Source organism: Trachurus japonicus, unplaced genomic scaffold (genome assembly GCF_045865225.1).
Source record: "Trachurus japonicus isolate A0001 unplaced genomic scaffold, Traja_1.0 AP030145.1".
Classification (NCBI taxonomy): domain Eukaryota; kingdom Metazoa; phylum Chordata; class Actinopteri; order Carangiformes; family Carangidae; genus Trachurus; species Trachurus japonicus.
The window spans coordinates 8,505-74,983 of record NW_028220278.1 but is presented as its reverse complement, the minus strand read 5'-3'; the positions used below and the strand labels follow the sequence as shown (position 1 = coordinate 74,983).

The window sequence follows — 66,479 nt, the reverse complement described above, 5'->3', positions numbered from 1 at the left end:
CTCTGCTGCTCTGCTCTCTGTGACAGCGTCTCCACATGAAGCTGAATCACTGCTCAACACAGTCACCGAGCCTTCATCACCTTGTAGTGTTTGGGCCTCCACCGTGCCCCCCTCGTGCTTCACGTAGCAGCGGTATTTATACGTGGCGTCCTCTGGCCGGTCCACCAGCAAGATGGCGGCGGAGCGTCCCGACTCTGTGAGCTCCAGCTGCTCTCCATCAGCAGGGGAAGGCTCACCGTCCTCCTTGTGTCTTTTCCAGGAGAACTGGACCAGAGGAGGAGACATGGCTGAGGCCACACACAGCAGGGAGCTCTTCCCCTCCAGGTGGGCTCTGGCTGCTGCTGGGTACACGCTCACCACGGGCTTCACCACCTGCTCAGCTGAAGTTTGACAGCAGCAACAAGCAGCACAGACACACATTCACACAGTCAACAGCAGCTTCCAGCACTGCACTGCTTTCAGTCTGATCCTGGAAAATACATGGACTCTGATCACTCAACTACTCATCAATACAGCACAGAGGTCCACACACACACTGGTTCACCTGTACATAGAGTTACTGAGCTGCAGCATCTACACATCATGTATCATGGACGTGTTCACTGTTTCATCACAGAGGAGTCCACTTCAAGAAAGACAGAGATGGAAAAATATTTTTTAAATCTTTATATTATTTAAATTGTCTTTCTTATATTTTATCCTCACATTTGATCATATATTAATTTAGTTTTAGGTAGGCTATAATAATACAAACACAGCAACAACAACAACTGTAAGATACACAGTATCAAAGAAACATATTATCATAGAAATGATATTATGTTCCATTAATATTAAAATCAACCTAAAAACATATTTTCTGACAACATATTAATTAAATATTAAAGTGTGCATGTGTCTTTCTTAAATTGACAATGTTTTCAGTGTGTGACTCTAACAGATCAAAAATATTTAGGCTATTATTATCTAAAGATAAGGAATATACAGAACTAACCAAACATTTTATGTTTGCTATATTCGTCATAATCATATGATTCAGCATTGTAGCATTTACACATCATGTATCATGGACTATTTCATCAGAGAGGAGTCATCACATTATTATATACGTATAGTTTCAAGAATAAGGTTAATTAAAAAAAAATAAACAGTTATACCGTAAATCATCATAGAAATTATATTTTAAAAAATCCTATGAACATCAGCCTGTTTAAATTGATATTTTCTGACAACAATAAAATATTGAAAAAGTGTGCATGGATTTTTTTCATACATTGTATCAAGTGTCTCATTCTAGCAGATCAAAATATTTATTATCATCTAAATAATGACAGATCAAGAATATACAGGAGTAACCAAATGTTCATGTGTTTTTAAATTTTCATTTCATATTAGATAATAAAGAGAAAAACAGAGTAAAATATTTATACTTTATACAACTTACATATTTTTATATTAATTTTGACTGATTTCATATAACATTTATTTTACTACTATATTTTGTTTTGAGCCTAAATTAAAACAACAGTAAAATTTAGTTACATTCTCTGTTGTATAGAATATATTTATTTTTGATTAGATGAACAGTTCTAACATTTTATAAATTAACTGTGCTGTTAAGGTAACATAATTATAAACGTATAAATCAAAGTTAATTGTATATCCAGAATAATTATATTTCCCTCTATTGATTAAATTGAGTCTACTTTATGAATTTTTAAATATCATCCAATATGTGTAATATTTTAATAGATTCATCTATTTCTCCTGAAGTTATTTATTTTTGTTAAAATGAATATTTCTTTGAATTTCTGACTTCAAACACATTTTCAACTTCTTCAATAAAACAACTGAAGGAAAATAAAAGTTTGTTCTTACCTGTTACAAACAGTTTAGTCCCAGAGCCAAAGATGAGATGGACGTAGCTCCCCACAGTGAGAAAGACTAATACAAAAACCTGCTGCTGCTGAATGTGTCAGCTGAGGCGACACATTATGAACCAGGATCATGTTTCAGCTCCATCATGTGTTTCTCTAATGTTCATATCAACATGACATGGTCTCTTGTTGTTTTTCCTTTTTGTTCACACTCAAATATCTCAACAAATATTCCCATTGAAACTGGTTCAGACGTTCATGTTCCCCTCAGGATGAAGCTGCTCACTTTGCTGAACCTCTGAATCTTCATCTGGCGCCACCATCAGGTCACATTTCACTTTGTCCAATACTTTGGTTTATGGTCAAACATCCGGAGAGCTCCAGACCTCTTATTGTTTTAGTAGTTTTTCTTGTTTTGTATTCATCTTGTTTTGTCGTTGAGCTTGTGTGTTTCTTCTTTGTCGTCACTGTGGGGAACAACAGGAAACCTGCTGAAATATCTGATGAAAACATGAATCAATATCATAGAAAAGTCTTGAAAAGGCGTCTGAGCTGCAGGTGAAACATGTGAACGTGGTCTGTGGTCGACTGCTCTCTTCCTGTCACTACCACTGTTTGACTTGTGTTCATCTGGAGGTTTTTGTACAGGCGGCACGGATCTTTTCTCACTGTGGGGAATCATAACAGGAGCAGTAGTAGGAGGCTGAATGAGAGGGTTTAACTTTCCTTATCTCCAACTCCCAGCCGTTCTTTTTAACAGATGTGAAATCATTTTCCTGAGGATGGCCGTAACGTTGGCGTATGGTGCCACTATTTCCATCAAAACGGAGAATCAAACTGAATGTTTCCATCTCTCTCTTCTGGTACCAGTATACATAATCATTGCCACACTGGTCAGTTCCTCCACAGCTGAATGAGACAGTTTCATCAACTCTCCTGGTCAATGATAACTGGTCCTGAATCAGCTCCTCTGCTGCCATGGTAACCAGCGCTGTAGAGACACAGACAGGTAGATGAAGGTGAGTGTGTGAGTGTTAGTGACAGGTTGAGTGTGTTGGCTCCTGGTTGTGTGGAAACACTCACCTGAACACAGACAGCACAGAGCAGCAGCTGGGAGGAAAAGCATTTTGTGCTGTGGTGTTTCCTCTGGTGAACCTGGGGAGAAGTGGAGCTCTGATGCAGCCGAGGACAAACAAGGACGAGCTGTGAGCTGAGACGAGGCCACGTGGTTTGTAACGGCTCCTCAAAGCTCCCATCAGCCCCCTTGGCTCACACAGGATGCTGTGTGGTTTTATTTTTCAACGAGAAAGAAAAGTGACAAGATGATCAGAGAAAATTATTATTTCATGGCAGCAACATTAAAGTAGAAACAGGTATTTTTTTTGTATTTATATTGTATGTAAATGTTTTTTTGTGAATGTGTTCCTGTTTGCTGATGACACCAACTTGCTCCTGTCCAAAACATGGAGCTGGAGAAAGTGGAGACTTGGTTCAAATGCAACAAATTATCACTCAACAACAACAAAACAAATTACATTTAATTTCTTTCCACCAGAAATCAAAGTAACACAGTTTATATCCATCTCACCATTAAAGACACAGAGAGTAAAATCAACTAAATGTCTTGGTATCCATAAATTAATTAACTTTAAGAGTCTCATTGATGTTTTAATTAACAAATTATCAAAATATACAGGTTTATTTTTCATATGAAGACATGTTCTTCCTCTCTCTGCTCTCCTCACTCTATATTGATCCATTTTTCAACCACATGTCAACGACTGCAATATCATACGGTGTCACACTTTCCCAAGTTCTCTCATCAAACTACATCTTTACAAAAGAAAGTTGTTGGTGCAGTAACATGGTCTGACTTCACTGCTCCCTCTGGCCCACTCTTCTACACCTCTGGTCTCCTGAGGCTTCCTGATTACAACACCTATCACACTGCCTGGATCATGTTCCAGGTTATCAATAGACTCAACGATCGATCATGTGAGCTCGTCACAATCTCCCGTCTCCTGCACACAAACAATACCAGGAAAATAAATCTTATTTGGGGGGAAAAGTGAAAACTCAAATGCACTATAGCCTGAGTATTGTGTGTAGAGGTTTTCATCACTTCAACTCTTCATCTTTGATTTATTCTCACTCTTTTTCCTGAATGATGACTTTTTCCAGACTTCTTCTCAGACCAGTTTCTCTGAGTGAAAAGTTTCTTGCTCTGGATTTTAATGTGACAGCAGAAAAAAAAAGTGTGTCACCATGATGCAGAAACTCAGCAACACATTCAGCTTGGTGGTGAAGTAACACTGTCACTTGTTGTTGAACATCTGTGACGGAAACACAAAAGTACAAATCCACAGAGCCCCTCAGCTGTGATTTTAACCCTTCAACTTCCTTTCACTTTATTCACTTCACTTCAATAACATCAGTCAGTTTCTATGGACTTGAATTATCATGATTTTCTTCCACTGATGAAATATTCAAAGTTCAGACTCCATTAATTTTACTTCTGCTTTGAATGATGAGTGTGTGAAGACGAAGCCAGAGGACGGTCCTGTGAAGTGTCCGACTGAATCCACATGTCCCCCCTCTGGACCTGCAGACTGGACCTTTGTCTGGACCAGTGTCGATGCTCATTGTGTCAAATCCATCACACAAACACAGTGGGAGGAGTCGTGGACTGATGTGGCTCCTGTCTACGACTGTGAAGAGATGATTTTCACCACGTGACCAGAACACACAGTCGCTCTTCAAACAGTTGTTCAAGGTGAAAATGATCCGACTGCTCAGACTCACAGATTGTGTCTGGGATGAACTGTGATGAAAGAAAAGCTCAGCAGCACCAGGAGATCACACATCCTCAGAAACAGAGTCAACGACAGAAACAGAAATCCTGTTCAAAGTGGTGGAACTGACTCTGACACTGATCACACACTTCTTAAAGGGACAGTCTGTCACTTTGTCTGCTTTGTTTTCACTCTGTGTTTCTCCATTTAAACAAGATTAACAATATTGTTTCAGTGAAAAGAAGAAAAAAGCTGATGTTTGTCTTTATATCTGATTTCAAAAGAATAAAAACAAATTCACATCTAGTTTATTTTGGGTGAAAGGTTTTGATGAGCTCCTCTCTGTTGCCAGCGACTGTCAGGAGTCAAACCTTCACACTGCTGCTCTCTGCTGGACTGGTTGAGACAACACACTGCTTCATCTCCACACACTTCCTGTCTTCTTCACTTGTAGACTGTATTTCTTACAGTTGTATATTGTTTATTATTGTTGATGTAAATCACACACAGGATGAAACTAAACTGTCTGTAGATGTCCATTGTATAAACACGCTGATGACACGGTGCTGGCTGGTCTTTTGTCGTCATGGTAACACAGTTAATGAGTGGACATGTTGTCACTACAGTGGTGAGCTGACCAAGTGTGGTGAGGACAGTGTCCTGGTTATTGATGGAAATGAGACTAAGGAGCTGGTTATTGGGAGACACCACAGCACCTGTCTTTATTTTCCTCTGTTTGATCATCGTCCTGTCGATGTGGTGGAGCAGTTCAAGTGTTTAACAACTCTTTTATTAGAAAATAAATAAAGTTTCTAAATCCTAACACCACAGCCGTTGTGAAAAAGCCACATCAGCAGCTCCGTCCCCTCCACCATCAGAAAACAGCAGCCTCCCCCTCCCCCTCCTCACCACCTTTTACTGGCACCATTGAGTCTGTTTTATCCTATGGCCTCACCTCCTGGTTCAGCAGCTACACACTGTGCTGCTGTGTGTCGACTATTTACACTTTACTGAAAGCACTTTAACACACTGAGCTCAGGCTGATGTTCCACCGATACGTCTCATGTTTTTATGTTATCTGTTCTTATTATGTTCTTATTCTAATGTACAAAGTGGACAAGGAACGACAAAAAGAGAAATCTTGAATCTTGAATCTAATTCATTAGAGCAACAGGAGCAGCAGAGGACTCCATTTATAGAAGACATCTCATTAAAGGTGGAGTCAGTGTGATTTATATCAACAATAATGATAAAATGTACAGAAAAAAAAAACAGTCTACAAGTGGAAGTGTGTGGAGATGAAGCAGTGTGTTGTCTCAACCAGTCCAGCAGAGAGCAGCAGTGTGAAGGTTTGACTCCTGACAGTCGGTGGCAACAGAGAGGAGCTCATCAAAAACTGAGACATGAACTGAAGTTGTTTTTTAATTATTTTTTACTCAAAACAAACTAGCAGTGAATTTGTTTTTATCTTTGCCATGAGCTCTTTTGACTTTTAATGGAGTCTAAACTTTGGATGTTTAATCAGTGGAAGAAAATCATGATAATTCAAGTCCATAGAAACTGACTGATGTTATTGAAGTGAAGTGAATGGAAGTTGAAGGGTTAAAATCACAGCTGAGGGGCTCTGTGGATTTGTACTTTTGTGTTTCCGTCACAGCTGTTCAACAACAAGTGACAGTGTTACTTCACCACCAAGCTGAATGTGTTGTTGTGTTTCTGCATCATGGTGACATCCTTATTTTTCTGACAAGTTGAAGTGATAAATGACTATAAATAATTTTAACCAAATATCAATTACACATAAGAGGGCAGTAATTTATTTCTCACATTATTTTTGACGACTGTGACATTTTAATGAACCCATCAAACTCGTTCCATATCTGCCGACGTCTACACACAATACTCAGGCTATAGTGCATTTGAGTTTTTGCTTTTTCCCTCAAATAAGAGATAAGGAAAATCATCATTCAGAAAAAAGAGTGAGAATAAATCAAAGAAGAGTTGAAGTGATAAATGACCCCCCCCCCTCTATATACTGTAGAGCAAGGCCGTAACAATGGAGTCAACATTGGGGGGGACCAAATCTCTTTCTTTCTATATACACTGTATAGTATGTACCGTACTGTCCGAACTATAAGCCGCTACTTTTTTCCTCGCCCCGGTGTCCCAGCTCTCGTCTCTGCACCGCGACACAAACGCGCTCCGTAACCCGTAATCTTTTGTTTATGACGGTTAAGACTGCACAAACACACGCGCCGTAACATCGTAGCTATATGTTATGTAACGCCGGCTTCGTTGTAAACAAATGCACATGGAGGAGAGGAGCGTAAGCAGAACAGACTGTCACAGTTCCCTACTGTCTGTCTGTGGAAATATCTCATGTTACAACATGAAAACCTGACGCTTATATTCAAGTGCGGCCTATATGTATTTTCTTTTAAAATTTAGCTGGTGCGGCTGATACTCAGGTGCGCTCTATAGTCCGGAAAGTACGGTAAATTTGCTAACACATGGGATACTTTCTTATTTTTTAAATTGTATTTTTTAATAGCTATATATTGGGGGGTACATTTTGAGCATATCTGAATATTGGGGGGGATCATAGACTGTAAAAAGAATGGACGTAGCACCCGTGACGTCACCCATTGGTTTGGGGGAGTCTGTTTTGTGCCGCTACTACGGGGGTTTGAACCGCGCCATGTTGGATTCTACTTGCCATATTTGGAGCGGTGCGGCCGTTAGCCGGCCGAGAGCCCGCCCACTGGCCTCGTAGCAGTGGTCTCCGGACCTGTCACTCAACGTTTCCGCGCCCTAATTGGCCAGAACTTTAAACCTAATAATAGTGAAACGGTAGAGTTTAAAAAAAAAAAACAGAGTGTGTGCGGGGGTAGAAACTATCGGTTGAGACCAAAAAATTAAAATGTACCAGGCTGTAAATATGTTTTTTTAAGCTGTAAAATCGGCTATTTTAACATGGGGCTCAATTGGAGTTGCTCCCTTCTGGAGCCAGCCCCCAGCGACAGCCCAGGGGATTGCAGCTTTTTGAACGCGGAAGTGAGCTTCACTTCTCAGACCGACAACTGCCCCCTTGGGGGGGATGTGTCCCCCCCAATGTATATGGTAATTACAGCCTTGATATAGAGTGAGGAGAGCAGAGAGAGGAAGAAAATGTCTTCATTTGATAAATGAACCTGTATATTTTGAAAATTTGTTAACTAGGGCATCAATGTGGATATCAAGAGATTTAGTTGATTTTTCCTCTCTAGATTTTTAATGTTGAGATGGATATAAACGGTGTTACGTTGTTTCAATGTAATTTGTTTTATTGATGTTCAGTGATAATTTGTTGTATTTGAACCAAATCTCCACTTTTACCAGCTCCATGTTTGGGACAGGAGCAAGTTGGTGTCATCAGCAAACAGGACTTCACGTAGGATGTTGGACACGTTCACAAAATCATTTATATACAATATAAATAAAATACCTGTTTCCACTTTAATGTTGCTGCCATGAAATGATCATTTTCTGATCCACAGAGTTTGTCACGTTCATTTTTCTGAAAACCTCCCACTCAGAGGAAAACCACACAGCATCCTGTGTGAGCCAAGGGGGCTGATGGGAGCTTTGAGGAGCCGTTACAAACCACGTGGCCTCGTCTCAGCTCACAGCTCGTCCTTGTTTGTCCTCGGCTGCATCAGAGCTCCACTTCTCCCCAGGTTCACCAGAGGAAACACCACAGCACAAAATGCTTTTCCTCCCAGCTGCTGCTCTGTGCTGTCTGTGTTCAGGTGAGTGTTTCCACACAACCAGGAGCCAACACACTCAACCTGTCACTAACACTCACACACTCACCTTCATCTACCTGTCTGTGTCTCTACAGCGCTGGTTACCATGGCAGCAGAGGAGCTGCTGATTCAGGACCAGTTATCATTGACCAGGAGAGTTGGTGAATCTGTCTCATTCAGCTGTGGAGGAACTGACCAGTGTGACTTAGATTATTTATTCTGGTACCAGAAGAGAGAGACAGAAACATTCACAGTGATTCTCTACATTGACAGAGATGATGGCACCATAGACCGAGGTTACGGCCATCCTCAGGAAGGTGATTTCACAGCAGTTAGGAAAAAGAACGGCTGTGAGTTAAATATAAAGAAAGTTAAACCCTCTCATTCAGCCTCCTACTACTGCTCCTGTTGGAAGAGAGTTCCCCACAGTGAGAAAAGATCCGTGCCGCCTGTACAAAAACCTCCAGATGAACACAAGTCAAACAGTGGTAGTGACAGGAAGAGAGCAGTCGACCACAGACCACGTTCACATGTTTCACCTGCAGCTCAGACGCCTTTTCAAGACTTTTCTATGATATTGATTCATGTTTTCATCAGATATTTCAGCAGGTTTCCTGTTGTTCCCCACAGTGACGACAAAGAAGAAACACACAAGCTCAACGACAAAACAAGATGAAGACAAAACAAGAAAAACTACTAAAACAATAAGAGGTCTGGAGCTCTCCGGATGTTTGACCATAAACCAAAGTATTGGACAAAGTGAAATGTGACCTGATGGTGGCGCCAGATGAAGATTCAGAGGTTCAGCAAAGTGAGCAGCTTCATCCTGAGGGGAACATGAACGTCTGAACCAGTTTCAATGGGAATATTTGTTGAGATATTTGAGTGTGAACAAAAAGGAAAAACAACAAGAGACCATGTCATGTTGATATGAACATTAGAGAAACACATGATGGAGCTGAAACATGATCCTGGTTCATAATGTGTCGCCTCAGCTGACACATTCAGCAGCAGCAGGTTTTTGTATTAGTCTTTCTCACTGTGGGAGCTGACGAGTACTACTATATCTTTGGCTCTGGGACTAAACTGTATGTAACAAGTAAGAACCAACTTTTATTTTCCTTCAGTTGTTTTGTTGAAGAAGTTAAAAATGTGTTTGATGTCAGAAATTCAAAGAATTATTCATTTTAACAAAAATAAACAACTTTAGCAGAAATAGATGAATCTATTAAAATATTACACATATTGGATGATATTTTAAAAAATGAATAAAGTAGACTCAATTTAATGAATAGAAGGAAATATAATTATTCTGGATATACAATTAATGTTGATTTATATGTTTATAATTATGTTACCTTAACAGCACAGTTTATTTATAAAATGTTAAAATTGTTCATCTGATCAAAAATAAATATATTTTATACAACAGAGAATGTAACTAAATTTCACTGGTGTTTTAATTTAGGCTCAAAACAAAATATAGTAGTAAAATAAATGTTATACGAAATCAGTCAAAATTAATATAAAAGTATGTAAGTTGTATAAAGTATAAATATTTTACTCTGTTTTTTCTCTTTATATCTAATATGAAATGAAAATTAAAAAACATGAACATTTGGTTAATCTTGTATATTCTTGATCTGTCATTATTTAGATGATAATAAATATTTTGATCTGCTAGAATGAGACACTTGAAACAATGTATGAAAAAATCCATGAACACTTTATTGTTGTCAGAAAATATCAATTTAAACAGGCTGATGTTCATACAAATGTTTTAAATATAATTGCTATGATAAAAGCGGTAAATCAAACTGTTTATTTTTTAAAATTAACATTATTCTTGAAACTAAATAAATATACGTATATAATAATGTGATGATATATCATGAAGATGATTTAGATAATGTGAAGATAAAATCATTTTCCATCTGTCTTTCTTGATGTTGACTCCTCTGATGAAATAGTCCATGATACATGATGTGTAAATGCTACAATGCTGAATCATATGATTATGACGAATATGGCAAACATGAAATGTTTGGTTAGTTCTGTATATTCTTTATCTATCACAATTTAGATAATAATAGCCTAAATATTTTTGATCTGAATCACACACTGAAAACATACTCAATTCAAGAAAAAGACATGCACACTTTAATATTGAATTAATATGTTGTCAGAAAATATGATTTTAGGTTGATTTTAATATTAATGGAACATAATATCATTTCTATGATAATATGTTTCTTTGATACTGTGTAGTTGTTGTTGTTGTTATTTTTGTTATTTTTGTAGGCCTATGATTATAGGCTACCTAAAATTAAATTAATAAAATGTGAGAATAAAATATAAAAAAGACCATTTAAATAATGTAAAGATTTAAAAATATTTCTTCCATCTCTGCCTTGCTCAAAGTTGACTCCTCTGTGATGAAACAGTGAACACGTCCATGATACATGATGTGTAGATGCTGCAGCTCAGTAACTCTATGTACAGGTGAACCAGTGTGTGTGTGGACCTCTGTGCTGTATTGATGAGTAGTTGAGTGATCAGAGTCCATGTATTTTCCAGGATCAGACTGAAAGCAGTGCAGTGCTGGAAGCTGCTGTTGACTGTGTGAATGTGTGTCTGTGCTGCTTGTTGCTGCTGTCAAACTTCAAATGAGCAGGTGGTGAAGCCCGTGGTGAGCGTGTACCCAGCAGCAGCCAGAGCCCACCTGGAGGGGAAGAGCTCCCTGCTGTGTGTGGCCTCAGCCATGTCTCCTCCTCTGGTCCAGTTCTCCTGGAAAAGACACAAGGAGGACGGTGAGCCTTCCCCTGCTGATGGAGAGCAGCTGGAGCTCACAGAGTCGGGACGCTCCGCCGCCATCTTGCTGGTGGACCGGCCAGAGGACGCCACGTATAAATACCGCTGCTACGTGAAGCACGAGGGGGGCACGGTGGAGGCCCAAACACTACAAGGTGATGAAGGCTCGGTGACTGTGTTGAGCAGTGATTCAGCTTCATGTGGAGACGCTGTCACAGAGAGCAGAGCAGCAGAGCTCACACATTTCTCACTACAACTCCAAACATCCCACTCCTTTTCTGTTTCAGAGCTTCCAGCTCCAGCAGCTCCCTGTCCTCCAGAGAGAGAGTCAGCACGCCTGGCAGCTCTGCACCAAGCTGACTGTAAGATCACCTGCTGCCTCTCTGCAGGGACAGCTCCACTGCTCTGCTGCACTTAGGGCCCAATATCAGTCTGTTCACTTTCTGCTCATCACTGAGGGACTCAAACATACACTCCCTGATTGTGTTAGAGTGTCCAACAGCACAACAAAGCCCAGTCACAGAGCTTTCACTGCACCATCTGACTAACAACACCTGTTGGGGGCGCTGTACTCAATGTCTCCACTCATTCATATTTCTATACATGAAGAATGAATCTAATGAGTGTGTGAGGTCAAAGGTCACAGAAACAAAAACAAAAAATCAGTGTGAGTCCAACTCCAAACTGTGTGTTTTTCTCTCAGTGATGCTGCAGTGGTTTGAATTGTCAGCACCACTTGACAGCAGAAGGTGATGAAGGCTTGGTGACTGTGTTGAGCAGTGATTCAGCTTCATGTGGAGACTCTGTCACAGAGAGCAGAGCAGCAGAGCACTGACTGATTTCTTGTTGACTCCTTTTCTGTTGCAGTGCTTCTTCCCCTGGATCCTCTCCAGCCTCAGTGCAGGGTGAAGCTGCTCTGTCTGCTCTACACAGTGCTGATAGTGAAGAGTCTGCTGTACTGCTGTGGACTCTCTCTGCTGATGAGCCTCACAAACAAGGGACCGTCCACCAGCTGCACACGTGCTGACTGACTGTTTTCTGCTCCGCTTTACTCTCCATCACATCTCATCACTTCATCTCATTTATCTCTTTCATCACAGATTCAAGTCTAATGTGTCTCTTCGTTTTGAGATTATACTCTTGGCCTAAAAACGAACCCCTTGAAACCCACTGGCCCATGGGTCTCATTGCTTCTAATTCATGTTGAGCCCTGACACTTTAAGGGGTTAAACACATACAGTATATACATGCATTTTTACTTAGTTGCATTTATCGTTTTGTGTTATGATGTTGTATTTCATATTCTTTGCTTTTACTCATGACATGTTTAATACGTGAAATTTTGGCTGTTTGGTAGATATTTCATTGTTTATTATACTTTTTCCTCCATTTCTTTAATTCCAACATATTTTATTATTCAGATTCTTTCAGTTTTATTGTTTAATTTTAATATCATGTGATTTTGTTTTTTACTCTGTGTTTCAATAAATCATCAAGAAAAAAAACTGTATTGATATTGATCATTTTTCATTACATTACATATTTTCAATGCAGTGCTTCATTTTACAACTGATATGTGACACTTTTGAAACTGTACAATTTTTTGGATTTGTGTGTAGAGCCACTCAAAACAAATCCTTTTATCCTTATGCGTATTTTTACACTCAAGGAGTCGGTGTTGAAAATTCTCATGATCTCAGATCAAACACTTTAAATTTGGAGTACAATTTTCATTGAACATATAATTTTACTTATTGGCAAAATATGACAGGTAAAATATAAAAAGCAATTCAATTTTCTTTCATGAACAGATTAATGCACATTTAAGTGTAAATGCTTCATAATAGTAAATAATTTAATTACCTTAGGTGTCCAAGTCAAATAATTTAGTGACCTAATTATAAACACAATTATCAACAAGAATTATTAATGATTTTGATTCCTAAAAATATACAGGAGAATATCTAATGTACAGCTGATGTTGATTTATATACTGTATATGTAAAATATTGACTAGTGGGTGTGACATCACCTAAACTCTGAAAATGTTAATATTGAATTTAAGATAAGATTTTATATTAAAATCTTTTCAAATTGTTGGTTTAAATATTTCTATTGTTGCCCTTGTCTGTGAGTCTTTCCCAATTTAAAATAGTGCGTCCACCAACACCTCAGTCAAAATGTCTTCAGGTTGTAATTTGTCTCTTGTGAACTCTCTAAAGACTAAAAACACTGGATGAATTAGAGTCAGATAATAAAATGGGACTTATGATGATGATTAAACATCTTTAACAGATTTCTCAGTCAGTGCTGATGACACTGATGTTTACGCACACAAATAAAACAGCAGGTGAGTTACTTCACATTCAGGTAAAGTTGGAAATATTAATTTGAAAGTTTACTGATACTTCAAGTAAATACAAATATACATGTGATATTATCTACAAGTTGCTAAATGTTGTGTAACATTACAAAGATCCTTCCTGCAATGACTCTTTATCAGAGTGTGTGTTTGTAGCTGTCGTTGTGTTGTTGAGGTGAAAAGCCACAGCTCACGTTGTGGAGGCTGCAGAGCAGAAAGCCACACGGTTCGTCTGCTGCAGGAAAGGAAGTGTTGATTGGTTCTCAGAAGTTTTTCAGTCCGTCCTAATAACTAGTGAGAACAGATTCATATCTGCTGCTCTACACACTCATGAACACACTCATCTCTGTGGTTTGTCTATTAGTGACACTTGTTTCCACTGAGCCCTCCACCCACACAGAGTTCATCTGAGCTCACAGACCCACAAACACCACCCACCTGGAGCTCTGGTCCAGCTCATGTTGTCATGGGGATGTGGAGTTTTAGCAGCCGAAGGTCACGTTACATTTGACCCCTGCAACAAAGTGCTGCTACACAACTGGTGCAGGTTGTTTGTCAGGAGCCTCCAACAGGACACAGAGGAGAGTTTTCTGATGTGACGTCTCTACAAGTTGATCAAAGAAAACTCTCAATTTCTACATTTTGTTTAGTTGCTGAAGTAAATTTACATAATTGTATCATTTTCAACACATTTTAAATTAATTCTTAGGATTGAAACATGTCAGATGTAAACTTATAAATATCTGAATGAATTAATTTCATGATCTTTAAAGCAGAAGTAAGTGGTCCGGTCGTTTTCGCTAATGCTGCGTTCCAGGTAGGCTTTTGAAATCGTAAATTACAGCTTCAAGTCACAACTTACGACTTTGTAGCGCTCCAGGCAACCCACTCGTGTTTTTCCGACCTGTTTTACCGGTGAAAGTCACTATAACGGCCACTCGTAACTTCCGACCGGTGAACTCGTACCAGATCGAACTGGTATGACTTCACGTCGGAAAAATACGAGTTTCCTTGAACGCACCATAACAGTCCTCGTCCCTACGTCGCCACATTCACGGCGTTCCTTGGCTGCACACACAGCCCTGCATGCCGTTCTCTCTCCTCATTGGATAAAAACTGTAGGATACGATAAATGTTTTCTCCTCGGCTCAGAGCAGAGCAGAGGGACTGACAGACCCGTGTTTCGGTCCAAACACTCTATGTAAGTGATTGCTGTCGGAAGATATAACTATTTAAGACTTATATTAACACAAATATATCACTTACTTCTGCTTTAAAACATCATTAAATGTTGTTGTATTGTCTGTATAATGTTACACTTTCAGTTTCCTGTAAACAATGTGTGTTCATTTCAAGTAAATAATGTTATTTATTTAACTTGTATATTTAAAATGGCTCATAAATAATTTCATATTAATGGTTTTGAAATTTGCTGTTTTATTTGTGTGTGTAAACAACAGTGTCATCAGCGTAGAGTTGTACATCCACACTGTAAAAGTTGATAAAGATGCTTAATGCTTAAAGAGACAATATGTGACATTTACCCCCATCTAGCGGTGCGGTTGCATGTCGGCACGTATTCTTGCTGTTGCGTTTACGTAAACTCGGGCAGAAGTCAGAAAAACAACACACGCTGCATGTATCAGGATAAACAAGCCTCTATGTAAACAAACGGTCCGCCAGCACGAGGCAAAACAATACAGGCGTGACAACATGTTGTAATGGCGATGTCGTATTGTTTACCTGACCCACGTTTTACCGGCTTTCTCTCGTCGAGTAAAATAACATCCAGACGGTTTGCCGACGGCGTCACTCACGGCGTCACTCAGGTGTCTGACTGCACCTGAAGGCAACACCAGTGCCTCCGTCCTTCCTCACACTAGCTACACGGTGGTGACAGTTTTAACAGGCGCTGTCTGGAAAACTTTCAGCTCTGAAGCTCCGGCGGCCCGAGTTTGTGGTTACTTACAGCCACGGTGACACTGAACGTAAAACATGGCGATTCAACATGGCAGAGAAGGCTCGGTGAACCCCCCCCTGTATGTTTGTAACGACTTGTAACATCTCATTCTAAGGTACGAGAAAGCGCTCGTTTGTATGCGGGCGCGATTCCACTTCAGTGAAATACTTATTTATGAAAGCGATATTTGATTTTTGTCAATAAAAAGCCAATAAAGTCCCATACTGTCCCTTTAAGTTTAATCATAAAAAAACACACAATTCTGATTATTTTTTAGCAGATCCTCTCCCATGGAGTACAGTCAGTTTTACAACATCAAACATGAAATAAATCAGACTCCATTGGTTGTTAAATCTCCTCCACTGCTTCCCTGTGTGCTCCCACACAGCCTGTTAGGATAAACTCTGTACATGAGTTGACTGATTGTGTTGAGTGACATGAATCAAAACACAACAACAACAACACACCTCTGTGCAGTTAACACTTAAATGCTGTGTGGAATTAGCTTCTGCTGAATATTGACATTATTACTTTGAGACCTTCAAATTCTGTATGAATGACCCATTTTCTCAGGCACAAAATACAAAAGAAACCTGCTGCATTTGAACGCATCGCAGGTTTGTGTTGGTTCATGTTCTGTCACATGTGAGTGTCGCCTCATGACTCTTAAAGAACTGGGTTCATGGTTCAGTAAAACTAACACAGACACAATTTCTGTGTTTTTATTTCAAACAGGTGGAAAAATGCTGTTTACTTTGTTTTTAACACAACAGTAACACAATGCTGGATGTGTGTGACTGGACCTCCATCTTTGAATGAGCTGCAAGTGTCAATAAACCTGATTATTATAACTGAGTCTGTTTACAATTATTTTATATTAAAACTGAATTTGATTCAATAAAAACAAAGTTGTTAATCAAAAGCAAAAACTCCCATTTATTGATATATTGAGAATTTTACAGCGAATGAATTTGGCAACAGCCACACTCTGCAGAAAATATTAAAAAGAAACATAAGAAAGTAAAACAAACAATAAACAAAAGGATATTTACCAGAAAAACTATAATTCAATAAAGTTGATATAGAAGTGTAATATTGAATATTGATATATAGCTAAGTCACAATTAAACGTGGAGTCAAGTAAGTGGTCCGGTCGTTTTCGCTAATGCTGCGTTCCAGGCAGGCTTTTGAAATCGTAAATTACAGCTTCAAGTCACAACTTACGACTTTGTAGCGTTCCAGGCAACCCACTCGTGTTTTTCCGACCTGTTTTACCGGTGAAAGTCACTATAACGGCCACTCGTAACTTCCGACCGGTGAAGTCATACCAGATCGAACTGGTACCACTTCACGGTCGGAAAAATACGAGTTTCCTTGAACGCACCATAACAGTCCTCGTCGCTACGTCACCACATTCACGGTGTCCCTTGGCTGCACACACAGCCCTGCATGCCGTTCTCTCTCCTCATTGGATAAAAACTGTAGGATACGATAAATGTTTTCTCCTCGGCTCAGAGCAGAGCAGAGGGACTGAGAGACCCGTGTTTCAGTCCAAACACTCTATGTAAGTGATTGCTGTCGGAAGATATAACTATTTAAGACTTAGGCCTATATTAACACAAATATATCACTTACTTCTGCTTTAAGTTTAACAAATGGAAATATGTGTGTTTGACATGTATTATGTCTGTAGCTGCAGATCAGTGATAGGCTCTCTGAACTTGATCTCATAACGCCTGTATCTACTTAAAGCAGAAGTAAGTGATATATTTGTGTTAATATAAGTCTTAAATAGTTATATCTTCCGACAGCAATCACTTACATAGAGTGTTTGGACTGAAACACGGGTCTGTCAGTCACTCTGCTCTGCTCTGAGCCGAGGAGAAAACATTTATCGTATCCTACAGTTTTTATCCAATGAGGAGAGAGAACGGCATGCAGGGCTGTGTGTGCAGCCAAGGAACGCCGTGAATGTGGCGACGTAGGGACGAGGACTGTTATGGTGCGTTCAAGGAAACTCGTATTTTTCCGACCGTGAAGTGGTACCAGTTCGATCTGGTACGACTTCACCGGTCGGAAGTTACGAGTGGCCGTTATAGTGACTTTCACCGGTAAAACAGGTCGGAAAAACACGAGTGGGTTGCCTGGAACGCTACAAAGTCGTAAGTTGTGACTTGAAGCTGTAATTTATGATTTCAAAAGCCTGCCTGGAACGCAGCATTAGCGAAAACGACCGGATCGCTTACTTCTGCTTTAAGCATGAATATAAAAAATAAAAACATGTTGGATGTAATAATTTTCTAACGTGTGAATAAAGAGACTGTCAGGAGCACATTAGACTTGAATCTGTGATGAAAGAGATAAATGAGATGAAGTGATGAGATGTGATGGAGAGTAAAGTGGAGCAGAAAACAGTCAGTCAGCACGTGTGCAGCTGGTGGACGGTCCCTTGTTTGTGAGGCTCATCAGCAGAGAGAGTCCACAGCAGTACAGCAGACTCTTCACTATCAGCACTGTGTAGAGCAGACAGAGCAGCTTCACCCTGCACTGAGGCTGGAGAGGATCCAGGGGAAGAAGCACTGCAACAGAAAAGGAGTCAACAAGAAATCAGTCAGTGCTCTGCTGCTCTGCTCTCTGTGACAGAGTCTCCACATGAAGCTGAATCACTGCTCAACACAGTCACCAAGCCTTCATCACCTTCTGCTGTCAAGTGGTGCTGACAATTCAAACCACTGCAGCATCACTGAGAGAAAAACACACAGTTTGAAGTTGGACTCACTGAGTTTTTTGTTTCTGTGACCTTTGACCTCACACACTGATTAGATTCATTCTTCATGTATAGAAATATGAATGAGTGGAGACATTGAGTACAGCGCCCCCAACAGGTGTTGTTAGTCAGATGGTGCAGTGAAAGCTCTGTGACTGGGCTTTGTTGTGCTGTTGGACACTCTAACACAATCAGGGAGTGTATGTTTGAGTCCCTCAGTGATGAGCAGAAAGTGAACAGACTGATATTGGGCCCTAAGTGCAGCAGAGCAGTGGAGCTGTCCCTGCAGAGAGGCAGCAGGTGATCTTACAGTCAGCTTGGTGCAGAGCTGCCAGGCGTGCTGACTCTCTCTCTGGAGGACAGGGAGCTGCTGGAGCTGGAAGCTCTGAAACAGAAAAGGAGTGGGATGTTTGGAGTTGTAGTGAGAAATGTGTGAGCTCTGCTGCTCTGCTCTCTGTGACAGCGTCTCCACATGAAGCTGAATCACTGCTCAACACAGTCACCGAGCCTTCATCACCTTGTAGTGTTTGGGCCTCCACCGTGCCCCCCTCGTGCTTCACGTAGCAGCGGTATTTATACGTGGCGTCCTCTGGCCGGTCCACCAGCAAGATGGCGGCGGAGCGTCCCGACTCTGTGAGCTCCAGCTGCTCTCCATCAGCAGGGGAAGGCTCACCGTCCTCCTTGTGTCTTTTCCAGGAGAACTGGACCAGAGGAGGAGACATGGCTGAGGCCACACACAGCAGGGAGCTCTTCCCCTCCAGGTGGGCTCTGGCTGCTGCTGGGTACACGCTCACCACGGGCTTCACCACCTGCTCATCTGAAGTTTGACAGCAGCAACAAGCAGCACAGACACACATTCACACAGTCAACAGCAGCTTCCAGCACTGCACTGCTTTCAGTCTGATCCTGGAAAATACATGGACTCTGATCACTCAACTACTCATCAATACAGCACAGAGGTCCACACACACACTGGTTCACCTGTACATAGAGTTACTGAGCTGCAGCATCTACACATCATGTATCATGGACGTGTTCACTGTTTCATCACAGAGGAGTCAACTTCAAGAAAGGCAGAGATGGAAAAAAGATTTTTAAATCTTTATATTATTTGAATTGTCACATTTTATCATTCATTTGATTTAGTTTTAGGTATATTTATTTTTTAAAACAAACTGTAAGATACACACTATAAAAGAAACATATTATCATAGAAATTAGTAGGAATATTCCATTAATCTGAAAATTCAACCAGTTAAAATCGTTATTTTGTGCGTGTGCATGTATTTTTTCTTATGTTTACAATGTTTTCAATGTGTAATTCAAACAGATCAAAAATATTTATTATTATTATTATTCATTATAATGAATTTACAGAACATACCAAACATTAATGTTTGCTATTTTTATTTGGTAGTTATAAGCTATAATACTCGTGAAAATCATGTCATTCAAATATTTAAACCTTAACAAATTTAGATCAATTATACATTAAAAAGAAACAGAAAGAAACATCTACATAAGTATTTATAATGACTAATTTTACATGATTCAATTTGACCACGGCATTTTTATTTTACATGAAAAAAACAGTCAAATTTTGTTATATTCTCTGTTACATAAAATGCGTTCATATTGACGAGGTGAATAGTTTTGAGATTTTTCAGATCAACTGTGCTGTTAATTAAGGAGACATAATTATAAAAGTTTAGATCAGCGTACATTATATAGGCTGCACAGAATAATTAAAAAGTATTCTATGAATTGCACTTTACCTTCTTTCTTAAATTTTAAATATCACCCAATATGTGTAATTATAACATGTAATATTTTTTAACAAATTCCTCTATTTCTTCTCAAGTTTTAATTTTTTTATTTTTTAGAAAAAAATATTTCTTTGAAAATTCTGACCTCAAACACATTTTCAACTTCTTCAATAAAACAACTGAAGGAAAAAAGAAGTTTGTTCTTACCTGTTACAAACAGTTTAGTCCCAGAGCCAAAGGGGTAGTAGACCCCAGCTCCCACAGTGAGAAAGACTAATACAAAAACCTGCTGCTGCTGAATGTGTCAGCTGAGGCGACACATTATGAACCAGGATCATGTTTCAGCTCCATCATGTGTTTCTCTAATGTTCATATCAACATGACATGGTCTCTTGTTGTTTTTCCTTTTTGTTCACACTCAAATATCTCAACAAATATTCCCATTGAAACTGGTTCAGACGTTCATGTTCCCCTCAGGATGAAGCTGCTCACTTTGCTGAACCTCTGAATCTTCATCTGGCGCCACCATCAGGTCACATTTCACTTTGTCCAATACTTTGGTTTCTGGTCAAACATCCGGAGAGCTCCAGACCTCTTATTGTTTTAGTAGTTTTTCTTGTTTTGTCTTCATCTTGTTTTGTCGTTGAGCTTGTGTGTTTCTTCTTTGTCGTCACTGTGGGGAACAACAGGAAACCTGCTGAAATATCTGATGAAAACATGAATCAATATCATAGAAAAGTCTTGAAAAGGCGTCTGAGCTGCAGGTGAAACATGTGAACGTGGTCTGTGGTCGACTGCTCTCTTCCTGTCACTACCACTGTTTGACTTGTGTTCATCTGGAGGTTTTTGTACAGGCGGCACGGATCTTTTCTCACTGTGGGGATCACGAATATAACAGGAGCAGTAGTAGGAGGCTGAATGAGAGAGTTTAACTTTCTTTATATTTAACTCACAGCCGTTCTTTTTCCTAACTGCTGTGAAATCATTTTTCTGAGAAGTGTCGTAATCTGACTTCACGTCGCCATCATTTCTATTGATACGAAGAATCACTCTGAATGTTTCCATCTCTCTCTTCTGGTACCAGTATACATAATCTAAGTCACACTGGTCAGTTCCTCCACAGCTGAATGAGACAGTTTCATCAACTCTCCTGGTCAATGATAACTGGTCCTGAATCAGCACCTCTGCTGCCATGGTAACCAGCGCTGTAGAGACACAGACAGGTAGATGAAGGTGAGTGTGTGAGTGTTAGTGACAGGTTGAGTGTGTTGGCTCCTGGTTGTGTGGAAACACTCACCTGAACACAGACAGCACAGAGCAGCAGCTGGGAGGAAAAGCATTTTGTGCTGTGGTGTTTCCTCTGGTGAACCTGGGGAGAAGTGGAGCTCTGATGCAGCCGAGGACAAACAAGGACGAGCTGTGAGCTGAGACGAGGCCACGTGGTTTGTAACGGCTCCTCAAAGCTCCCATCAGCCCCCTTGGCTCACACAGGATGTTGTGTGGTTTTCCTCTGAGTGGGAGGTTTTTACACGGAGAAAGAAATGACATTTTCTTCCTCATTCTAGATCACATTTATCACTTCAACTCCTCAACTTTTATTTATTCTCACTCTTTTTTCTGAATGATGATTTTTCCCAGACTTCTTCTCAGACCAGTTTCTCTGAGTGAAAAGTTTCTTGCTCTGGATTTTAAATGTGAAAGCAGATAAAAGAAAAAAAAAGTGTGTCACCATGATGCAGAAACACAACAACACATTCAGCTTGGTGGTGAAGTAACACTGTCACTTGTTGTTGAACAGTTGTGACGGAAACACAAAAGTACAAATCAACAGAGCCCCTCAGCTGTGATTTTAACCCTTCAACTTCCCTTCACTTTATTCACTTCACTTCAATAACATCAGTCAGTTTCTATGGACTTGAATTATCATGATTTTCTTCCACTGATGAAATATCCAAAGTTCAGACTCCATTAATTTTACTTTTTTAAATAAAGTTCTGGTTTGAATGATGAGTGTGTGCAGACGAAGCCAGAGGACGGTCCTGTGAAGTGTCCGACTGAATCCACATGTCCCCCCTCTGGACCTGCAGACTGGACCTTTGTCTGGACCAGTGTCGATGCTCATTGTGTCAAATCCATCACACAAACACAGTGGGAGGAGTCGTGGACTGATGTGGCTCCTGTCTACGACTGTGAAGAGATGATTTTCACCACGTGACCAGAACACACAGTCGCTCTTCAAACAGTTGTTCAAGGTGAAAATGATCCGACTGCTCAGAGTCACAGATTGTGTCTGGGATGAACTGTGATGAAAGAAAAGCTCAGCAGCACCAGGAGATCACACATCCTCAGAAACAGAGTCAACGATAGAAACAGAAATCCTGTTCAAAGTGGTGGAACTGACTCTGACACACACACTTCTTAAAGGAGCAGTCGGTCACATTGTCATTTAACAATATTGTTTAAGTGAAAAGAAGAAAATAAGCTGATGTTTGTCTTTATATCTGAATTAAAAAGAATAAAAACAAATTCACATCTAGTTTATTTAGGATGAAAGTTTTTGATGAGCTCCTCTCTGTTGCCACCGACTGTCAGGAGTCAAACCTTCACACTGCTGCTCTCTGCTGGACTGGTTGAGACAACACACTGCTTCATCTCCACACACTTCCTGTCTTCTTCACTTGTAGACTGTATTTCTTACAGTTGTATATTGTTTATTATTGTTGATGTAAATCACACACAGGATGAAACTAAACTGTCTGTAGATGTCCATTGTATAAACATGCTGATGACTCGGTGCTGGCTGGTCTTTTGTCGTCATGGTAACACAGTTAATCAGTGGACATGTTGTCACTACAGTGGTGAGCTGACCAAGTGTGGTGAGGACAGTGTCCTGGTTATTGATGGAAATGAGACTAAGGAGCTGGTTATTGGGAGACACCACAGCACCTGTCTTTATTTTCCTCTGTTTGATCATCGTCCTGTCGATGTGATGGAGCAGTTCAAGTGTTTAACAACTCTTTTATTAGAAATAATAATAATAAAGTTTCTAAATCCCAACACCACAGCTGTTGTCAAAAAGCCACATCAGCAGCTCCGTCCCCTCCACCATCAGAAAACAGCAGCCTCCCCCTCCCCCTCCTCACCACCTTTTACTGGCACCATTGAGTCTGTTTTATCCTATGGCCTCACCTCCTGGTTCAGCAGCTACACACTGTGCTGCTGTGTGTCGACTATTTACACTTTACTGAAAGCACTTTAACACACTGAGCTCAGGCTGATGTTCCACCGATACGTCTCATGTTTTTATGTTATCTGTTCTCATTATGTTCTTATTCTAATGTACGCAGTGGACAAGGAACGACTAAAAGAGAAATCTTGAATCTTGAATCTTATTCATTAGAGCAACAGGAGCAGCAGAGGACTCCATTTATGGAAGACATCTCATTAAAGGTGGAGTCAGTGTGATTTACATAAAAAAAATAATGATAAAATGTACAGCTTTAAAAGCAAAATAAAATACAGTCTACAAGTGGAAGTGTGTGGAGATGAAGCAGTGTGTTGTCTCAACCAGCAGAGAGCAGCAGTGTGAAGGTTTGACTCCTGACAGTCGGTGGCAACAGAGAGGAGCTCATCAAAACCTGAGACATGAACTCAAGTTGATTTTAAATTATTTTCTACCCAAAACAAACTAGATGTGAATTTGTTTTTATCTTTGCCTTGAGCTCTTTTGACTTTTGATGGAGTCTGAACTTTGGATATTTCATCAGTGGAAGAAAATCATGATAATTCAAGTCCATAGAAACTGACTGATGTTATTGAAGTGAAGTGAATAAAGTGAAGGGAAGTTGAAGGGTTAAAATCACAGCTGAGGGGCTCTGTGGATTTGTACTTTTGTGTTTCCGTCACAGCTGTTCAACAACAAGTGACAGTGTTACTTCACCACCAAGCTGAATGTGTTGTTGTGTTTCTGCATCATGGTGACACACTTTTTTTTATCTGCTGTCACATTAAAATCCAGAGCAAGAAACTTTTCACTCAGAGAAACTGGTCTGAGAAGGAGTCTGGGAAAAATCATCATTCAGAATAAAGAGTGAGAATAAATCAAAGATGAAGAGTTGAAGTGATGAAAACCTCTACACACAATACTCAGGCTATAGTGCATTTGAGTTTTCACTTTTTCCCTCAAATTAGATTTTTATTTTCCTGGTATTGTTTGTGAGCAGGAGACGGGAGATTGTGACGAGCTCACATGATCGATTGTTGAGTCTATTGATAACCTGGAACATGATCCAGGCAGTGTGATAGGTGTTGTAATCAGGAAGCCTCAGGAGACCAGAGGTGTAGAAGAGTGGGCCAGAGGGAGCAGTGAAGTCAGACCATGTTACTGCACCAACTACTTTCTTTTGTAAAGATGTAGTTTGATGAGAGAACTTGGGAAAGTGTGACACCATATGATATTGCAGTTGGTGATATGTGGTTGAAAAAGGATCAATATAGAGTGAGGAGAGCAGAGAGAGGAAGAAAATGTCTTCAATTGAAAAATAACAAGTATAATTTGTTAATTAAAACGTCAATGAGACTCTTAAAGTTAATTAATTTATGGATACCAAGACATTTAGTTGATTTTACTCTCTGTGTCTTTAACGTTGAAAACCTCCCACTCAGAGGAAAACCACACAACATCCTGTGTGAGCCAAGGGGGCTGATGGGAGCTTTGAGGAGCCGTTACAAACCACGTGGCCTCGTCTCAGCTCACAGCTCGTCCTTGTTTGTCCTCGGCTGCATCAGAGCTCCACTTCTCCCCAGGTTCACCAGAGGAAACACCACAGCACAAAATGCTTTTCCTCCCAGCTGCTGCTCTGTGCTGTCTGTGTTCAGGTGAGTGTTTCCACACAACCAGGAGCCAACACACTCAACCTGTCACTAACACTCACACACTCACCTTCATCTACCTGTCTGTGTCTCTACAGCGCTGGTTACCATGGCAGCAGAGGTGATGCTGATTCAGGACCAGTTATCATTGACCAGGAGAGTTGGTGATACTGTCTCATTCAGCTGTGGAGGAACTGACCAGTGTGACAGAGATCATGTATTCTGGTACCAGAAGAAAGAGACAGAAACATTCAGACTGATTTTTGTTTTTGGTAGAAATGATGGCCGCATATACTCAGGTTACGACCATCCTCAGAAAGATGATTTCACATCTGTTAAAAAGAACGGTTGGGAGTTGGAGTTAAAGAAAGCTAACATCTCTCATTCAGCCTCCTACTACTGCTCCTGTTTAAAGGAGGATCCCCCACAGTGAGAAAAGATCCGTGCCGCCTGCACAAATACCTCCAGATGAACACAAGTCAAACAGTGGTAGTGACAGGAAGAGAGCAGTCGACCACAGACCACGTTCACATGTTTCACCTGCAGCTCAGACGCCTTTTCAAGACTTTTCTATGATATTGATTCATGTTTTCATCAGATATTTCAGCAGGTTTCCTGTTGTTCCCCACAGTGACGACAAAGAAGAAACACACAAGCTCAACGACAAAACAAGATGAAGACAAAACAAGAACAACTACTAAAACAATAAGAGGTCTGGAGCTCTCCGGATGTTTGACCATAAACCAAAGTATTGGACAAAGTGAAATGTGACCTGATGGTGGCGCCAGATGAAGATTCAGAGGTTCAGCAAAGTGAGCAGCTTCATCCTGAGGGGAACATGAACGTCTGAACCAGTTTCAATGGGAATATTTGTTGAGATATTTGAGTGTGAACAAAAAGGAAAAACAACAAGAGACCATGTCATGTTGATATGAACATTAGAGAAACACATGATGGAGCTGAAACATGATCCTGGTTCATAATGTGTCGCCTCAGCTGACACATTCAGCAGCAGCAGGTTTTTGTATTAGTCTTTCTCACTGTGGGAGCTGGCAAGTGGCACCTCATCTTTGGCTCTGGGACTAAACTGTTTGTAACAGGTAAGAACAAACTTCTTCTTTTTTCCTTCAGTTGTTTTGTTGAAGAAGTTGAAAATGTGTTTGAAGTCAGAAATTCAAAGAAATATTCATTGTAACCAAAATAAACAACTTTAGGAGAAATATATGAATCTATTAAAATATTACACATAGCCTATTTTATATTTAAAAATTTATATTATATATATATTTTAAAAATAGACTCAATTTAATGAATAGAAGGAAATATAATTATTCTGGATATACAATTAATGTTGATTTATACTTTTATAATTATGTTACCTTAACAGCACAGTTAATTTATAAAATGTTAAAACTGTTCATCTAATCAAAAATAAATATATTTTATGCGACAGAGAATGTAACTAAATGTTACTGCTGTTTTAATTTAGGCTCAAAACAAAATATAGTAGTAGGTAAATGTTTTATGAAATCAGTCAAAATTAATATAAAAGTATGTAAGTAGTGTAAAGTATAAATATTTTAGTCTGTTTTTTCTCTTTATATCTAATGTGAAATGAAAATTAAAAAAACATGAACATTTGGTTGATCCTGTATATTCTTGATATGTCATTATTTAGATGATAATTAATATTTTGATCTGCTAGAATGAGACACTTGAAACAATGTATGAAAAAAATCCATGCACACTTTTTCAACATTTTATTGTTTTATTTAAATATCAATTTAAACAGGCTGATGTTCATAGGAATTTTTAAAATATAATTGCTATGATGATTTACGGTATCAAAGTGTTTATTTTTTTTAAATGAACATTATTCTTGAAACTAAATAAATATACATATAATAATGTGATGATATATCATGAAGATGATTTAGATAATGTGAAGATAAAATCATTTTCCATCTCTGTCTTTCTTGATGTTGACTCCTCTCTGATGAAATAGTCCATGATACATGATGTGTAAATGCTACAATGCTGAATCATATGATTATGACGAATGTTTCATAGCCTATAATTACCTCGTGAAATTTAGCAAACATAAAATGTTTGGTTAGTTCTGTATATTCTTTATCTATCATAATTTTACGGAAGCTTATTGCATTCATTCAATAAAAAAAAATACAGATCCTGTTTTTCTGAGTAATTTTTTCTGTTTTTCTGAGTAATTTTTTTTAAAATCAGTTTTTCTGAGTAATTTTTTCTGTTTTTCTGAGTAATTTTTTTGGATCAGTTTTTCTGAGTAATTTTTTTCCTGTTTTTCTGAGTAATTTTTTTGGATCAGTTTTTCTGAGTAATTATTTCTGTTTTTCTGAGTAATTTTTTTTTCCTGTTTTTCTCAGTAATTTTTTCCCCTTGTTTTTCTGAGTAATTTTTTCCCCTTGTTTTTCTGAGTAATTTTTTTCCCTGTTTTTTTGAGTAATTTTTTCTCTACTTCGAAATCTCGCGATAACTACGGAAGCCGGTGCTTGGCCGCCGCCGCCGCCGCCGCCGCTGCTCTAGTGGCGGCCGGGCACCGGCGTGTTGTGAGCACCACTCACAACACTGCGGCTGTAACGTTATGTTGTGTGTGTTGTAGCCTTCTACAACACACACAACATAACGTTACAGCCGCAGTGTTGTGAGTGAATCATGTCGGGACAACCAGGCTTCATGAACCTGCTTCACAGACCCCGGTGCCCGGCCGTAGGTGGCTCACACACCCGGGGAAGGACATCCTGGCAGTTAAGAGGATAAACTTTCTGCTTCTAAGTTGTTGTTAAGTTTAGGAGCACACTGACTCCATTCTCAGTGTATGAAGTGAACAGAGCTGCAGCCGCGAGCCGCTGCGCTGCTCCTAAACTAGAAGCAGAAAGTTTCTCCTCTTAACTATGCTGCCAGTATGGCCTTCCCTGGGTGTGTGAGCCCGGCCGCCCCCGCCGTAGCAGCAGCAGCAGCGGCGGCGGCCGGGCTCACACACCCTCACTGCCAGTATGGCCTTCCCTGGGTGTGTGAGCCACCTACGGCCGGGCACCGGGGTCTGTGAAGCGGGTTCATGAAGCCTGGTTGTCCAGACCAGCAATCGCTCTGGTCCCGACATGATTCACTCACAACACTGCGGCTGTAAGGTTATGTTGTGTGTGTTGTAGCCGAAAAGTAAGCTACAACACACACAAGATAACGTTACAGCCGCAGTGTTGTGAGTGAATCATGTCTGGACAACCAGGCTTCATGAACCGTGGCGGCGGCGGCGGCGGCCAAGCACCGGCTTCCGTAGTTATCGCGAGATTTCGAAGTAGAGAAAAAATTACTCAAAAAAACAGGGAAAAAAATTACTCAGAAAAACAAGGGGAAAAAATTACTCAGAAAAACAAGGGGAAAAAATTACTCAGAAAAACAAGGGGAAAAAATTACTCAGAAAAACAGGGGGAAAAAAATTACTCAGAAAAACAGGGGAAAAAAATTACTCAGAAAAACAGAAATAATTACTCAGAAAAACTGATCCAAAAAAAATTACTCAGAAAAACAGGAAAAAAATTACTCAGAAAAACTGATCCAAAAAAATTACTCAGAAAAACAGGAAAAAAATTACTCAGAAAAACTGATCCAAAAAAAATTACTCAGAAAAACAGGAAAAAAATTACTCAGAAAAACTGATCCAAAAAAATTACTCAGAAAAACAGGAAAAAAATTACTCAGAAAAACTGATCCAAAAAAAATTACTCAGAAAAACAGGAAAAAAATTACTCAGAAAAACTGATCCAAAAAAATTACTCAGAAAAACAGAAAAAATTACTCAGAAAAACTGATTTTAAAAAAAATTACTCAGAAAAACAGAAAAAATTACTCAGAAAAACTGATTTTAAAAAAAATTACTCAGAAAAACAGAAAAAATTACTCAGAAAAACAGGATCTGTATTTTTTTTTATTGAATGAATGCAATAAGCTTCCGTATAATTTAGATAATAATAGCCGAAATATTTTTTGATCTGTTGAAAACATTGTCAATTTAAGAATATCACATGGACATTTTAATATTTAATTAATATGTTGTTGAAAATCTGATTTTATGTTGATTTTAATATTAATGGAACATAATCATCTATGATAATATGTTTCTTTGATACTGTGTATCCTACAGTTGTTGTTGCTGTGTTTATATTATTATAGCCTACCTAAAACTAAATTAATATATGATAAAATGTGAGGATAAAATATAACAAAGACAATTAAAATGACATGAAGATTTTAAATCATTTTCCATCTCTGCCTTTCTTGAAGTTGATCCTCTGTGATGAAACAGTGAACACGTCCATGATACATGATGTGTAGATGCTGCAGCTCAGTAACTCTATGTACAGGTGAACCAGTGTGTGTGTGGACCTCTGTGCTGTATTGATGAGTAGTTGAGTGATCAGAGTCCATGTATTTTCCAGGATCAGACTGAAAGCAGTGCAGTGCTGGAAGCTGCTGTTGACTGTGTGAATGTGTGTCTGTGCTGCTTGTTGCTGCTGTCAAACTTCAGCTGAGCAGGTGGTGAAGCCCGTGGTGAGCGTGTACCCAGCAGCAGCCAGAGCCCACCTGGAGGGGAAGAGCTCCCTGCTGTGTGTGGCCTCAGCCATGTCTCCTCCTCTGGTCCAGTTCTCCTGGAAAAGACACAAGGAGGACGGTGAGCCTTCCCCTGCTGATGGAGAGCAGCTGGAGCTCACAGAGTCGGGACGCTCCGCCGCCATCTTGCTGGTGGACCGGCCAGAGGACGCCACGTATAAATACCGCTGCTACGTGAAGCACGAGGGGGGCACGGTGGAGGCCCAAACACTACAAGGTGATGAAGGCTCGGTGACTGTGTTGAGCAGTGATTCAGCTTCATGTGGAGACGCTGTCACAGAGAGCAGAGCAGCAGAGCTCACACATTTCTCACTACAACTCCAAACATCCCACTCCTTTTCTGTTTCAGAGCTTCCAGCTCCAGCAGCTCCCTGTCCTCCAGAGAGAGAGTCAGCACGCCTGGCAGCTCTGCACCAAGCTGACTGTAAGATCACCTGCTGCCTCTCTGCAGGGACAGCTCCACTGCTCTGCTGCACTTAGGGCCCAATATCAGTCTGTTCACTTTCTGCTCATCACTGAGGGACTCAAACATACACTCCCTGATTGTGTTAGAGTGTCCAACAGCACAACAAAGCCCAGTCACAGAGCTTTCACTGCACCATCTGACTAACAACACCTGTTGGGGGCGCTGTACTCAATGTCTCCACTCATTCATATTTCTATACATGAAGAATGAATCTAATGAGTGTGTGAGGTCAAAGATCACAGAAACAAAAACATCAGTGAGTCCAACTTCAAACTGTGTGTTTTTCTCTCAGTGATGCTGCAGTGGTTTGAATTGTCAGCACCACTTGACAGCAGAAGGTGATGAAGGCTTGGTGACTGTGTTGAGCAGTGATTCAGCTTCATGTGGAGACTCTGTCACAGAGAGCAGAGCAGCAGAGCACTGACTGATTTCTTGTTGACTCCTTTTCTGTTGCAGTGCTTCTTCCCCTGGATCCTCTCCAGCCTCAGTGCAGGGTGAAGCTGCTCTGTCTGCTCTACACAGTGCTGATAGTGAAGAGTCTGCTGTACTGCTGTGGACTCTCTCTGCTGATGAGCCTCACAAACAAGGGACCGTCCACCAGCTGCACACGTGCTGACTGACTGTTTTCTGCTCCACTTTACTCTCCATCACATCTCATCACTTCATCTCATTTATCTCTTTCATCACAGATTCAAGTCTAATGTGTCTCTTCATTCACACGTTAGAAAATTATTACATCCAACATGTTTTTATCTTTATTTTTTATATTCATGCTTAAGTAGATACAGGTGTTATTAAATCAAGTTCACAGATTATACTTATTTAGAACACGGCTCTCTTGAATACTCGATTCTGATTGGTCAATCACCAATATTCTGCGGTGTTTATTTCTCGATAGACCACCGCTGAGCAGACTGTTGCTAGGGACTCCATAGCAACGGCTGACTCTGCATGTCCGGTCACGGCCGCTGTTTTGCTGAGCCTCCTCCCGTTCGTGCATTTGAAGCCTTTGATAATCAATCAGTGGATCGATGGATTACCATACACGTTACGATGTATTGTGTGTAGTCGTACCTGTCATAAACAAGAGATTATGGGGTGCGTTTGTGTCGCGGAGCTACAGAGAGGAGAGGAGCTGTGACACGGTCAGAGGTTCTGATGCAAGTTTACTTTTCAGCCACGATTTGGAAATAACTTAGGAGCCTCCACTCTCCCTGTAACAGGTTACAAGTCGTTTATCTAACATCACTATTAGTCCGAAGCTATTTAATGACGGTAAAAATGAAACATAAAGTAAATATCCTGCATAGTTTCTCTTTTCTGTGCTGCGCTGGTCAGAGCGGCGTCCCGAGCAACGGTCTAATTTTACATGAATAAAATCTCTTTCTATCATTATTTTGTGTTACATTATTGAATGATTTAGTTGTAGGCCGTGTTCTAAGCGGGATAATGTATAGTTGGTCGGTTGTTATGGAGAAATAAACCCCTTCAGTTGTATGAAACCCCTCCGCTTCGCGTCGGGGTTCCATACAACCTGTCGGGGTTTATTTCTCCATAACAACCTCCGAACTATACATTATCCCTTACATATCAACTTTACTGAATTATATATTTTTTGGTTAATATCCTTCTGTTTATTGTTTACTTTCTTATGTTTCTTTTTAATATTTTCTGCAGAGTGTGGCTGTTGTCAAATTCATTCGCTGTAAAATTTTCAATATATCAATAAATTGGAGTGTTTGTTTTTGAATAACAACTTTGTTTTTATCAGAGGTGTGGACTTGGACTTGAGACTTGAGACTTGACTTGGACTTGAGTCCCGATTTTGATGACTTAAGACTTGCTTGATCAAATCAAAAAAAGACTTGGACTCGCTTGGGACTTGATGCCAAAGACTTGAGACTCTACTTGGACTTGAGAGCAAAGACTTGAGACTCTACTTGGACTTAACCCTTTTGACTTGAATTCAAGTCAAGTCACAAGCAGCAAGCACAAATATTAAAATATTTAAAAAAGTGTCACATGTTATACTGTAGCAGCCAGCCAGAGACATTCTATATAGACCCCACTCCTGTTATCAGTCTTGGCTGTATAATTAATGCCAACACACTAATTCCTACCACACACATAAAGATAATCTGGCTGATTTTGCCCCGATTTTCCCCCTTCCGACCAAAGACAAAAATTGCCCGGTTATCTTGGCTCTTAAGAGTATTTTATGAGATTCTCCTGTAGTGTGTGGTGTGTTAAGATTTAAATTCTCCCAACGATCGGCTCGTAAAACGGTCGGCGGCGACAATCGTAAATATTGAACATGTTCAGTATTTACGATTGTTGGTCCCAACAATCGTGACCGTTTGGATCAAAAGTCGGCTTGTGTGTGGGAGAAGCCGACCATCCCGAGTCACCGGCTCTGCGGAATGTGACGTGAAATTGAATGTAACCAATAAAAAAGCGAGCTGACTGCAGCACACGTAGCATAACAAACCAGTGTGGCTAACGGCTCCATGGCATGGATCTATATAATACATCCATGCACCATGGCTATCATCAAAGAGTAGCCTACGTCAGATCACGTTTGATCACACAAGATTTCTGGCGTGTTACTGTACGTCAAATTTTAAATAGCTTTATTGGCAAGAGAAGGCAGTGCTTATATTGACAAAGCATATCACAATAGAATATTAATAAAAATAAACAGATGAATAAGTGGCAGAACATTAACAATAAAATATAAACAACTTAACAATTGAGGCGTGGTCATGATCTTTACTTATCATTAATTATAATCGATTTGTTTGGGACTCGAAACAAAAATCTTAGGACTTGGTTGGGACTTGAAAAAAAATCTTGGGACTTGGTTGGGACTTGAAAAAAAATCTTAGGACTTGGTTAGGACTCGAAACAAAAATCTAAGGACTTGGACTTGACTTGGGACTTGAGAGCAAAGACTTGAGACTCTACTCGAGACTTGAGAGCAAAGACTTGAGACTCTACTTGGACTTGCAACATAGGGACTTTCTCCCACCTCTGGTTTTTATTGAATCAAATTCAGTTTTAATATAAAATAATTGTAAACAGGTTCAGTTATATTGATCAGATGTATTGACACTTGCAGCTCATTCAAAGATGGAGGTCCAGTCACACACATCCAGCATTGTGTTATTGTTGTGTTAAAAACAAAGTAAACAGCATTTTTCCACCTGTTTGAAATAAAAACACAGAAATTGTGTCGGTGTTAGTTTTACTGAACCATGAACCCAGTTCTTTAAGAGTCATGAGCCAACACAAACCTGATGATGCGTTCAAATGCAGCAGGTTTCTGTTGTGTTTTTTACCTGAGAAAATAACTGGGTCATTTTTACAGGATTTGTTGGGATCGTCTTAAATTAATAATGTCAATATTCAGCAGAAGCTAATTCCACACAACACTGAAGTGTTAACTGCACAGAGGTGTGTTGTTGTGATTTTGATTCATGTCACTCAACACAATCAGTCAACTCATGTTCAGACTACAGAGTTTATCCTAACAGGCTGTGGGAGCACACAGGGAAGCAGTGGAGGAGATTTAACAACCAATGGAGTCTGATTTATTTCACGTTTGATTATGTAAAATTGACTACTTCATGGGAGAGGATTTGCCAAAACTAATTAGTATCTTTATCAACTTTTACAGTGTGGACGTACAACTCTACGCTGATGACACTGTTGTTTACACACACAAACAAAACAGCAAATTTCAAAAACAGAAACATGAAATCATTCATGAGCCATTTGATATACACAGGTTAAATAAATAACATTATAAACTTGAAATGAACATAAATGTAAACTCAGGACAGTATTTACAGGAAAAGTGTAACATTACACAGGCAATAAGACCAACATTTAATGATGTTTTAAAAATCATGAAATGAATTCATTCAGATATTCATAAGTTTACATCTGACATGTTTCAATCCCAAAAATTCTAAAATGTGTTGAAAATGATACAATGACTGTAAATTTACTTCAGTAACTAAACAAAATGTAGAAATTGAAAGTTGACTTTGATCAACTTGTAGAGACGTCACATCAGAAAACTCTCCTCTGTGTCCTGTTGGAGGCTCCTGACAAACAACCTGCACCAGTTGTGTAGCAGCTCTTTGTTGCAGGGGTCAAATGTAACGTGACCTTCGGCTGCTAAAACTCCACATCCCCATGACAACATGAGCTGGACCAGACCTCCAGGTGGGTGGTGTTTGTGGGTCTGTGAGCTCAGATGAACTCTGTGTGGGTGGAGGGCTCAGTGGAAACAAGTGTCACTAATAGACAAACCACAGAGATGAGTGTGTTCATGAGTGTGTAGAGCAGCAGATATGAATCTGTTCTCACTCGTTATTAGGACGGACTGAAAAACTTCTGAGAACCAATCAACACTTCCTTTCCCGCAGCAGACGAACCGTGTGGCTTTCTGCTCTGCAGCCTCCACAACGTGAGCTGTGGCTTTTCACCTCAACAACACAACGACAGCTACAAACACACACTCTGATAAAGAGTCAATGCAGGAAGGATCTTTGTAATGTTACACAATGTTTGGCAGTTTGTAGATAATATCATTAATGTGTATTTGTATTTACTTGAAGCATCAGTAAAGTTTCAAATTATTATTTCCAACTTTACCTGAATGTGAAGTAACTCACCTGCTGTTTTATTTGTGTGTGTAAACATCAGTGTCATCAGCACTGACTGAGAAATGTGTTAAAGATGTTTAATAATCAAGGTAAATGTCACATTAAAGCTCCTCAATCTGCTCAGGTCCAATTTTATTATCTGACACTAATTCGTCCAGTGTTTTTAGTCTTTAGAGAGTTCAGAAGAGACAAATTACAAACTGAAGACATTTTGACTGAGGTGTTGGTGGACGCACTATGTTAAATTGGGAAAGAGTCACAGACAAAGGGAACAAAGTAGAAATATTTTAATCAACAATTTGAAAATATTTTGATATTAAATTTAATCATATGCAATGTTAACATTTTCTGGGTTTAGGTGATGTCACACCTACAGGTCAATATTTCATATAAGTATATATAAATGAAGATCAACCATACATTAGATATTCTCCTGTATATTTTTAGGAAACAAAATCAATTATTTTTTGATAATTGTGTTTATAATTAGGTCACTAAATTATTTGACTATTGACACCCAAGGCAATTATTAAAAATTCTTTACTATTATGAAGCAATTTACTCTTGAATGTCCATTAATCTGTAAATTATCGAAACCTGAATTGGTTTTTATACTTTACCTGTCACATTTTGCCAATGGATCAAATTATTTATTCATTTATTTATAGGTTCAATGAAAATTGTACTCCAAATTTGAAGTGTTTGACCTGAGACCATGAGAGTTTTCAACACCGAACACTATGCGTATAATAAAATGATTTGTTTTGAGTGGCTCTACACACAAATCCAAAAAATTGTACTGTTTTAAAAGTGTCACATATCTGTTGTAAAATGAAGCACTGCATTGAAATGTAATGTAATGAAAATTGATCAGTATCAACACAGTTTTTTTTTGATGATTTATTGAAATACAGAATAAAAAACAAAATCACATGATATTGAAATTAAACAATAACACTGAAAGAAAGAGAGAATCTGATTAATAAAATATTTTGAAATGAAAGAGATGAAATTAACTATTCATTTCTGTTATAACACATCATGAGTAAAAGTGAAAAATATAAAGTACAACATCATAACACAACATGTGTGTGTTTAACCCCTTAATGTCTGAGGGCCCAGCATGCATTAAAAGCAATGGGACCCACAGGCCAGTTGGTTTTGAGGGGTTAATTTTTTTAAGGCGAATCATATAATCTGGAAATGAAGAAACACATTCGACTTGAATCTGTGGTGAAAGAGATAAATGAGATGAAGTGATGAGATGTGATGGAGAGTAAAGTGGAGCAGAAAACAGTCAGTCAGCACGTGTGCAGCTGGTGGACGGTCCCTTGTTTGTGAGGCTCATCAGCAGAGAGAGTCCACAGCAGTACAGCAGACTCTTCACTATCAGCACTGTGTAGAGCAGACAGAGCAGCTTCACCCTGCACTGAGGCTGGAGAGGATCCAGGGGAAGAAGCACTGCAACAGAAAAGGAGTCAACAAGAAATCAGTCAGTGCTCTGCTGCTCTGCTCTCTGTGACAGAGTCTCCACATGAAGCTGAATCACTGCTCAACACAGTCACCAAGCCTTCATCACCTTCTGCTGTCAAGTGGTGCTGACAATTCAAACCACTGCAGCATCACTGAGAGAAAAACACACAGTTTGAAGTTGGACTCACTGAGTTTTTTGTTTCTGTGACCTTTGACCTCACACACTCATTAGATTCATTCTTCATGTATAGAAATATGAATGAGTGGAGACATTGAGTACAGCGCCCCCAACAGGTGTTGTTAGTCAGATGGTGCAGTGAAAGCTCTGTGACTGGGCTTTGTTGTGCTGTTGGACACTCTAACACAATCAGGGAGTGTATGTTTGAGTCCCTCAGTGATGAGCAGAAAGTGAACAGACTGATATTGGGCCCTAAGTGCAGCAGAGCAGTGGAGCTGTCCCTGCAGAGAGGCAGCAGGTGATCTTACAGTCAGCTTGGTGCAGAGCTGCCAGGCGTGCTGACTCTCTCTCTGGAGGACAGGGAGCTGCTGGAGCTGGAAGCTCTGAAACAGAAAAGGAGTGGGATGTTTGGAGTTGTAGTGAGAAATGTGTGAGCTCTGCTGCTCTGCTCTCTGTGACAGCGTCTCCACATGAAGCTGAATCACTGCTCAACACAGTCACCGAGCCTTCATCACCTTGTAGTGTTTGGGCCTCCACCGTGCCCCCCTCGTGCTTCACGTAGCAGCGGTATTTATACGTGGCGTCCTCTGGCCGGTCCACCAGCAAGATGGCGGCGGAGCGTCCCGACTCTGTGAGCTCCAGCTGCTCTCCATCAGCAGGGGAAGGCTCACCGTCCTCCTTGTGTCTTTTCCAGGAGAACTGGACCAGAGGAGGAGACATGGCTGAGGCCACACACAGCAGGGAGCTCTTCCCCTCCAGGTGGGCTCTGGCTGCTGCTGGGTACACGCTCACCACGGGCTTCACCACCTGCTCATCTGAAGTTTGACAGCAGCAACAAGCAGCACAGACACACAGTCAACAGCAGCTTCCAGCACTGCACTGCTTTCAGTCTGATCCTGGAAAATACATGGACTCTGATCACTCAACTACTCATCAATACAGCACAGAGGTCCACACACACACTGGTTCACCTGTACATAGAGTTACTGAGCTGCAGCATCTACACATCATGTATCATGGACGTGTTCACTGTTTCATCACAGAGGAGTCAACTTCAAGATAGACCGAGATGGAAAATGATTTTAAAAAGTTGATAAAAGTTGAAATCGTCTTCACATTATTTTCATATATTTATTTAAAGCAGATAACAGCGGCACGGCCGTTTCGGCTAATGCTGTGTTCAAGGCAGGCTTTTGAAACCGTAAGTTACAGCTTCAAGTCACAACTACGACTTGGTAGCGTTCCAGGTAACCCGTAGCTCGTGTTTTTACCGTCCTGTTGTCTGTGAAAGTTCCCTATAACGGCCACTCGTAACTTCCGACCCGTGAACTCGTACCAGATCGAACTGGTATGACTTCACAGGAAGGAAAAACACAAAGTACGAGTTTTCTTGAACGCACCATGAGTTAGCAGCCCCCGCCCTTGTCAGGCATCAATTGGTCCTCGTGCTACGTCACCACATTCACGCGCATCCCTTGGCTGCACACACAGCCCTTCATGCCGTTCTCTCTCCTCATTGGATAACACTTGTATCCCACAAGGAAAATGTTCTCCTCGGGTTACAGCAGAGCAAAGTGACGGAGAGACTCGTGTTTAGGCTGAAATACTTCATGTAAGTGATTGCTGACGGAAAATAGGACTATTTAGGATTTATATTAACAAAAACATTCCACTGATATCTGCTTTAATAACACAAATAAATAAACAGTGAGATATACCGTATCATCGTTGAAATTATATAATAAATTTCCTTACTATGAAAATCAACCTGTTTAAATTGATATTTTCTGACAACATATGTAAAAAGAATATTGAAACAGTGTATTGTAAGTGCATGTATTTTTTCATATACTGTATCTAGATCGTTTTATATGTTTCATTCTAACAGATCAAATATGTAGGTATATGTATTATCATCTAAATTAAGACAGATCAACACAATTAACCAAACATTTCAGATAACCAAACCATTTCAATTAACCAAACATAAACAGACAGACTAAAATATTTCTACTTATTAAAGCTTCAGTTGGTAACAATTATTCAGTCATATTTGCTGGAACTGTCACTATATTCTGATGGTCAGACATTAAATGAGTAATTTAGGACAAAATCCAACTCCTCTGGCTCCACCTACAGCCTGCAATCGTATTTGCCAAAATCCACCGCGCCCGACGATTCTCCACCAGTCAGGTAGAGGGAGCAGGAGGAGCAGCCAATCGCCGCTCCTACACGTCGTGCTATGGATACGGTACATCTTCTGTGGGTGCGTTTATGGCTACTTTGTGTGTGTCTGTGTGTGTGTGGGGCGCTTGGCAGAGGCAAAGACGGTTTATAAACTCTTTGGCAGAGGTTCATAAAGGGACCTGAAGGAGTATTGTCTTGAAATTTCCGACCAAGTCGCGGAGTTTACTTTCACTTTCGTCAACTTACCAACTGGAGCTTTAATTTTGGCTAATTTTACACGACCATTTATTTTACCGCGTTTTGTTCCAGCTTACATTAAAACAGTAAAACTTTGTTCTGTTGCATAAAAAGTTTTCATTTTGATTAGATGAACAGTTTTAGCACTCTACAAATTAACTGTGCTGAAAAGTTAATGTAATTATAAACACATTAATCAGTGTTAATTAAATACACATAATAATTATATTTTCTTTTATTAATGACATTTAAAAAAAAGTTATATAATTGTTATATAAAATGCTGTCATACTTTCAGGATCAATAGTTTTAAGATTTTACAAATCAACTGTAGGCTACTGTTAATTAAGGTAACATGATTATAAAAGTCTAGATTCACATACATTATGTATACGAAATCATTAAAATTCCTTCTATTAATTACATTTAATCTACTTTCTTAATTTTTAAATATCATCCAATATGTGTCATTATAATATTTTTAAAGGGACAACGAGGAGTTTTGGAAAAGCGAAGCATTTTCACACTACATTTATGAGCCTCCGCGCGCACCGTGAAATTCTTTGACCGGCGCAAGACGGACTCATGTTTTCATTCATCAATAATTGAAGTCAGAGGTTCGAAGATGATCACATACCGTCGTAGTTCCGACCATAAACGGTGATTCGGCGGCGTTATTCTCATGACTCGCCACGAAACCAAAAGTAAAGAAACGCTGGTCGGCATCTCCGCCACCACTAATAATAACAAAATAACGATAGAGACAAAAAGATATATCAATCGAAAATGGGCCTAAGTGTGGGTAGTGTAGATTCATCCACATTAACATGAGACTTTTTTATAACCAAATAGAAACTCCTCGTTGTCCCTTTAACAAATGTATTAATTTTTCTTCAAGTTTTATGTTTTTGTTAAAATTAATATTTCTTTGAAATTCTGACTTCAAACACATTTTCAACTTCATCAATAAAACAACTGAAGTTAGATAAAAGTTTGTTCTTACCTGTTACAAACAGTTTAGTCCCAGAGCCAAAGATGTAGTAGTACCAGCCTGAGTCTCCACAGTGAGAAAGACTAATACAAAAACCTGCTGCTGCTGAATGTGTCAGCTGAGGCGACACATTATGAACCAGGATCATGTTTCAGCTCCATCATGTGTTTCTCTAATGTTCATATCAACATGACATGGTCTCTTGTTGTTTTTCCTTTTTCTTCACACTCAAATATCTCAACAAATATTCCCATTGAAACTGGTTCAGACGTTCATGTTCCCCTCAGGATGAAGCTGCTCACTTTGCTGAACCTCTGAATCTTCATCTGGCGCCACCATCAGGTCACATTTCACTTTGTCCAATACTTTGGTTTATGGTCAAACATCCGGAGAGCTCCAGACCTCTTATTGTTTTAGTAGTTTTTCTTGTTTTGTCTTCATCTTGTTTTGTCGTTGAGCTTGTGTGTTTCTTCTTTGTCGTCACTGTGGGGAACAACAGGAAACCTGCTGAAATATCTGATGAAAACATGAATCAATATCATAGAAAAGTCTTGAAAAGGCGTCTGAGCTGCAGGTGAAACATGTGAACGTGGTCTGTGGTCGACTGCTCTCTTCCTGTCACTACCACTGTTTGACTTGTGTTCATCTGGAGGTTTTTGTACAGGCGGCAGGAATCTTTTCTCACTGTGGGCCACCTCTCTTCCAACAGGAGCAGTAGTAGGAGGCTAAATGAGAGGGTTTAACTTTCTTTATCTCCAACTCCCAGCCGTTCTGTTTCTTAACAGATGTGAAATCATCTTTCTGAGGATGCTGTGAGTAACTTTGGTCTATTTTGCCATCATCTTTTTTAATGTCAAGAATCACTTGGAATGTTTCCGTCTCTCTCTTCTGGTACCAGTATACATAATTACACCAGTCAGGTACTCCACAGCTGAATGAGACAGTATCACCAACTCTCCTGGTCAATGATAACTGGTCCTGAATCAGCACCTCTGCTGCCATGGTAACCAGCGCTGTAGAGACACAGACAGGTAGATGAAGGTGAGTGTGTGAGTGTTAGTGACAGGTTGAGTGTGTTGGCTCCTGGTTGTGTGGAAACACTCACCTGAACACAGACAGCACAGAGCAGCAGCTGGGAGGAAAAGCATTTTGTGCTGTGGTGTTTCCTCTGGTGAACCTGGGGAGAAGTGGAGCTCTGATGCAGCCGAGGACAAACAAGGACGAGCTGTGAGCTGAGACGAGGCCACGTGGTTTGTAACGGCTCCTCAAAGCTCCCATCAGCCCCCTTGGCTCACACAGGATGCTGTGTGGTTTTCCTCTGAGTGGGAGGTTTTCAGAAAAATGAACGTGACAAACTCTGTGGATCAGAAAATGATCATTTCATGGCAGCAACATTAAAGTGGAAACAGGTATTTTATTTATATTGTATATAAATGATTTTGTGAACGTGTCCAACATCCTACGTGAAGTCCTGTTTGCTGATGACACCAACTTGCTCCTGTCCCAAACATGGAGCTGGTAAAAGTGGAGATTTGGTTCAAATACAACAAATTATCACTGAACATCAATAAAACAAATTACATTGAAACAACGTAACACCGTTTATATCCATCTCAACATTAAAAATCTAGAGAGGAAAAATCAACTAAATCTCTTGATATCCACATTGATGCCCTAGTTAACAAATTTTCAAAATATACAGGTTCATTTATCAAATGAAGACATTTTCTTCCTCTCTCTGCTCTCCTCACTCTATATCAAGGCTGTAATTACCATATACATTGGGGGGGACACATCCCCCCCAAGGGGGCAGTTGTCGGTCTGAGAAGTGAAGCTCACTTCCGCGTTCAAAAAACTGCAATCCCCTCGGCTGTCGCTGGGGGCTGGCTCCAGAAGGGAGCAACTCCAATTGAGCCCCATGTTAAAATAGCCGATTTTACAGCTTAAAAAAACATATTTACAGCCTGGTACATTTTAATTTTTTGGTCTCAACCGTTTCTACCCCCGCACACACTCTGTTTTTTTTTTTTAAACTCTACCGTTTTACTATTATTAGGTTTAAAGTTCTGGCCAATTAGGGCGCGGAAACGTTGAGTGACAGGTCCGGAGACCACTGCTACGAGGCCAGTGGGCGGGCTCTCGGCCGGCTAACGGCCGCACCGCTCCAAATATGGCAAGTAGAATCCAACATGGCGCGGTTCAAACCCCCGTAGTAGCGGCACAAAACAGACTCCCCCAAACCAATGGGTGACGTCACGGGTGCTACGTCCATTCTTTTTACAGTCTATGATCCCCCCCAATATTCAGATATGCTCAAAATGTACCCCCCCCCCCCCCAATATTTAGCTATTAAAAAATAAAAATAAAAAAATAAGAAAGTATCCCATGTGTTAGCAAATTTAACGTACTTTCCTGACTATAGCGCACCTGAGTATCAGCCGCACCAGCTAAATTTTAAAAGAAAATACATATAGGCCGCACTTGAATATAAGCGTCAGGTTTTCATGTTGTAACATGAGATATTTCCACAGACAGACAGTAGGGAACTGTGACAGTCTGTTCTGCTTACGCTCCTCTCCTCCATGTGCATTTGTTTACAACGAAGCCGGCGTTACATAACGTAGGGTTACTTAACGTAATCCCTGGTTCTTTGATAACAGAGTGAGGTGTTTCACTATGGGAATCGCCTTGGCATGACCAACTCTACGGAAGCTCCAATGACACAACGTCTGTCTGTGACCGACAGGTCGAGCTGTGCTGGGGCCCCGCCCCCTCACACTACCACAGCCGACCTGCCCCTACCAACTCATTCTAGACCGGTTTCTTTCCGTGCCTATGCGAGTAGGGACGTGATGGTGAAACACCTCACTCTGTTATCAAAGAACCAGGGATTACGTTAAGTAACCCTACGTTCTTTTTCTAACTTCGTTCGGTGTTTCACTATGGGAGATATAGCCCACTCCCGAATAGCATTTAATCTCCCGAAGCTCTAATCATGTTAAAGCCCGGCAGTGGCTGCTATACAGACCCCGGTCTGTTTGCCTCTAGTACCGCCTGTGCTACAGATGGCCCTGAGACATCCAGCCTGTAAAACCTTATGAAAGTGTGGGGCGTAGCCCAGCTCGCCGCCGCACAAATGTCCTGTACTGAGACTCCCCTAAACAGGGCCCATGATGTGGCCATGCCTCTAGTGGAATGAGCCCTCAAACCCTGGGGGGGCTGCAAACCCCTGCACCCATAGGCCAGAGATATGGCTTCCACGATCCAGTGGGACAACCTCTGGCGGGACAAAGGCTTTCCCTTATGGGGAGTGGCCCAGGACACAAACAGCTGGTCATCTCTCCTGAAACCTGCTGTCCTACTCATATACACATGGAGCGCCCTGACGGGGCATAATGTGTTAAGCTTTTTCTCCTCCGCTGAGGAGAATGGAGGTGGGTGGAAAGCCAACAGCTCCACTGTGGGACACCTGTAACCTGACTCAACCACCTTAGGCACGAAGGCTGGGTTGGGCCTCAAACAGACCTTAGAGAGCCCTGGTGCAAACTGTAAACAGGAAGGCCGTATGGATAACGCCTGTAGGTCACTCACTCTCTTTGCTGTAGTTAAAGCTAAGAGCAAAGCTGTCTTCAGTGAAACAAACTTCATCTCTGCCACCTCCATAGGTTCAAATGGGTGGAGAGAGAGGGCATCCAGCACCACTGACAGCTCCCACAGGGGAACCAGGGGTCTGGAAACTGGGAGTTTGCGTCGTGCACCTTTCATGAAACGACAGACTAAGGGATGTTGCCCTACAGGCTTGTCTCCAAAGCCCACATGACAAGCCGAAATGGCAGCCAAATACACCTTGACAGTGGAAAAAGCCTTTCCTTTTTCCACCAAATCCTGCAGGAAACACAGCAGGTCCACCACTGAACACTGAAAAGGGATGATATGTTTCAAGTCACACCACTCCTCAAAAACACGCCATTTACCACTGTAAAGAGAGCGAGTAGAGGAGGCTCTTGCGTTCTGAATGGTGTCAATGACCTGCGCTGGCAGGCCTGCAGCGCTCAGGTTCCACCTCTCACGGGCCAAGCCCAGAGTGCCATGCGGTCTGGGTGCGGGTGGTAGATTTCCCCGCCCGCCTGGGACAGAAGATCCCTGCGTATGGGGAGCGGCCACGGCTCGCCCCCTAGCAGCTGTATTATTTCTGCCATCCAATGTTTGGACGGCCATCGTGGTGCTATCATGATTAATTGCAGGCCCTGTTCTCTCACTCTGATTAGAGTCGGGGAGATCAGACTGAGCGGTGGAAACGCGTAAAGCAGCACGTCTGGCCACGGGTGTGCCAGTGCATCCACACCCAGAGGTGCATTTGCGTCCGACAGGGAGAAAAACAGTGGACATTGCGCGTTTTCTTGCGAGGCGAACAGATCTACGGCTGCCTGGCCGTATCTGAACCAAATCTGCTCCACCACCTGCGGGTGGAGCTTCCACTCTCCGTACAGAGGATTCCCCCGGGACAGGAGATCCGCTCCTCTGTTCAAAACGCCCGGTACATGTGTTGCTCGAAGAGACAGGAGCCGGGTACTGCTCCACAAGATTACTTTCCGAGCTAAGCTGTGCAGCTGCAGTGACCGAGTGCCGCCCTGGCGGTTTATGTATGCCACTACAGTGGAATTGTCTGTCTTCACTAGGACATGCTGACCCTGAAGAAATTGCTGGAAATGTTTCAATGCTAGAAACACTGCCCAAAGCTCCAGAACATTTATATGAGACAGAGCCCGGCTCTGATCCCATATCCCATTCACTGTCCTGCCCAACATGGTCGCTCCCCATCCTGACAGGGACGCGTCCGTTGTCATGGTTACCCTGGACGCCACCGCGCCCAGCGGCATCCCCGCCGCGAGGGCTGCTGTGTCCCTCCACGGTCGGAGAGCCGCCACACATGCCGGTGTTATTTTCAACCTGCGGCTGAGATGACGGCGTGGGCATAGGCGGAGTGCCGCGACCCAACGCTGAAAATCCCTCATCATCAGTAACCCCAGATGTACCACAGAAATCACTGACGCCATGAGGCCGAGCAGGCGTAGGCACAGTCTGAATGACACGGCTTGCCCCAGCCTGAATAGAGAGAGACACTGTGTTAGGGACATTAATCTCCCCTCTGATAGCGTGACGCGAAAAGAGAGAGAGTTTATGTTGAGACCCAGGTATTCTGTGCACTGTGTGGGCTCCACTCGGCTCTTCGCCCAGTTTATATTGAACCCGAGATCCCCGAGATGTTTTATCACCGCGGCGGCATCTCTGGCCGCTTGTTCCCGCGATGGAGAGCATATCAGATAATCGTCTATGTATGAAAATATTCTGATACCGCTGCTCCGTAACGGAGACAGTGCTGCTTCCACACATTTGCTGAACACCCTGGGAGCTAGTGACAGCCCGAAGGGAATCGCTTGATACTCGTAGGCTTTGCCCTGAAATGCAAACCTGAGAAACTTCCTGTGCGCGGGATAAATGGCGATATGAAAATATGCGTCCTTGAGGTCGATCGTGACAAACCAATCGCCCCGACGGATTGACTGAATGAGCACTTTGTGTGTCAACATTCTGAATGTGTATTTTCGTAGGTGTCTGTTTAACACACGGAGATCTAGAATGGGACGAAGGGACGAGCTTCCCTTCTTGGGAATGAGGAAGTAACGGGAGTAAAAACCCTGTTGAGTTTCCTCGCTCGGGACTGCTCTGATCGCTTGTTTGTTTAATAGCGACGCTATTTCGTCCTGTAAAACTCGAGCTGCATCCCCTTTGGCTACTGAAGCCACCACACCGTTGAATCTGGGTGGTTTCATAGCGAATTGTAGTCTGTAACCCTGAGAAACAGTTGACAAAACCCATGGATGAACTGCGCATGCGCGCCAATTTGCCGCCCGTGCAGGTAACGTGCTTATGTTGTCGCACTGTGGTGACGTCACCCGCCGCGACTGGCGGGATCTGTCTCCCATCAGAGGAGCGTGAGCTCCCCCTGTGGGAATTGAGGGGGCATGGCAGTGTTTTGTCTTTATTTTGTTTTTCTTTATGTTTTGGGGAAGACAACTCGCCCTTGGCTCTGAGCCTGGCTGCGAGGGTGTGAGTTTTATTTTTGTTAAACAAGGTGAAAGTGCTTGGTGACACTGTGTTACCTTCTGTCCCCAACTCTCCTCCTCCTGAACATGAGGGGAGAGAGACAGAGAGACCTCTGGACCACACAAAACTGCCAGAGTCTCTTGAACTGCGGGGATTTGACTCACCCCTGACTCCCTTCTTTTCTTGATGGGAGGGGGGAGGGAGAAGCTGGGGTTGTCAGGGCGCCTGCTTCCTCTTCGCACCCCTGGGGTGTTGGGGACGGCCTCTTGCTGCCACTGCAGCAAAGGAGTGTTTGCCCCATGGCTTTTGGTTCTGCTGAGGCTGCTGTTGAGGCTGCTGGTTGGTTTGCTGACCAGCTGCCTGCCTCTGTGGTCTGCCCCCCCACTGTCTCCCCCTTACTGCTGCAGCCGCAGCAGCAAAGCTAGTCCTTGGACCCTGAGGGGGACGAGGGGTGGGTTTCCGTGGAAGACAGAGATCAAAGGCTTCACCTTCCTGTTTCCTGAGGGTGCTGGTCTCCCTCATCTTTTCCAGCGCTGGACCGAAAAGACCTTTGGTGGGGTCATATGGCGCGTCCATGACCTCTGCCTTCTGAGCGTCGCTCAGGCCTGAGAGATTCAGCCACAAGGCTCTCTCACCTGAGACTGCCAGCCCCATCACTCGACCGCAGCCTTGCACCGCGCCTCGTGAGGAGCGTAGGATGAGGTCGTTGACAACACAAATCTCGTCCCAGAGGGCCGGGTTAGGTGCCCCTGAGTCCAGTTGTTGACCCATCTCTTCCAGGATCTCTGCCTGGTATGCAGACAGCAGTGTGCTTGCGTTGAGGGAGCATACTGACTGTGCTGCATACTTGTACATCCTCTGGAAAACGGAGGCGGTGAGACGCTCCGCTTTGCTGGGCAGGGAAGTGGTAGAGGAGGCTGAGAGAGAGCGTTGGTTGGGGTGGAGGTGAAAAGCCACCGAAGGCTCCACTACTGGGGGCTCGGCCAACCCCAGTTCCCCCATGCCGTGGATCTCCAGCATAGAGTAGCCCTTGGTTGGAAGCTTACTCCTAAATGGGCTGGACCAGTACCGGTTCATTTCCCTGATGCAGGCTGGTACTGGTGGCAGGAGTTGCTTTGATGGTGGATGGGCTGGTGGGAGCCTTTTGCCATCATACAAATCTCTCTCTGCTCCCTGGGCATCTTGGGCTGCTGGCCACTGTACCCCTAGCTTTGCTGCAGCCCGTTTGCAGACCTCATACAGACTACTGTCCACTGGAGCAGTATCTGATGCGCTGGGGGGTCTGGACTGCTGGGCAGGAAAGGTGGAATCCTCCTCCTCTTCCTCCATTTCGTCCATATTGAGGAGGTCAGAGTTGGCATCGCCCTCTGCGTCCTCACAGTCAGGCTCCCCTTCGAGGAGGTCCTCGAATAAGGGAGGCATGTCTGTGGCCTCATCATCCATCATGTCTACCCAGTACTTAGCTGGTGGCTGATGTGTGACGGTTGCTGTCTGTGGGGTGGCTCCTGCCAGGCATGGGTCCTGGTTGCTAGCCACTGCCACTCTCAGCCTTCTTTCCAGTGCCTTTTCTGGCATTGACGCACAGTGGGGACACGACTGGGGATCAGCCAGCGATGCTTGAGCGTGTTTAGCGCCCATGCACGCGATGCACATGCGATGAGGGTCCCGGCCCGAGATGGACGCTCCGCACGACGCGGGGCACAGACGGGATGCAGCCTCTTTCCCCTTCGGCTCGGACCCTTTGGCGGGGGCCGCGGCCGAAGACATGGCGTCTGGAAAGGGAGATGTAGGTGAGTATACAGCCGTAAGGCGCGCCGTAACGCGGTAGCCCGTCGGTGTTACCACCTGGGGGTTTAGCCCAAGCTAGCTGCGTACCGTGAAGTTTTGCTCGTCGTAACACGTTAGCAGAGCTCCCGGTACTCAGTTAGCTTACAAAAACGGTGCTAGCGAAAACCCGGTTGACTCGCCGTAACACGTTAGTCAGCGGGTATTAAGCTGCACTGTAGCCGGCTACACCAGTGAGCTAACACGGTGTAGCCAGGTAGCGGCTCGCCTTGACGCGTTAGCCCAATGCTAAATAAACACAGTCGGCTACTCCGGTAACTTAATGCTGGGTAGCCAAGCAAGCAGCTCGCCGCGACGCGGACACTGCTCACAAGACCGTAATACTTACTCGGCCAATCCAAACCGAACCCGGAGCCGCGTTCGGCGACGTGAGTCCCTTAACGGGTCGTCTGAGAACAGTTAAGCGGGTATCCAGGCTAGCTCGGCTAGATTAGCTGAGGGAGCTTCGTTCCGTTCCTCACGGGAAGAAAGCGAGAATGAGTTGGTAGGGGCAGGTCGGCTGTGGTAGTGTGAGGGGGCGGGGCCCCAGCACAGCTCGACCTGTCTGTCACAGACAGACGTTGTGTCATTGGAGCTTCCGTAGAGTTGGTCATGCCAAGGCGATTCCCATAGTGAAACACCGAACGAAGTTAGAAAAAGAACATATAGCTACGATGTTACGGCGCGTGTGTTTGTGCAGTCTTAACCGTCATAAACAAAAGATTACGGGTTACGGAGCGCGTTTGTGTCGCGGTGCAGAGACGAGAGCTGGGACACCGGGGCGAGGAAAAAAGTAGCGGCTTATAGTTCGGACAGTACGGTACATACTATACAGTGTATATAGAAAGAAAGAGATTTGGTCCCCCCCAATGTTGACTCCATTGTTACGGCCTTGCTCTACAGTATATAGAGGGGGGGGGGTCATTTATCACTTCAACTCTTCTTTGATTTATTCTCACTCTTTTTTCTGAATGATGATTTTCCTTATCTCTTATTTGAGGGAAAAAGCCAAAACTCAAATGCACTATAGCCTGAGTATTGTGTGTAGACGTCGACAGATATGGAACGAGTTTGATGGGTTCATTAAAATGTCACAGTCGTTCTGAGCCTTCAAAAATAATGTGAGAAATAAATTACTGCCCTCTTATGTGTAATTGATATTTGGTTAAAATTATTTATAGTCATTTATCACTTCAACTCGTCAGAAAAATAAGGATGTCACCATGATGCAGAAACACAACAACACATTCAGCTTGGTGGTGAAGTAACACTGTCACTTGTTGTTGAACAGCTGTGACGGAAACACAAAAGTACAAATCCACAGAGCCCCTCAGCTGTGATTTTAACCCTTCAACTTCCATTCACTTCACTTCAATAACATCAGTCAGTTTCTATGGACTTGAATTATCATGATTTTCTTCCACTGATGAAACATCCAAAGTTTAGACTCCATTAAAAGTCAAAAGAGCTCATGGCAAAGATAAAAACAAATTCACATCTAGTTTGTTTTGAGTAAAAAATAATTAAAAAACAACTTCAGTTCATGTCTCAGTTTTTGATGAGCTCCTCTCTGTTGCCACCGACTGTCAGGAGTCAAACCTTCACACTGCTGCTCTCTGCTGGACTGGTTGAGACAACACACTGCTTCATCTCCACACACTTCCACTTGTAGACTGTTTTTTTTTTCTGTACATTTTATCGTTATTGTTGATATAAATCACACTGACTCCACCTTTAATGAGATGTCTTCTATAAATGGAGTCCTCTGCTGCTCCTGTTGCTCTAATGAATTAGATTCAAGATTCAAGATTTCTCTTTTTGTCGTTCCTTGTCCACTTTGTACATTAGAATAAGAACATAATAAGAACAGATAACATAAAAACATGAGACGTATCGGTGGAACATCAGCCTGAGCTCAGTGTGTTAAAGTGCTTTCAGTAAAGTGTAAATAGTCGACACACAGCAGCACAGTGTGTAGCTGCTGAACCAGGAGGTGAGGCCATAGGATAAAACAGACTCAATGGTGCCAGTAAAAGGTGGTGAGGAGGGGGAGGGGGAGGCTGCTGTTTTCTGATGGTGGAGGGGACGGAGCTGCTGATGTGGCTTTTTCACAACGGCTGTGGTGTTAGGATTTAGAAACTTTATTTATTTTCTAATAAAAGAGTTGTTAAACACTTGAACTGCTCCACCACATCGACAGGACGATGATCAAACAGAGGAAAATAAAGACAGGTGCTGTGGTGTCTCCCAATAACCAGCTCCTTAGTCTCATTTCCATCAATAACCAGGACACTGTCCTCACCACACTTGGTCAGCTCACCACTGTAGTGACAACATGTCCACTCATTAACTGTGTTACCATGACGACAAAAGACCAGCCAGCACCGTGTCATCAGCGTGTTTATACAATGGACATCTACAGACAGTTTAGTTTCATCCTGTGTGTGATTTACATCAACAATAATAAACAATATACAACTGTAAGAAATACAGTCTACAAGTGAAGAAGACAGGAAGTGTGTGGAGATGAAGCAGTGTGTTGTCTCAACCAGTCCAGCAGAGAGCAGCAGTGTGAAGGTTTGACTCCTGACAGTCGGTGGCAACAGAGAGGAGCTCATCAAAACCTTTCACCCAAAATAAACTAGATGTGAATTTGTTTTTATTCTTTTGAAATCAGATATAAAGACAAACATCAGCTTTTTTCTTCTTTTCACTGAAACAATATTGTTAATCTTGTTTAAATGGAGAAACACAGAGTGAAAACAAAGCAGACAAAGTGACAGACTGTCCCTTTAAGAAGTGTGTGATCAGTGTCAGAGTCAGTTCCACCACTTTGAACAGGATTTCTGTTTCTGTCGTTGACTCTGTTTCTGAGGATGTGTGATCTCCTGGTGCTGCTGAGCTTTTCTTTCATCACAGTTCATCCCAGACACAATCTGTGACTCTGAGCAGTCGGATCATTTTCACCTTGAACAACTGTTTGAAGAGCGACTGTGTGTTCTGGTCATGTGGTGAAAATCATCTCTTCACAGTCGGAGACAGGAGCCACATCAGTCCACGACTCCTCCCACTGTGTTTGTGTGATGGATTTGACACAATGAGCATCGACACTGGTCCAGACAAAGGTCCAGTCTGCAGGTCCAGAGGGGGGACATGTGGATTCAGTCGGACACTTCACAGGACCGTCCTCTGGCTTCGTCTTCACACTTATCATTCAAAGCAGAACTTTATTTAAAAAAAGTAAAATTAATGGAGTCTGAACTCTGGATATTTCATCAGTGGAAGAAAATCATGATAATTCAAGTCCATAGAAACTGACTGATGTTATTGAAGTGAAGTGAATAAAGTGAAGGGAAGTTGAAGGGTTAAAATCACAGCTGAGGGGCTCTGTGGATTTGTACTTTTGTGTTTCCATCACAGCTGTTCAACAACAAGTGACAGCATTCGTTACTTCACCACCAAGCTTCACCACAAATGTGTTGTTGTGTTTCTGATTCAAGGTGACACAATTTTTTTTTCCTTTTTTTTTCTGCTGTCACATTAAAATCCAGAACAAGAAACTTTTCACTCAGAGAAACTGGTCTGAGAAGAAGTCTGGGGAAAATCATCATTCGGAAAAAAGAGTGAGAATAAATCAAAGATGAAGAGTTGAAGTGATGAAAACTTCTACACACAATACTCAGGCTATAGTGCATTTGAGTTTTAACTTTTCCCCCAAATTGAGATTTATTTTCCTGGTATTGTTTGTGTGCAGGAGACGGGAGATTGTGACGAGCTCACATGATCAATTGTTGAGTCTATTGATAACCTGGAACATGATCCAGGCAGTGTGATAGGTGTTGTAATCAGGAAGCCTCAGGAGACCAGAGGTGTAGAAGAGTGGGCCAGAGGGAGCAGTGAAGTCAGACCATGTTACTGCACCAACAACTTTCTTTTGGAAAGATGTAGTTTGATGAGAGAACTTGGGAAAGTGTGACACCATATGATATTGCAGTCGTTGATATGTGGTTGAAAAAGGATCAATATAGAGTGAGGAGAGAAGAAGGAGGAAGAGAATGTCTTTATTTGAATACCAAGACATTTAATTGATTTTTCTCTCTGGATCTTTAATGATGAGATGGATATAAACTGTTTTATTTTGATTTCTGGTGGAATGAAATTCAATGTAATTTGTTTTATTGATGTTGAGTGATAATTTGTTGCATTTGAACCAAGTCTCCACTTTCTCCAGCTCCATGTTTGGGACAGGAGCAAGTTGGTGTCATCAGCAAACAGGATTTTATGTAGGATGTAAAACAGATTAACAAAATAATTTATATACAATATAAATAAAATACTTGTTTCCATTTTAATGTTTCATTTTCTCTGATCCACTCACCAGAGTTTGTCACTTTTCTTTCTCCTTGTAAAAACCTCCCACTCAGAGGAAAACCACACAACATCCTGTGTGAGCCAAGGGGGCTGATGGGAGCTTTGAGGAGCCGTTACAAACCACGTGGCCTCGTCTCAGCTCACAGCTCGTCCTTGTTTGTCCTCGGCTGCATCAGAGCTCCACTTCTCCCCAGGTTCACCAGAGGAAACACCACAGCACAAAATGCTTTTCCTCCCAGCTGCTGCTCTGTGCTGTCTGTGTTCAGGTGAGTGTTTCCACACAACCAGGAGCCAACACACTCAACCTGTCACTAACACTCACACACTCACCTTCATCTACCTGTCTGTGCCTCTACAGCGCTGGTTACCATGGCAGCAGAGGTGCTGATTCAGGACCAGTTATCATTGACCAAGAGAGTTGGTGAAACTGTCTCATTCAGCTGTGGAGGAACTGACCGGTGTGACTATGATTATGTACTCTGGTACCAGAAGAGAGAGACGGAAACATTCACAGTGATTCTTGATATTGATAGAAGTAATGGCAAAATAGACCGAGAATACTCACGCCATCCTCAGAAAGATGATTTTACATCTGTTAAGAAAAAGAACGGCTGGGAGTTGGAGATAAAGACAGTTAAACCCTCTCATTCAGCCTCCTACTACTGCTCCTGTTTGAAGGATGATGGCCCACAGTGAGAAAAGATCCGTGCCGCCTGTACAAAAACCTCCAGATGAACACAAGTCAAACAGTGGTAGTGACAGGAAGAGAGCAGTCGACCACAGACCACGTTCACATGTTTCACCTGCAGCTCAGACGCCTTTTCAAGACTTTTCTATGATATTGATTCATGTTTTCATCAGATATTTCAGCAGGTTTCCTGTTGTTCCCCACAGTGACGACAAAGAAGAAACACACAAGCTCAACGACAAAACAAGATGAAGACAAAACAAGAAAAACTACTAAAACAATAAGAGGTCTGGAGCTCTCCGGATGTTTGACCATAAACCAAAGTATTGGACAAAGTGAAATGTGACCTGATGGTGGCGCCAGATGAAGATTCAGAGGTTCAGCAAAGTGAGCAGCTTCATCCTGAGGGGAACATGAACGTCTGAACCAGTTTCAATGGGAATATTTGTTGAGATATTTGAGTGTGAAGAAAAAGGAAAAACAACAAGAGACCATGTCATGTTGATATGAACATTAGAGAAACACATGATGGAGCTGAAACATGATCCTGGTTCATAATGTGTCGCCTCAGCTGACACATTCAGCAGCAGCAGGTTTTTGTATTAGTCTTTCTCACTGTGTGGCTCAAGCTGGGTCTACTTCATCTTTGGCTCTGGGACTAAACTGTTTGTAACAGGTAAGAACAAACTTCTTCTTTTTTCCTTCAGTTGTTTTGTTGAAGAAGTTGAAAATGTGTTTGAAGTCAGAAATTCAAAGAAATATTCATTTTAACAAAAATAAACAACTTTAGCAGAAATAGATGAATCTATTAAAATATTACACATATTGGATGATATTTTAAAAAATGAATAAAGTAGACTCAACTTAATGAATAGAAGGAAATATAATTATTCTGGATATACAATTAACATTGATACGTTTATAATTATGTTACCTTAACAGCACAGTTTATTTATAAAATGTTAAAATTGTTCATCTGATCAAAAATAAATACATTTTATAAAACAGAGAACGTAACTAAATTTTACTGTTGTTTTAATTTAGGCTCAAAACAAAGTATAGTACTAAAATAAATGTTATACGAAATCAGTCAAAATTAATATAAAAGTATGTAAGTAGTATAAAGTATAAATATTTTACTCTGTTTTTTCACTTTATATCTAATATGAAATGAAAATTAAAACACATTAACATTTGGTTAATCCTGTATATTCTTGATCTGTCATTATTTAGATGATAATTAATATTTTGATCTGCTAGAATGAGACACTTGAAACAATGTTATGAAAAAATCCATGCACACTTTATTGTTGTCAGAAAATATCAATTTAATAATAATATAATTGCTATGATGATTTAGGGTATATCAAACTGTTTATTTTTTTAAATGAACATTATTCTTGAAACAAAATAAATGTACGTATATAATAATGTGATGATATATCATGAAGATGATTTAGATAATGTGAAGATAAAATCATTTTTCATCTCTGTCTTTCTTGATGTTGACTCCTCTCTGATGAAATAGTCCATGATACATGATGTGTAAATGCTACAATGCTGAATCATATGATTATGACGAATATAGCAAACATAAAATGTTTGGTTAGTTCTGTATATTCTTTATCTATCATAATTTAGATAATAATAGTCTAAATATTTTTGATCTGTTAGAATCACACATTGAAAACATACTCAATTTAAGAAAAACACATGCACACTTTAATATTTAATTAATATGTTGTCAGAAAATATGATTTTAGGTTGATTTTAATATTAATGGAACATAATATCATTTCTATGATAATATGTTTCTTTGATACTGTGTATCTTACAGTTGTTGTTGTTGTTGTTTTTGTATGATTATAGGCTACCTAAAACTAAATTAATAAAATGTGAGGATAAAATATAAAAAAGACAATTTAAATAATATAAAGATTTAAAAAATATTTCTTCCATCTCTGCCTTTCTTGAAGTCGACTCCTCTGATGAAACAGTGAACACGTCCATGATACATGATGTGTAGATGCTGCAGCTCAGTAACTCTATGTACAGGTGAACCAGTGTGTGTGTGGACCTCTGTGCTGTATTGATGAGTAGTTGAGTGATCAGAGTCCATGTATTTTCCAGGATCAGACTGAAAGCAGTGCAGTGCTGGAAGCTGCTGTTGACTGTGTGAATGTGTGTCTGTGCTGCTTGTTGCTGCTGTCAAACTTCAGCTGAGCAGGTGGTGAAGCCCGTGGTGAGCGTGTACCCAGCAGCAGCCAGAGCCCACCTGGAGGGGAAGAGCTCCCTGCTGTGTGTGGCCTCAGCCATGTCTCCTCCTCTGGTCCAGTTCTCCTGGAAAAGACACAAGGAGGACGGTGAGCCTTCCCCTGCTGATGGAGAGCAGCTGGAGCTCACAGAGTCGGGACGCTCCGCCGCCATCTTGCTGGTGGACCGGCCAGAGGACGCCACGTATAAATACCGCTGCTACGTGAAGCACGAGGGGGGCACGGTGGAGGCCCAAACACTACAAGGTGATGAAGGCTCGGTGACTGTGTTGAGCAGTGATTCAGCTTCATGTGGAGACTCTGTCACAGAGAGCAGAGCAGCAGAGCTCACACATTTCTCACTACAACTCCAAACATCCCACTCCTTTTCTGTTTCAGAGCTTCCAGCTCCAGCAGCTCCCTGTCCTCCAGAGAGAGAGTCAGCACGCCTGGCAGCTCTGCACCAAGCTGACTGTAAGATCACCTGCTGCCTCTCTGCAGGGACAGCTCCACTGCTCTGCTGCACTTAGGGCCCAATATCAGTCTGTTCACTTTCTGCTCATCACTGAGGGACTCAAACATACACTCCCTGATTGTGTTAGAGTGTCCAACAGCACAACAAAGCCCAGTCACAGAGCTTTCACTGCACCATCTGACTAACAACACCTGTTGGGGGCGCTGTACTCAATGTCTCCACTCATTCATATTTCTATACATGAAGAATGAATCTAATGAGTGTGTGAGGTCAAAGGTCACAGAAACAAAAACATCAGTGAGTCCAACTTCAAACTGTGTGTTTTTCTCTCAGTGATGCTGCAGTGGTTTGAATTGTCAGCACCACTTGACAGCAGAAGGTGATGAAGGCTTGGTGACTGTGTTGAGCAGTGATTCAGCTTCATGTGGAGACTCTGTCACAGAGAGCAGAGCAGCAGAGCACTGACTGATTTCTTGTTGACTCCTTTTCTGTTGCAGTGCTTCTTCCCCTGGATCCTCTCCAGCCTCAGTGCAGGGTGAAGCTGCTCTGTCTGCTCTACACAGTGCTGATAGTGAAGAGTCTGCTGTACTGCTGTGGACTCTCTCTGCTGATGAGCCTCACAAACAAGGGACCGTCCACCAGCTGCACACGTGCTGACTGACTGTTTTCTGCTCCACTTTACTCTCCATCACATCTCATCACTTCATCTCATTTATCACTTTCATCACAGATTCAAGTCTAATGTGTCTCTTTATTCACACGTTAGAAAATTATTACATCCAACATGTTTTTGTTTTTATTTTTTATATTCATGCTTAAGCAGATACAGGCGTCATGAGATCAAGTTCAGAGAGCCTATCACACATGTCAAACACAAATATTTCCATTTGTTAAATTTAAAGTCTTTACTTTATTGTTCTTTAGGTGATCTATATCCACTTTTATTTGTGACTTATATATCATTATTCAATATTATCAACTTTACTGAATTATATTTTTTCTGGTAAATATCCTTTTTTTATTGTTTGTTTTACTTTCTTATTGTTCTTTTTAATATTTTCTGCAGAGTGTGGCTGTTGTCAAATTCATTCACTGTAAAATTCTCAACATATCAATAAATTGGAGTGTTTGCTTTTGATTAACAACTTTGTTTTTAATGAATCAAATTTAGTTTTTAATATAAAATAATTGTAAACAGACTCAGTTATTTTGATCAGATTTATTGACACTTGCAGCTCATTCAAAGATGGAGGTCCAGTCACACACATCCAGCATTGTGTTACTGTTGTGTTAAAAACAAGGTAAACAGCATTTTTCCACCTGTTTGAAATAAAAACACAGAAATTGTGTCGGTGTTAGTTTTACTGAACCATGAACCCAGTTCTTTAAGAGTCATGAGGCGACACTCACATGTGACAGAACATGAACCAACACAAACCTGATGATGCGTTCAAATGCAGCAGGTTTCTGTTGTGCTTTTTACCTGTGAAAATAACTGGGTCATGTTAACAGGATTTGTTGGGTTCGTCTTAAATTAATAATGTCAATATTCAGCAGAAGCTAATTCCACACAACACTGAAGTGTTAACTGTACGGAGGTGTGTTGTTGTTGTTGTGATTTTTATTCATGTCACTCAACACAATCAGTCAACTCATGTTCAGACTACAGAGTTTATCCTAACAGGCTGTGTGGGAGCACACAGGGAAGCAGTGGAGGAGATTTAACAACCAATGGAGTCTGATTTATTTCATGTTTGATATTATAAAGCTGACTCTAGTTCATGGGAGAGGATCTGCCAAAAATAATCTGATTTTGATTCTGAGTTTTTATCATTAAACTTAAACATGAACCATCTTTATCAACTTTTACACTGTGGACGTACAACTCTACGCTGATGACACTGTTGTTTACACACACAAATAAAACAGCAAATTTCAAAACCAGAAACATGAAATCATTTATGAGCCATTTGAAATATACAGGTTAAATAAATAACATTATTTACTTTAAATGAACACAAATGTAAACTCAAAGTTTACATGTGACATGTTTCAATCTCAAAAATTAATTTCAAAATGTGTTCAGAAAATGATACAATGACTGTAAATTTACTTCAGCAACTAAACAAAATGTAGAAATTGAAAGTTGTCTTTGATCAACTTGTAGAGACGTCACATCAGAAAACTCTCCTCTGTGTCCTGTTGGAGGCTCCTGACAAACAACCTGCACCAGTTGTGTAGCAGCTCTTTGTTGCAGGTTCAAATGTAACGTGACCTTCGGCTGCTAAAACTCCACATCCCCATGACAACATGAGCTGGACCAGAGCTCCAGGTGGGTGGTGTTTGTGGGTCTGTGAGCTCAGATGAACTCTGTGTGGGTGGAGGGCTCAGTGGAAACAAGTGTCACTAATAGACAAACCACAGAGATGAGTGTGTTCATGAGTGTGTAGAGCAGCAGATATGAATCTGTTCTCACTAGTTATTAGGACGGACTGAAAAACTTCTGAGAACCAATCAACACTTCCTTTCCCGCAGCAGACGAACCGTGTGGCTTTCTGCTCTGCAGCCTCCACAACGTGAGCTGTGGCTTTTCACCTCAACAACACAACGGCAGCTACACACACACACTCTGATAAAGAGTCAATGCAGGAAGGATCTTTGTAATGTTACACAACGTTTAGCATCTTGTAGATAATATCACATATGTATATTTGTATTAACTTGAAGCATCAGTAAAGTTTCAAATCACTTGTGAATAATTTCCAACTTTACATGAATGTGAAGTGACTCACTGCTGTTTTATTTGTGTGCAAACATCAGTGTCATCAGCACTGACTGAGAAATGTGTTAAAGATGTTTAATAATCAATGAAAATGTCACATTAAAGCTCTTCAATCTGCTCAGGTCCCATTTTATTATCTGACACTAATTCGTCCAGTGTTTTTAGTCTTAGAGAGTTCACAAGAGACAAACTACAAACTGAAGACATTTTGACTGAGGTGTTGGTGGACGCACTATTTTAAATTGGGAAAGACTCACAGACAAAGGCAACAAAGTAGAAATATTTTAACCAACAATTTGAAAAGATTTTGATATTAGGCTAAATTTAATCATATTCGATATTAACATTTTCTGGGTTTAGGTGATGTCACACCTACAAGTCAATATTTTATATATATATATGAACATCTTAGATATTCTCCTGTATATGTTTATGAATCAAAATCATCAGTAATTATTTTTGATAATTGTGTTTATAATTAGGTCACTAAATTATTTGACTATTGACATCCATGCAATTATTAAAAATTCTTTACTATTTTACATTTAAATGCATTTTACACTTAAATGTTCATTAATCTGTAAATTATCAAAATCTGAATTGCTTTTTATATTTTACCTGTCGCATTTTGCCAATGAATCAAATTATTTTTAGGTTCAATGAAAATTGTACTCCAGATTTTAAGTGTTTGAAGTGAGACCATGAGAGTTTTCAACACCGACTCCTTGAGTGTAAAAATATGTGTATAATAAAAGGATTTGTTTTGACTGGCTCTAAATCCAAAAAATTGTACAATTTCAAAAGTGTCACATATCTGTTGTAAAATGAAGCACTGCATTGAAAATATGTAATGTAATGAAAATTGATGAATATCAATACAGTTTATTTCTTGATGATTTATTGAAATACAGAATAAAAAACTAAATCACATGATCTTGAAATTAAACAATAACACTGAAAGAATCCGATTAATAAAACATATTGAAATGAAAGAGATGAAATGAACTATACATTTCTGTTATAACACATCATGAGTAAATGTGGAAAATATAAAATACAACATCATAACACAACACGACAAATGCAACTTTACTAAGTTAAAATACAAATGTATATGTGTTTAACCCCTTATGGTCTTAGGGCCCAGCATGCATTAAAAGAAATGGGACCCACAGGCCAGTTGGTTTTGAGGGGTTAATTTTTTTAGGCTAATCATATAATCTGAAAATGAAGAAACACATTAGACTTGAATCTGTGATGAAAGAGATAAATGAGATGAAGTGATGAGATGTGATGGAGAGTAAAGTGGAGCAGAAAACAGTCAGTCAGCACGTGTGCAGCTGGTGGACGGTCCCTTGTTTGTGAGGCTCATCAGCAGAGAGAGTCCACAGCAGTACAGCAGACTCTTCACTATCAGCACTGTGTAGAGCAGACAGAGCAGCTTCACCCTGCACTGAGGCTGGAGAGGATCCAGGGGAAGAAGCACTGCAACAGAAAAGGAGTCAACAAGAAATCAGTCAGTGCTCTGCTGCTCTGCTCTCTGTGACAGAGTCTCCACATGAAGCTGAATCACTGCTCAACACAGTCACCAAGCCTTCATCACCTTCTGCTGTCAAGTGGTGCTGACAATTCAAACCACTGCAGCATCACTGAGAGAAAAACACACAGTTTGAAGTTGGACTCACTGAGTTTTGTTTTGTTTCTGTGACCTTTGACCTCACACACTCATTAGATTAATTCTTCATGTATAGAAATATGAATGAGTGGAGACATTGAGTACAGCGCCCCCAACAGGTGTTGTTAGTCAGATGGAGCAGTGAAAGCTCTGTGACTGGGCTTTGTTGTGCTGTTGGACACTCTAACACAATCAGGGAGTGTATGTTTGAGTCCCTCAGTGATGAGCAGAAAGTGAACAGACTGATATTGGGCCCTAAGTGCAGCAGAGCAGTGGAGCTGTCCCTGCAGAGAGGCAGCAGGTGATCTTACAGTCAGCTTGGTGCAGAGCTGCCAGGCGTGCTGACTCTCTCTCTGGAGGACAGGGAGCTGCTGGAGCTGGAAGCTCTGAAACAGAAAAGGAGTGGGATGTTTGGAGTTGTAGTGAGAAATGTGTGAGCTCTGCTGCTCTGCTCTCTGTGACAGCGTCTCCACATGAAGCTGAATCACTGCTCAACACAGTCACCGAGCCTTCATCACCTTGTAGTGTTTGGGCCTCCACCGTGCCCCCCTCGTGCTTCACGTAGCAGCGGTATTTATACGTGGCGTCCTCTGGCCGGTCCACCAGCAAGATGGCGGCGGAGCGTCCCGACTCTGTGAGCTCCAGCTGCTCTCCATCAGCAGGGGAAGGCTCACCGTCCTCCTTGTGTCTTTTCCAGGAGAACTGGACCAGAGGAGGAGACATGGCTGAGGCCACACACAGCAGGGAGCTCTTCCCCTCCAGGTGGGCTCTGGCTGCTGCTGGGTACACGCTCACCACGGGCTTCACCACCTGCTCATCTGAAGTTTGACAGCAGCAACAAGCAGCACAGACACACAGTCAACAGCAGCTTCCAGCACTGCACTGCTTTCAGTCTGATCCTGGAAAATACATGGACTCTGATCACTCAACTACTCATCAATACAGCACAGAGGTCCACACACACACTGGTTCACCTGTACATAGAGTTACTGAGCTGCAGCATCTACACATCATGTATCATGGACGTGTTCACTGTTTCATCACAGAGGAGTCGACTTCAAAAATATGGACAATATGGATATCCTCATATAATATAAGGACCTATACAATTTGTATAGGTCCTTATATTTGTTGTTTTTTGTATGCTACTGCATGTGGTCCATTTGTGTCGGTAGTTCATCATTTGTTTGTTATGCTTTCAGATGAGCCACCAAGTGAGGAGTAAGAGCAGCACTTCCCCTTCCCTCAGAGGGGTTTTATAGGAAGTATGTTTATTCTCAGATTTATGTTGTATAATTTAGACATGTGTATATTGTATATTAGCATTTATAGCAGCATTTGTACTTATTTGTGATGAGTTGAGGTGAGATGAGTTGAAGGCAGGCCAGCCCATGCCCTGCTGCGGCTGATTCCACTGATTGCCGGGAGAGCCTACGAAAGAGCAGTGTCTGTGCCTGACCCACAAGCCTGATGAAGCCCACAGGGCGAAACGCGTTGCTGCTGTTTTTAACAATAAATTAATTGAATGTACCCCATTGTGTGCGGTGGAACCTTCTTTTCTTTTTCCATGGTTTTTGTTCCTGATACCACCTGCACCAATGTGGAGTTTTATCTGAGCTGTGCACTGCAGGGGCAATCTCGTCTCTGTTTTACTACATTTACCATGAGCCTCCGCGCGCACGGTGAAATTCTTGGACCGGCGCAAGACGGACGTCTTGCCAAGAATGTTTTCATTCATCAACAATTAAAGTCAAACTGAAACCGAAACACTGGTCAGCTCGCCCAGCGTTTCCGCCACTAATTAAAATAACAAAATAAGATAGAGACAAAACGATATATTTATCGAAAATGGAGCCATTAACAAGTGTGGGTAGCGTAGATTCATCCACATTAACGTGAGACTTTTTTATAACCAAATAGAAACTCCTCGTTGTCCCTTTAAAGCAGAAGTAAGCGATCCGGTCGTTTTGGCTAATGCTGCGTTCCAGGCAGGCTTTTGAAACCGTAAATTACAGCTTCAAGTCACGACTTACGACTTTGTAGCTAGTGGCGTCATTTCAGTTTTAGACAAGGTATGGCAAGGACCAACCCCTCCCTGGGGGGTCCGGGGGGTAGAGCCCCCCGGCGGAAAATTTGTGCGCATTGTAAATTGAAATGCAGCAATCTGGTGTGATTTGAGAGCAAAATCACGAAGCTTTCTCAATTATCACTATCAATGCTATGGATTGGATGATACGCACAATACCCCACACAAGGGTTCATATAACTTATTTATCTTTGGAAAATAAATCATTAGTGGGTCTGAAAAAGTCAAACAGAGCTCTGGTAGCTGATGTAACAGTGTGATAAATAATTTCCCAGGACAACTCAAGCTTTTCCAGGACCTTTGACACTTTTTCTCAATTTCCATGTGTTTTCCATGACTGGATAACCATTTTCCAGGTTTTTCCAGGACGCGTGGGAACCCTGACTCACCTTCTACAAAGATTTTTAACAAGTATTTTCTTGTTAAAATCCATTTGTAAATTGCCATTTCTTTTGTGTCAACAAATTATTGCCAACATGAGTTTATTCACTGCTAATCTACAGTAGGCCACATCTTTCTACAGTAAGAACAGCAAAGTTTAACAGCAAAATCAGAATAAATTTAATCTGGGAACAAATTAAAAATTTCACAACAACTAAGTTGAATGAGTGATTCCTCCAGATGCTGCTGTGATTCACTACATTCAGGTAGCCTAATGTTAGACAGGGGCTTGCTTGGGACTTGTCTCAATTAGAAGTTTTTGTGATTTGTGACAAGATAAACAGCCTCCACACTCACAGACAGCTGTCATTAACCTGTTCTTAACAAGATGACTGCAGCAGCTTCACAGTGTTTCTCAAATAAGAGCTTTCATTTTACTGTGCAAGTAGCTAGTTTTAGCCAAACAAGCACTGTGGAATAAGTGGTAGGTTAAGTTGTTAGCAGGAACCACTGGGAAGTCATGTTGATGGCTTTATAACTCACAAAGGTTTTAGTCGCTCCACATTCACATCTGCAGCACATGGAGTTATACAGTCAGAGTTACATCTATGATGCAGCGGCGTGCACTCGTACACGCGCTCTCACAGACACAGCGCACGGCGCGAGGCAGCCCCGCCCCTCAGTGAGACAGAGAGAGAGGAGCAGAGAGGAGCAGGAGCGACAGCATGGTGTTCAGTGAGAAAGAGGCAACACTATCGCGAATCGGTCAGAGAGAATTACAACAGGACACAGTACGCCGTCCCGGTACGCCGCATATAAAGTCCCGGTACGCCAGGGTTTAAAATCTGTAAGTGCCAGTGCTCCGAACATTTTCTGCCAAAGTCAAGGTATGGCGAGTGCCATACACCGCCATACCCAAATGACGCCACTGTAGCGTTCCAGGCAACCCACTCGTGTTTTTCCGACCTGTTTTACCGGTGAAAGTCACTATAACGGCCACTCGTAACTTCCGACCCGTGAAGTCGTACCAGATCGAACTGGTACAACTTCACAGGTCGGAAAAACACGAGTTACGGGTTGCCTTGAACGCACCATAACAGTCCTCGTCCCTACGTCACCACATTCACGGCGTTCCTTGGCTGCACACACAGCCCTGCATGCCGTTCTCTCTCCTCATTGGATAAAAACTGTAGGATACGATAAATGTTTTCTCTTCGGCTCAGAGCAGAGCAGAGGGACTGAGAGACCCGTGTTTCGGTCCAAACACTCTATGTAAGTGATTGCTGTCGGAAGATATAACTATTTAAGACTTATATTAACACAAATATATCACTTACTTCTGCTTTAATGTTCATAAGCATCTACTGTTAACAAGTTTCTTATAAGTTCTTGTAAATCTCTTCTAGTCTGATATTGAGTATATTATGGCATTATTAACACTTACATAGTCTTATAAACACATATGTTAATAAGCATCTTATAAGGACTTATAAGGGCAGTATTACCTAACACTTATTACAAGGACCTTAATATAAAGTGTTACCGGCCGGCCTGAAGTCAACAGGTCAGAGGTTTTCAGGCACCATTTCACCCCGTTGACACCATGACCAAGGAGACACTGATAAAATCACAAAATAGGCAGATAAACAGGTCAGCACCGAGTTGTTGCATGCAACCGCGAGATCAAGATGTTTACGTTGCTACGCGCTGGTGCTCATGGGAAATGGGGTCTTCCTTCAGGCAAAACACTACCACTTTGGAATTCAATAGTGTATTTTCCAAATGGTGTATTAAATGAATTTTTTTTATGTTGCTTTTTCATATTCTTTTGAAATTCCTCTTTTTAATTGATGTGTCCCCTGGTTGTCCATACAAGAAAGGAAGAGATGGAAAAAACTATTTAAATGTTTTAATTCTTAATATGTTTACAATATTTTAAGTGTGTCCTTAACATATTTATTGTTATCTAAATGTGACAGATATAAAACATAAAGTATTAATGTTTCAAATCAAATACAATCAGGATATGCATTATTGATGATTATCAAAAATTTTAAATGTATGATAATTTCTGAATATATGTATTAAAAACTAATGGATTGGGCACCTATTTTCAAATATAGTTACAGTGTAATATAATATCTTTTCAATTTGCACTGTTACACAATAAGTCATCTTTGACAGAAAAAAAAACATTTTTTGTATTATTCAAAATGTGACAGTCATAAAATATACAATATTAACCAAACATTTAATTTATTGTTAATTTTAAAGAGCACATGACAATATAAAAAACAAAGATGCATGCAGCTACTGTATACAATATTCACCAAATATTCAGTATTAATGAAATATATCAGTATATAAATGAATAGGATCTTGTAATATGATTTATATAATAATATTATATAATACAAAATTTAATTTATTACAAAATGTATTTACTGTCTTTACACCAAAACAAGTTAATGAGACAAATTCTACATTAAAGATAAGCAGACAGAAATATCTACTTTTATAGATAAGTATTCATAAATATGGACAGATTTCACAATACCATTAATTTTACCACTGCATTCTTTTCTTTTTTACATTAAAACAACAGTAAAATTAAGTCACATTCTCTGATATATAAAATATTGTCATGTTGACGAGATGAACAGTTTTAACATTTTACAAATCAACTTTCTTAATTAACGTAATAATAGAAGTATCGATCAACGCACATATGGAAAATAATAAAATGTTCTTCTATTAATTACATTTAACTTACTTATTTTAATATTATAACATTTGTGTATTAATTTAATATAATGTTTTTGACAGATATAGTAATATTTCTTCAGGTTGTATGTTTTTGCTAAAATAAGTATTTCTTGTGGAATTATTTCAAATGAAATCTGTACTAACTCGCTCTATTTATAGCATCTGCATCAGGAACTTGTTCTAACTGTGAACAAACTAACAACTCAAATCTGAAGCAGCACAAACTGACTTCAAACACATTTTTAATTAACTTCTTCAATAAAACAACTGAAGGAAAATAAGAGTTTGTTCTTACCTGTTACATACAGTTTAGTCCCAGGGCCAAAGATGAGATGGTCCCAGTTCTTGGTCCCACAGTGAGAAAGACTAATACAAAAACCTGCTGCTGCTGAATGTGTCAGCTGAGGCGACACATTATGAACCAGGATCATGTTTCAGCTCCATCATGTGTTTCTCTAATGTTCATATCAACATGACATGGTCTCTTGTTGTTTTTCCTTTTTGTTCACACTCAAATATCTCAACAAATATTCCCATTGAAACTGGTTCAGACGTTCATGTTCCCCTCAGGATGAAGCTGCTCACTTTGCTGAACCTCTGAATCTTCATCTGGCGCCACCATCAGGTCACATTTCACTTTGTCCAATACTTTGGTTTATGGTCAAACATCCGGAGAGCTCCAGACCTCTTATTGTTTTAGTAGTTTTTCTTGTTTTGTCTTCATCTTGTTTTGTCGTTGAGCTTGTGTGTTTCTTCTTTGTCGTCACTGTGGGGAACAACAGGAAACCTGCTGAAATATCTGATGAAAACATGAATCAATATCATAGAAAAGTCTTGAAAAGGCGTCTGAGCTGCAGGTGAAACATGTGAACGTGGTCTGTGGTCGACTGCTCTCTTCCTGTCACTACCACTGTTTGACTTGTGTTCATCTGGAGGTTTTTGTACAGGCGGCACGGATCTTTTCTCACTGTGGGGACCTACCTCATAACAGGAGCAGTAGTAGGAGGCTGAATGAGAGGGTTTAACTTCCTTTATCTCCAACTCACAGCCACTCTGTTTATTAACAGCTGTGAAATCATCTTTCTGAGGATGGCCGTAACCTTTGTTTATGCTGCAACCATGTTCCCTCATTGCAAGAATCAGTCTGAATATTTCCGTCTCTTTCTTCTGGAGCCAGAATACAACAGGGAAGGCACATGGGTCAGTTCCTCCACAGCTGAATGAGACA

At 41.1% G+C, this 66,479-nt stretch overlaps 6 protein-coding genes across 8 annotated transcripts; 2 read left to right on the top strand and 4 right to left on the bottom strand.

Annotated features, from left to right (window-relative positions):
* Positions 1–18,450: 18,450 nt before the first annotated feature.
* LOC146960657 (immunoglobulin lambda-like polypeptide 5) lies at positions 18,451–20,967 on the bottom strand. The gene is given in 5 exon segments (XM_085772191.1): positions 18,451–18,739; positions 18,872–19,171; positions 20,328–20,411; positions 20,414–20,437; positions 20,440–20,967. Coding segments are annotated over 5 exon segments (558 nt in total). The 5' UTR covers positions 20,459–20,967; the 3' UTR covers positions 18,451–18,608.
* A 4,813-nt stretch (positions 20,968–25,780) lies between these two features.
* On the top strand, positions 25,781–30,871 carry LOC146960656 (uncharacterized). Its single transcript, XM_085772184.1, has 5 exons — positions 25,781–25,804; positions 26,002–26,092; positions 29,557–29,856; positions 29,989–30,063; positions 30,562–30,871. The coding sequence occupies exons 1-5, from the start codon at positions 25,781–25,783 to the stop codon at positions 30,723–30,725; spliced, it is 654 nt and encodes a 217-aa protein (XP_085628310.1). The 3' UTR covers positions 30,726–30,871.
* A 4,963-nt stretch (positions 30,872–35,834) lies between these two features.
* Positions 35,835–41,106, bottom strand: LOC146960655 (immunoglobulin lambda-1 light chain-like). Of its 2 annotated transcripts, XM_085772186.1 has the most exons (7): positions 40,949–41,106; positions 40,536–40,856; positions 39,856–39,909; positions 37,682–37,687; positions 36,945–37,244; positions 36,738–36,812; positions 35,835–36,239 (listed from the first exon to the last, which is right to left on the bottom strand). In XM_085772186.1, the coding sequence occupies exons 1-7, from the start codon at positions 40,989–40,991 to the stop codon at positions 36,076–36,078; spliced, it is 963 nt and encodes a 320-aa protein (XP_085628312.1). In that variant the 5' UTR covers positions 40,992–41,106; the 3' UTR covers positions 35,835–36,075. The 2 variants fall into 2 exon arrangements, with proteins under 2 accessions (XP_085628312.1, XP_085628311.1); XM_085772185.1 differs by lacking the exon at positions 37,682–37,687 and having other exon boundaries at positions 35,836–36,239; positions 39,856–39,903; positions 40,539–40,856.
* Positions 41,107–42,861: 1,755 nt separating this feature from the next.
* Positions 42,862–46,022, bottom strand: LOC146960654 (uncharacterized). The gene has a single exon (XM_085772183.1). It carries the CDS (start codon positions 45,736–45,738, stop codon positions 42,862–42,864), a length of 2,877 nt encoding a protein of 958 aa, XP_085628309.1. The 5' UTR covers positions 45,739–46,022.
* A 6,177-nt stretch (positions 46,023–52,199) lies between these two features.
* Positions 52,200–56,372, top strand: LOC146960653 (immunoglobulin lambda-1 light chain-like). The gene is made up of 6 exons (XM_085772190.1): positions 52,200–52,412; positions 52,505–52,838; positions 53,464–53,510; positions 55,054–55,353; positions 55,486–55,560; positions 56,059–56,372. Exons 1-6 carry the CDS (start codon positions 52,370–52,372, stop codon positions 56,220–56,222), a joined length of 963 nt encoding a protein of 320 aa, XP_085628316.1. The 5' UTR covers positions 52,200–52,369; the 3' UTR covers positions 56,223–56,372.
* A 2,999-nt stretch (positions 56,373–59,371) lies between these two features.
* On the bottom strand, positions 59,372–66,169 carry LOC146960652 (uncharacterized). Of its 2 annotated transcripts, XM_085772188.1 has the most exons (4): positions 65,547–66,168; positions 60,537–60,836; positions 60,330–60,404; positions 59,372–59,828 (listed from the first exon to the last, which is right to left on the bottom strand). In XM_085772188.1, the coding sequence occupies exons 1-4, from the start codon at positions 65,680–65,682 to the stop codon at positions 59,665–59,667; spliced, it is 675 nt and encodes a 224-aa protein (XP_085628314.1). In that variant the 5' UTR covers positions 65,683–66,168; the 3' UTR covers positions 59,372–59,664. The 2 variants fall into 2 exon arrangements, with proteins under 2 accessions (XP_085628314.1, XP_085628313.1); XM_085772187.1 differs by lacking the exon at positions 59,372–59,828 and having other exon boundaries at positions 60,141–60,836; positions 65,547–66,169.
* Positions 66,170–66,479: the final 310 nt, after the last annotated feature.

Coding starts and splice junctions, on each gene's coding strand:
- LOC146960653 (XM_085772190.1), top strand. CDS start 52,370: ATGCTTTTCCTCCCAGCTGCTGCTCTGTGCTGTCTGTGTTCAG. Junction 52,839..53,463: donor TTGAAGGATGATGGCCCACA/GTGAGAAAAGAT, acceptor GTGTGGCTCAAG/CTGGGTCTACTTCATCTTTG. Junction 55,561..56,058: donor AGCTCTGCACCAAGCTGACT/GTAAGATCACCT, acceptor TTTCTGTTGCAG/TGCTTCTTCCCCTGGATCCT.
- LOC146960655 (XM_085772186.1), bottom strand. CDS start 40,991: ATGCTTTTCCTCCCAGCTGCTGCTCTGTGCTGTCTGTGTTCAG. Junction 40,857..40,948: donor TCTGTGCTGTCTGTGTTCAG/GTGAGTGTTTCC, acceptor GTGTCTCTACAG/CGCTGGTTACCATGGCAGCA. Junction 39,910..40,535: donor CTCCTGTTGGAAGAGAGGTG/GCCCACAGTGAG, acceptor CTCACTGTGGAG/ACTCAGGCTGGTACTACTAC.
- LOC146960654 (XM_085772183.1), bottom strand. CDS start 45,738: ATGCGCAGTTCATCCATGGGTTTTGTCAACTGTTTCTCAGGGTTACAG.
- LOC146960656 (XM_085772184.1), top strand. CDS start 25,781: ATGAAGATTCAGAGGTTCAGCAAA. Junction 26,093..29,556: donor GACTAAACTGTTTGTAACAG/GTAAGAACAAAC, acceptor GTCAAACTTCAG/CTGAGCAGGTGGTGAAGCCC. Junction 29,857..29,988: donor GGAGGCCCAAACACTACAAG/GTGATGAAGGCT, acceptor TTTCTGTTTCAG/AGCTTCCAGCTCCAGCAGCT.
- LOC146960652 (XM_085772187.1), bottom strand. CDS start 65,682: ATGATCCTGGTTCATAATGTGTCGCCTCAGCTGACACATTCAGCAGCA. Junction 60,837..65,546: donor GACTAAACTGTATGTAACAG/GTAAGAACAAAC, acceptor GTCAAACTTCAG/ATGAGCAGGTGGTGAAGCCC.